The sequence below is a fragment of the Cornus florida genome, unplaced genomic scaffold (genome assembly GCF_030987335.1).
Source record: "Cornus florida cultivar Cherokee Brave unplaced genomic scaffold, ASM3098733v1 CherokeeBrave_3.0.0_Hap2_Chr10, whole genome shotgun sequence".
NCBI lineage: Eukaryota > Viridiplantae > Streptophyta > Magnoliopsida > Cornales > Cornaceae > Cornus > Cornus florida.
In genome coordinates this window covers 34,273,942-34,346,030 of record NW_026775580.1, presented here as the reverse complement: position 1 = coordinate 34,346,030, position 72,089 = coordinate 34,273,942, and the positions used below count along the sequence as shown (strand labels likewise).

The window sequence follows — 72,089 nt, the reverse complement described above, 5'->3', positions numbered from 1 at the left end:
TTTAGCCCATTTTGAACCTTATTGACATGAAATAAACAAAAATAAGAATTAGAACAAAAAGGAGAAAGTAAGATAGATTAATGGACTAAAATACTCTAACTTAGGTGCTAAAATGTGCAACATTTGAGCACTTATCAGCTCTTATGTCTCTCTCTCGGTTCTAATCTATAACATTCTTTTGGTTTTATAAATTTCTTTATTCTTTTTGTTTTAGAAAAGAGTAAAAAGAAAAGAAAAATATAAAAAAAACAAAGCAAAACAAAAAATAGTAAAGTATAAGTAAAAGAAAAGTATATATAAAAATAAAGTAACTAGGGAAAAAATGTAAAAGAAAAATAAAATAAAATAAAAGAGATAACAAAATAGTGATAATTAAAATTAAAAAAAAAAAAAAGTAAAACATAAAACAAAAGAAAACTAATTTTAAAAAATAAAATAGAAAAAGAAAAAAAAACCAAAAATAACAAGAAAAGAAAATAAAAGAAATGAGAAAAGGACCAAACAAATTAAACAAAAAAAGAAACACAAATAATTAAGAAAATAATAAATAAATCTTTTTAAATTAATTAACATACATTTTCTTTACTACTCTGTATAACATTCCACCACATACGTAGACTCATTTTTCAAAACACACATACACTAGAAAAATTATTATTACATGGTCCCCAGGCCAATTGCGTGCTGACACAATTAATAATTTCTCCATACACCATGCATCCACCAAATCATAAGTACAGCCCACATGAAAACCAAAGCAAAAAAGAAAAAAGAAAAAGAGAAATGAAAAAACTAATAATAATAAAATATATTTAAACTAGTACCCTCGTGCATGTATTTATGGTTTTATTTCTTTACATTCCATTAAGACGTTGAGCTCCAGCACCTGTTATACACTCACACCAAATACTTCATACATATTGCTCATTGTAATATGTTATGGACATTTGGGTAATGTGTGTGTACTATCCTCTGCATACGATTGTTGTTGTGTACTATAACTATTGTGTTGGGATTCATTTTGGGTTGATTTTCTGAAATTTCCAATTGAGCTTTAAAAAAAGGAATGCATTTTTCATCTTTAGAATACTGCATTACTTATTGCCGTATGTTATGGACATTGGGGTAATGTTATTTTGCTGCTCTATGCATGTGATTGTTGTTGTGTACTATAACTGCTATATTGGGATTGAGTTTGAGTTGATTTTTTAAAATTTTCAACTGAGCTTTAAAAGGACTAAGGGGGCTAAGGCAAGGGATTTACCCCTACAAAGGGCAACAGCCACATGAATAAAGTCCTTGGTAACTTGGAAGGCCAGAACGCATAAAAGAAACTTATTTAACCAGGCCAACAAAAAGGCAATGTGTTTAGCATCATCAACCGGGAGAAGAAGATCCATGGTAGAATTTAAAAACTTACCATATGAGGATTTGGAAAACTTAGTTCCAGTTTGTTTAGAAGGAAATATGAAGGGAGAGTTCTCCTCCACTAACAAGCTGCTCACATCAGTCCTAAAAGGCTTAAGGCCGGTTAGAAAGCAGATGTCTTGAATGGTGGGTGCCATCATGCCACACTTCAAATGTCTTGAAAGCAGATGTCTTGAACTCGGCCGCTAAAATTAGGGTTTTATCTTGAGCAATATTGGTTTTGCTCAGCTGGATAGCGTCATAGATACCACAAGTCTTCCACATTTCTCCTTTCACAACCCCAATGCGATCGACCCAGTTGATCCAAGCATCATTAGAAATATGCCATGTCCTAAAATGAAAATTTAGCAAACTGCCATTTTCATTAGGAAGGAAGTTTTGTAGATATGAAAGCACATCGGCTGAGGGATAGAAGGGCGAGATGAATGTTGGAGTTTCATCAAGGAAGGCAGGACCCAAACCCTTGAAAATAGTGGGAAGATCGATGAGGGTATTAAGACAATACTTGTAGGCAGAGAAAGTCTTTAGATTTTTCTCAATAATATTTCCATGGGATGAAAGGTCTAAATATTGAGGAATTAAAGTTAAATCGGTTGATTTAGTTTTCTTAGGAGCCATGGAAGTACTAAAAAAAAAAGGAAATTTTCTGGTGATACGGCTCAATAGAAAAGAAGAAAGAAGGAGAGGTTTAAGGTTTTGAAAAATAATACAAAGTTAGATACCTTCTTTAAATTTAATACCTTTATGTGATAAGTCTAATCGTCGCTTTAAATGGGTAATGATAACCATTAAGGCAGGTGGTTAGGTGGAAAGAATTATTAATGAAATTTAAAATTCAAGTTCAAGTTTTGGCCGATTAAAATTCCAAAAACCCTCTTATCATAAGTGATAAGGGCTTTTGAAATTTAGGGGGCATTTGTTGGCACCAAAACTTGGCAGCCACCTCAGCGATGATGTGGACCAATGAGGAGCCGACAAGTGTTGTTAATAAAGCATCAAGGAAATCAGCTAGAAGAGAAATATTAGGAAAGAATATAAGAGAAGAGATTCAGTCACCTTATCAACAAGGCAGTTGCTAAAATTTAGCAAGCAATATTTGACTTTTTTCAAATAGCGTGGCTAACAGGGAAGGATCAGAGTCTGAGAAAACTAGGCAACTAAATTCCTATAAATTAGGAATTCTAGTTGAATTGAAAAAGGAAAGATAATAGAAGATGGCAGCTGCGATAAAGAATGATTTGGACAAATCAAACAACGACAAGTGGCTTTTACATGGTTAGGCCATCTGTGGAAGTATTACGGCTGCCATATTCGTAGAAAAGGGTTGCTGAAATTAGTAATAAACCTGACTAAATCAAGGAAGATTTTTAGCTGAGGTTTACAATTGAAGCAGCAAATAGAAGGAAGAAAGGAACATAAAAGCGTATAAGGAAGCAAAATATTCATAGGTTTTGACCTAGTTTGAATTACTAAAAGGAAAAATCAAGGCAGGAGAGATTTTCTAGCTAAAAGTTAGGGAAATAAGTTCAGTGAAAATTCTATAAATAGAAAAGTTTGTAATATTTACAATCCATCCAGCACCACTCACAAAAACATGAATTTCATATTCAATTGACTCAACATCATTTTATCAAATCTTTATTTCTTTTGTCCAATGGAAATTTTCATTCAAAGAATCTAAGTTCCAGTAACTTACTCTTCTTTTGCAAAGCTTTAATTATGCTATTTCATTTCAAAATGTTTGTTTTATTCAATTGAATTAAATAGCAATCTTTGATCAGATTTCTGTCATTTAAATTTAGCCAGTTTATCTCACTTCATTATTTTCCATGCAATTTCCATTGAGCCAGTTCTTTTAAAGTTTATTTCCATTCAGCCATCTTCTTTAAATTACTTTATTTTAAATTACATTTTTATTCTTTTAAACACTATAAAAAAGTCCTTGCATCAAGGCAGAAAAAGAATCCAGTCGAGAGTTCTTTCTATTCTCTCTTTTGCACAATCGCCTGAAGTCAACCACCAAAAGAGATAGTTTGGTGTTCAATCATTTTTGAGTATTTACATACTTTGGCATGCCCACAAACTCCATCGGCCCTGTGAAGCCAAAAAATGCGTGAACAGTTTTATGACGAGATTAAAAATTAAAAAAGTTTATAATATAAGAATATCTTATAGGAAACTAAATGTATGGACTAAAACAGTTCTAGAATAATGTCATGATGTTTGTCAAGTTCACATTAGTCACATGGAAAATATAGATTGTAAGTTAACAGTTTATAATATAAGATGATTTTATTTAACAAATTTGTAGAAAATGAAAATCAATAAAAATCAAAGAAATGAATGCACATTATAATTTTCAAAAAAAAAAAAAAAACATAGTATGTAAGTTTCAAGAATAATAGTATTTAATGGCAAGTATTATGCATAATATCTTAATAGTATATATATATATATATATATATATATATATATATATATAAATAAAAAAGAAAAAAGAAAAAAAAAAAAAAACATGTGCTGCAACAATGGTGGATGATATTTGGGTAAGAGTGACAATGGAGAAGATGTGTGTGTGTGTGGGGGGGGGGGGGGGGGGGGGGGTAAGGATGGTCCCAAAAAATTATGTGAGAGGGGCAGACCTTTAACAATAAGAAGAAAAAAAGAAATCAAATCATAGAGTGAGGGCAATAATGAGATTTTTGTAATTTCAGTGGGGGAATTATTATAGGTATATAATTCAAAAAAAATAGATGGGGGGCAATTGCCCTGGGCCTTAAGTAACGACCCTGGATTTTACGAACCCAGTGTGTCTTGTGATGACTCGAAACGGATCTAAATGCGGAAGCTAGAACATAAACAAGTCTATAGGGATGTACATCATCCCTAAGACACAAGAATAGCCTTTCGAGGAGTCCCATGACTCAGCATAAGTAAGACCGAAGTTAGGGTTTCAAAACCCTTTAAGAAATAGACCAAGGGCAAAATGGTCATTCCAAAATGAAATGGGTGCCACCGTGCACACCATTGGAAGGATAACGAAAAATCAACAAAGTTAGACTCAAGAATCACTTGATTTAGAGTCCGAATGACAAAGGTATGAAAATAGGACAAAGCAGCGTCCTCCGATTAAAAGGTACCACAACCCTATCTCACTAAAAACGGTTGGAGTTTCAGTGTGTGGTTGATATCATTGGAAAGCTAACTTCAAACTCTTTAATTAAACTCAAGAATAACCTAATTTGGACCTAAAATAAGCAAGTTATGATCGTTTGAAGACAGGTCATCGTGGCAGCCAAATTGAGTCGACTCAGTTGGCAACTGAGTTAGCTCTTTTAGGCCGAGAGCACCAAAAATAACTAAAATGAGGCGTGGATGAACCTAGTCAGCTCCTTTAAGAACTGAGTTGGCTGGGTTGGGCTGAGAGCACAAAAAATGAAGAAAATGATGCCCAGACGAACTAAGTCGACTCTTTTGAGAACCGAGTCGGCTCTATTGAAGAAAGAGTCGGCTCCTTTAGGAACTGAGTCGGCTCTTTTGGACTGAGGGCTTGCTGCAACAGAATTTCTTGGAAAAAAACGCAAAAAATAGAAAACTAGAATGGATTTGGGATTTTCGAGGCCGAGATGACATTTTCTGGAAAAATGTCGTGAAAAACTACCCCTAAAATCACATTTTCTATGCGATGAAGTCAAAATCAGAATTTATTTCTCGAAGAAAAACCCCAAAATGCCCTTAAACTAGAGTATGCAAGAAAAATGTGAAATGAATCCGTAGGAGGCTCATTTTATCAAGGAAAAGGGTTTTCCCGGAAACAATCATGTACACAGACATAACTTACTTATTGGGATGTGCTACAATGATCCCCGGCTTAAAAATATCGCTGATGCAAAATTTGACCTATCAACGGCCAAAAATGATAAAAATGAAAACAAAGTGAAACATTTGAAAACCAAAATTAACAAATGATTTCAAATTACTGTTTGGCCCTTTGCAACACTTCATACATGAATAATGAGAACCTATGAAAGAATAAAAATAGAATTCCTACACCCGATGCAACCATGGTGAAGCAATGACTTGCCATTTTTCAATATTTCTATAATAAACCTTGAAAGTGAAAATGTATAGAATACAAATTAGATGTCAATGGCCTATGGCCTCATCTCATACATGTTAAATATGGTGGTTTGCCGCACACCGACCCAAAGTTGTGCACTAAAAGATAATAGTGTAGAGCTGTGATGAATGTGGCCAAGTTTTACATTTAGAACTTGCCACTACTATCTTTCACTAAAAATATAGCTAGGGCAAGTAGGGATCGTCCCAAGGGATTGGTGGGTCGTATTAGGTTGAGGAATCAAGATTAGGGTTAGTAAGTGGAGTGATCAAAATAGTGGGTGGTTGGTTGAATTACACTAGATGCAAATTAAACTAAAGTAAACAATAATGCAATAAAGAGAACAAAAGAGAGAGAGAGATCTTGAGGTTTAGAGATCACCACTAAGCATACTTTTCTACACCTTTAATGAATGATTAATGAGGGGAAGATATGTGTTGTAATATTTGTGTGTGTGTGTGTTTGGTTGTTTCAATTAGCAAGAATGGCCAATTAAGCATATATTGTCTAAGCAACATAGTGAAAAGCATAATATATCAAACTAAGCCATTAATCATTTCATTAAGCTCACAATCCAAACACATCACAAGGTTAGAAATATATGCTACTTGCATTCAAAAGCATGGAACATCAAACAACAAGTATGGATTGTCCTCCCATTTAACAACTACACTACAACTACACTATAACTAAGCTAATGACATGAAATTAACTAATTAAACTAAGGGAGAGGCACAATCTATCAAGAAATGAGTATGAACCATCAAGTAAATCACAAGAGCATTCCATTAAGCACTATGTTTTGACAATCTCTAGATCTGTAACATTAATACACATAGACATGCATCAATAACACAAGAAATATAGACAAACACATGAACATCTATTCTAGCATACATAGACATATTGATAAAATGAAATAATCAATTAGAAGCATTAAACCACATAAATCATTGAATAAACAAGATATATATATATATATATATAAGTGTCAAAACATGTATCACAATACAAATCCCCTCAAAAATACATAAATCAAGATGTAGAAAGCATGTTTAGGGCTAACTCTAGCCCCAAGAGGATGTCTAGCCACTCATGGATGATGTCTTCCAACCCTCAAGGGCAAGCTCCATGGAAGAAATTTGCTCCTTGGTTGATGAAGAGCATCTAATGGTGTCTCTAGCCTCCTCTTCTCCTTTGTTTCCTCACTAAGAATTCTCTCAAAATCTCCCTCTATGGTTGTGTGTGAAACCCCCCTCAAAAGTTGTTCAAATCCCTCTTTTTGGTAGGTTAGGTGACACCCAAAAATGAATTGGCACGTACTCCAATATTCTCCCAATGATTGGATAATGACAACTTTTTATGAGCTGCCAATTTAACTTTTTCGCACTGGAGGAAGTTTGATCGATCTAACCTTGACCTTAAATCGATCGAACATGGCTGAGATCTATAAAACTGAAGCTGGATCGATCCTCTATGGAGGCACCTTTTTGGATAAAAACAAATCTGAGATATTTTGAAGATATTTTTGGGAAAAAGACAAAAGTGGTTGGTAGGGTGGTACAGCTGGATAAGATCTAGCATGTGGATAAGGACATGAAAGTTCGATTGATCAGAGAATCAAGTTGGATCGATCGAACTTTGAGATCTCTGAATAGGGATAAACATGGCTCAGATCCATCTTGAAGTGCTGAGATCGATAAAAGTTGGATCAATCGAACTTTTCTTGAGATCGATCGAAGTTGCTGAATTTCACCATTTGCTTCCTTTTGCTTCTCTTTTGCTCCTTTCTTTGATTCATTCCAGAATAGCTTCTTTTCTGCTCTTATTTGGCTAAGTTACCTTATTTTAGGGATAAGTACCTAAAATTGAAAATAACACGAAATCAATGTAAAGCGGGAAAATAAGATAGATAAAGGATCTAGAATACCTAATCTTAAGGGATTTAAATGCGCACTTTTTAGCGCTCATCACTCCCCCAAACTTAAATATTGTTAATCCCTAGCAATAAACTAGAAAGTAAAGGAATGCAATGAACAACTAAACAACTATAAACTTAGAAAGCAATAAATGGATAACGCCACTTTCGTAGGGAACACGATTGCACTTAGCACATGCAACAAACAATTTAAACCCTTAGGTTACCCCTAGTGGACGAGTGAAGTCTCGTGAGGGTTTCCAGAAATGATACCCACAAACATTAAGCTCTTTCTTTTAAAAGAGGCACCAATATTGCAAACAAGCATTGGTAGAAAACTACCTCAAGTATGCAATTTTTCAACCATTTTCAAGCAATCTCCCAAAATCTTAACATCAAGCAAACAAATATGGTCTTCCACACATCAAGAAAATGATCGTGCAAATCAAAACAACTCTAGAATCCTTTTTGAGTGGGCCGGCATCAAGTGTGTTGCTATCTAAGCCAACTAAAGAATTAATCACATCCTTAACCTCAAACTAGAACATAAATCTAGTACCGATCATCAAGACAAAAAGTGGACCTTTTATTAAAGCTTTATTGTTCTAGGTTCGCTTATTCTTTTCACTCGATTATTTTATTTATTTATTTATTTATTTATAGGATTAAAGATGAAAGCATTGTGCAATGTGTTGATCTATTAAGCTTTCTAGCGATCCATGAGGTCGAGCGTTAGGTCAATGACTCCCAAACCAGGCGGCTTTAGGGTACTAGGTGTCCAAACACCCCTAAGGACTTACGAATTCAAATAAACTAGGTTACAAATCAAGACAACCTCCATATAATCATTTCCCATTTCTCACCTTTTTGGGAGAAGTCCTCAATTTTTTATTGCTTTTGCAACATTTTTTTTTTTTTTTTTCAATTCAATTCAATTATTAACCTAGAGTTTGGGCCCTTTACCTTTCGGCGCAAGAAGTTCAGTGCTTGATGAGGCTAGAATCATGGCTACTTAGTGAAAATGGGTTGTTATCCACCTTTATCAAGAATGAAAGCTTTCAATACACTACTAACTCAATTGGGATATAACCAATTTAATAATCAACAAAGCATGTACCCCACAAATGAATGCTAGTGTGCGCCTGTGCTAGTGTAGAATACTAGAGTGAATCTCAAAACAATCACAAAATCAGGATAATGTGGACTGATGAGCACTGAAAGTGCGTATTTAAACCCCTTAAGCTTAGGCATTCTAGTACAGTTATCTATCTTACATTACCGTTTTAGATTGATTTCATATTATTTCCATTTTCAGGCACTTATCCCGAAAATAAGTTAATTCAGCCAAATAAGAGCTTAATTGAAGCAATTCTGGGATTAATCAAAGAAAAGAGCAAAGTGGAGAAAGAAGGAAGCAAATAATGCCAAAGGTGGCAAGTAGCAAAGTTCGATCGATCGAACAATAATCGATCTCAGCACTTCAAGATAGATCCAACCCTTGACCTAAAAGCATAAAGTTCCAAAAGTTTGATCGATCCAACACCATCCTTCGATCGATCGAACACTTTTGTCCTTATTCAAATGATTGATCCTATCCACAGCTGTACCACCCACTAACCACTTTTGTCCTTTTCCCATAAATATCTCGAATTTGTCTTTTTCCAAAAAGCTCAGCCAGTTGGATCGATCCAGCCTAAGTTCGATCGATCTCACTTACTTTCGATCGAACTTCCTCCAGTGCGAAAAAGTTAAAATTCCACCTCATTGAAAGTTGTCCTTTATCCAATCATTAGGGAATATTGTGTGCACGACCCCAGCTCATTTTGGGTGTCATTTTGACCTACCTATATAAGGATAAGGATTGCTTTTTTAAGGGGAGCCAACATTATTTTCATATCATCTCTTGGAGAGGAAGTTTAGAGGAGAAGGAGGCTAGAGACACCATTAGAGACTCTTCATCAACAAGGAGCAAATTTCAACCATGGAGTTAGCCCTTGAGGGTTGGAGCATCATCACCATGAGTGGCTAGACATCCTCTTGGGGCTAGAGTTAGCCCCAAGCATGCTTCCTATATCTTAATCTTGTGTATTATTGAGGGACTAGTGTTGTAATTAATGTTTTGACACTTTTATACATATAGATCTTATTTATTCAATGATTTATGTGGTTTAATACTTCCAATCAATCATTTCATTTTATCCATATGTCTATGTATGCTAGAATAGATGTTCATGTGTTTACCTCTACTTCTTGTGTAATTGATGCATGTCTATGTGTATTAATGCTATGGATTTAGTGATTGTCAAAACATTGTGCTTAAAAGAATGCTCTTGTGATTTTCTAGATGGTCCATGCTCACTTCTTGATGGATTATGCCTCTCCCTTAGCTTAGTTAGTTTAATTTCATGCCACTAGTTTAATTGTAGTGTAGTGATAGCATAATTGTTAGATGAGAGGACAATCCATGCTAGTTGTTCGATGTTCCATACTTTTGAATGCAAGTAGCATATGTCTCTAACCTTATGGTGTGTTTGGCTTATGAACTTAATGAAAGGATTAATGACTTGCTAGATATGTTGTGCTTCTCACATGCTATTTAGACAATATATACATAATTGCTTGATATATTGTGCTTTTCACATGTTGATTAGACAATGTATGCATAAATTGGTTACCCCTACTAATTGAATCAACTAAGCACATACACACAAATATTGCAACACGCTTTACCCTCATTAGTCACTAGTTGGGAGTGTAGAAAAGCATTGCTTGGTGGTGACCTCTAAACCCTAAGATCTCTCTCTCTCTCTTGCTTACTCTTGTTACATTCAATCACTTAGTTTAATTTAGTTGCTCTCTAGTTTACTTAACCAACCAACCATTTGTTGATCACTTGACCTACTGACCCTAGTTGCATTTTCACATTCAAGTACGACTCAAATCCCTTGGGACGACCCCTTCTCACTCATACTATATAGTATAGGTGTTAAGCGGTTTATAAATTTAACTATGATGCCCACTTGACACTAATTTCCAGTCTCAAGGTGTTGTGCATTATTTTGTGCACACCTAGGGGAGAGCATCACCAGTTTTTGGCGCCATTGCCGGGGATTAGGCAACGTTATATTTATGGAATCAATTAGGAATTAGTACTCTTTTGATCGTGTCTTTACTTTGTTTTTCTTTTAGATTACTTATTGTGTTTGTTCATCTTTGACAAGGAGTATTGAGCTAGGAGGCAAGTAAAGGAGCATCCAAGCAAAGGAGCGAAGCAAAGAAAGGAAAAGTGCTAAAATAAAATTTTTTGGTAAGCTAAGCTTTAAATTTGGAGTTGAAGTGCTAAAGGACCTTTGTAAGACTTCCTTACTCAATCCTTTAGTTAAATCGTCGGCCCGCGTGGAGGCTTGTTTACTTTACTCTACATTGTTATCAAAGCATGGGAGTATGGGAACATTGTATGTGGAAGAAGTTTGTTGATTGTTGATTGTTGATTTGTGCGAAGGAGGAGTGTTTGCTTGTTTTATGGTGATTTGTGTGTCATTTGTAGCCTTGTATAGACCTTATCCTATCATACATTCTAGTCATTCACATGGAAAATCTAGAGGGTAATCTTGGCTACTTAGACCTACGTTTCATGCAAAACTCACCTCTTAATCAACATGGCCCCGGAGTCCAAGCTCCAATTCCTCCAATGGTCCTTCGTGATCATTATAATCTTCTTGCATACCATACACCTACTTGCATTGTGTTACCTAATTTTGAGGCTAATCAATATGAAATCAAGCCCGAGACCATTCAAATGTGTCCACTCTTTTATGGCTTAGATGAAGAGGAACCATATAGGCATCTTAATGAATTTCTTGAACTATGTTCCACCGTGAGGTACATGAATGTCCCGGAGGAAGTTCTTAACTCCTCTTCCCTTTTACACTTAAAAATAAAGCAAAGCATTGGTTCAATACTTTAGGGGTGAATTCAATAACATCTTGGGCACAAATGCAAAATGAGTTTTTTAAAAAAATTTACCCCGTAAGTTTGACCAATGTAATGTGTGCTTCAATTAAAAAATTTTCTCAAAAGGAAGGAGAGTTGTTCCATGAGGCGTGGGAGAGATTGAATGACTTATTGAGAAAGTGTCCACACCATGGTATCCCAAAATGGCAAGTTGTCCAATACTTCTATGTAAGCCTATCCGACATGCAAAAGGACATAGTTGATACCTCATGTGCGGGTTCATATTTTGGAAAACATGAAGATAACATTTGGCACCTCTTTGAAAAAATGAGTGAAAATTCTTTGCACAAATATTACACTTCTCGGCTTGACCATGGTTTTACTAAAAAAGAAGAAAGTGTAACAGTGTGTCAAATTGATAATTCAAAGGAAATTGTAGCCGAGGTTAAAATTCTTTCTCAGAAACTTGATCAATTCTTGTTGAATCAAAAACCGGCTACCAATGTGTCTCCTTTTCGCCATACAACTCATCTTTGTAAGCCTTGCATGACATGTTTAAGTGTTTTGCATACTACTTTAAATTATCTCCATGGATATGTTGTTAATGAACGCTTTGAACAAGTTAATGCCACATTTGTTCACCCTTATTCAAAAACATATGTTCCATTATGGAATGAAAACCCTTATCAAGCTAAAAATCTCCAAAGAAAATACATTCCACCTTATAAAAGAAATGGAGGTTCTCAAGGGTTCGTTTCTTCTTCTTTTCATCATCAAAGAATGAATGACTTATCACATCCTCAAATGTATGATTCCCAAGTTGGCTTTCATTATCCTCAAGCACTTTTTAGTAATTCCACATTTGAAGATAAGGTTTTGATGGCTTTGGGTAGCTAAGAAAAGGATACCAACTTGTTCCATTCCCACTCCCAATCTATATCAAATCTTGAACCCCAAATTAGGACCATAGCTAATGCATTGAATGTAAGAGAAATTGGAAAATTGCCTAGTCAACCCGAAAGAATCCAAAGGCCTAATTTTGTGTGGAAGCAAACCCTACATCGGGGTATTCTTCCCAAGCTCAAGTGCAAGCCATCACCACCTTGAGAAGTGGTAGAATAGTGGACAATATAGTTGAGCTACCAAAGGAAGATAGTGAATCGGTGCAACCTAAAGTTGTCACCTATCCAATTTCTAATTCTACTCCTACTCCTTTGAATGAAAAAGAGCCTAATCGGAATTCTCAGTCTTCTCCATCATCCTCTCAAATCACAAGGTCTTGTGAGCCAAAGCCTCCATTCCCTTATGCTTTAAAGGAAACTTCGCCTCATGGGAGGCAAGAAGGGAAAACTCATGACATGATGGAAATTTTTAAGCAAGTCAACATCAATCTTCCTCTTTTGGATGCCATTAAGCAAATACCACCCTATGCAAAATTCTTGAAAGATCTTTGCACACAAAAGAGGAAGAGCAAGGGACCAAGCTCTAAAAAAGTATTCCTCACGGAGGAAGTGAGCTCCATTCTTCAACAAAACACTCCACTTAAGTTCAAAGATCCCGGTGCTCCGACTATTTCTTGTGTAATTGGAACACATGAAATTCGTAGAGCTCTTTTTGACTTAGGTGCAAGTGTCAACTTGATTCCTTACTCCGTATATGTCCAATTAGGGTTGAATGATTTGAAGCCAACCTCGGTAGTACTTCAAATGGCCGATAGATCTGTCAAAACACCTAGGGGCATGGTAGAGGACATCCTTGTAAAGGTGGATAAATTCTACTTTCCGGTTGATTTTGTAGTTCTTGATACCGAGCCGATTGCCAATCCTTCCACCCACATCACAATCATCTTGGGAAGACCATTCCTTGCCACTACAAATGCAACAATTAATTGTAGATCTGGGATAATGGACCTCTCTTTTGGCAATATGATGATCAAACTTAATGTTTTCCATGCAAGTAGACATCCCATGGATGAGGAGGAGTGTTGCCTTGTAGATGTGTTAGATGAGGTTGTTGAGGAAGCAATTCTAACAATAGTAATGAAACAACCAATTGAGGATAGTCTTTCATCTCTTTTATCCGATGATCCTCTAGCCTCTTGCCTTTTTGAAATGTATGAAAGTTGTGGATTTGATAATGAAAATTCAATGAATGAGGTAAGCAATCTCATGGAATCTGTTGCAAGCTTAGATTTTTCATCTTGGAAAACTCCAATAGAACCTCTCCCTCCACTCTCTAGCACTCCACTGGTCTCATCTTTAGTCTCTCCACCAACTCTTGAGCTTAAAACTCTACCTTCCAATCTCAAGTATGCATTCTTAGGTCCAAAAGAGACTCTTCCGGTTATCATTTCTTCAAGTCTTGAAAAAGATCAAGAAGAGGCTTTTTTAAGTGTGCTTAAAGAAAATAAAGAAGCCATAGGATGGAGTGTGGTGGATCTTAAGGGAATTGACCCTTCTATTTGTATGCATCACATACTTATGGAAGATGAGACAAAACCCTTTAGGGATGCCCAAAGGAGACTTAATCCAAACATGAAGGAGGTAGTCAAGAAGGAAGTAGTCAAACTCTTAGATGCCGGAATCATTTATCCAATCTCCGATAGCAAGTGGGTGAGTCCAACTCAAGTAGTTCCCAAAAAATCGGGGATTACGGTGGTTAAAAATGCAAAGGGTGAGAAAATCTTTAAGCGTACCGCCAATTCATGGCGTGTATGCATTGATTACCGTAAATTAAATGCTGCCACTAGAAAGGATCACTTTCCTTTGCTATTCATTGATCAAATTCTAGAGAGATTGGCCGGGCAACAATATTATTGCTTCCTTGATGGCTATTCAGGGTACAATCAAGTAGCCCTCGACCCATTAGACCAAGAGAAAACCACTTTTACATGTCCATTCGGCACATTTGCTTATAGACGGATGGCTTTTGGTTTGTGCAATGAACCCGCCACATTCCAAAGGTGTATGATGTCAATTTTCTCGGATATGGTGGAAAAGTATCTAGAGGTCTTCATGGATGATTTTTCTGTTTTTGGATCTTCATTTGATGCATGCCTCAAAAACTTAGATCTATTGCTTAAGAGATGTCGTGAAACCAACCTTGTACTTAGTTGGGAAAAGAGCCATTTCATGGTTCAAGAAGGTATTGTTTTGGGTCACGTTATCTCAAGGAGAGGAATAGAGGTAGATAAAGCAAAGGTCGAGCTTATTTCTGAATTGCCTCCACCTTCAACGGTGAGAGAGGTTCACTCCTTTCTAGGTCATATCAGCTTCTATCGCCGTTTCATCAAGGACTTTAGCAAAATTACTCTACCCTTGTGCAATCTTCTTGCCAAGGAAACTCCTTTCGTCTTTGATTAAGCATGCCTAGATGCTTTTCATAAATTACGTGAATTATTATCATCTGCTCCTATCATGCAACCTCCTAATTGGTCAGTGTCATTTGAAATCATGTGTGATGCTTTTGATTATACCATAGGGGCAGTTTTGGGACAAAGAGTGGGTAAGCTTCCTTGTGCCATATACTATACAAGTGAAACTTTCTCGGGAGTTCAATTGAATTACTCCACTACCGAGAAGCAATTACTTACTGTAGTATATGCTCTTAATAAATTTCATTCCTATCTCTTAGGGTTCAAGGTTATCGTTTATTCTGATCATACCGCCTTAAGGCATCTATTGACAAAAAGGGAAACAAAACCTAGGCTAATTAGATGGATTTTGCTTCTTCAGGAATTTGATTTTGAAATCAAGGACAAGAAAGGCACCGAGAATGTGGTTGCCGATCATCTTTGTAGGTTATTGATAAAGCCTTTCCCTAGTCTACCAATTTGTGACTTATTTCCAGATAAACAACTCTTTCAAATTTCCAATGGAAAAATGCCTTGGTTTGCCGACATTGTGAATTATTTGGCAGTAGGCAAGCTACCAACTTCTTGGTCAAAGAATGAAAAGAATCGTTTCTTTGCCAATATCCAGAATTACTATTGGGAAGACCCTGTCCTATACCAATATTGTCCGGATCAAATTGTGAGAAGATGCATTCCAGAGAGTGAGATTCCAAGTGTCCTAGTGTTTTGTCACACTCTCGCATGTGGTGGGCATTTTAGTGCAAAGAAGACCGCCTTGAAGGTTCTTCAAAGTGGGCTCTTTTAGCCCACTATTCACAGAGACGCCTACAATTTTTGCAAATCATGTGAGAGATGTCAAAAGATGGGAACAATGTCTAGAAGAGATATGATGCCCTTGACCAATATACTTGTTGTTGAGATCTTTGATATATGGGGCATGTATTTTATGGGTCCATTTCCTATGTCCTATGGTTTTCAATACATTCTTCTTGCCATTGATTATGTTTCCAAGTGGGTGGAAGCATGTGTTACCAAAACGAATGACCATTCTGTGGTCATTCAATTTATCAAATCTAATATCTTTGCTCATTTTGGTATGCCAAGGGCTATAATAAGTGATGGAGGAAAACATTTCTGCAATCAATTCTTGAAGCACTTATTCCTTAAGTACTCCGTCACTCATAAGGTAGCCACTCCCTACCATCCTCAAACAAGTGGGCAAGTTGAAGTGTCTAACCAGGAAATTAAGCATATTCTTGAGAAAACGGTTAACAACACCCGGAAGGATTGGTCAAGAAAGCTAAATGATGCTTTGTGGGCTTATCGGACGGCATACAAGACTCCCATTAGCATGTCTCCTTATAGACTTGTATATGGAAAGCCTTGCCATCTTCCGGTTGAGATAAAACATAAAGCCTTATGGGCAGTTAAAAAGCCCAATTTTAACCTTGATAAAGCCGGAGAGAATAGGTTACTCCAATTGAGTGAGTTAGAAGAGTTGAGACACAATGCTTATGATAATGCCAAAATCTACAAAGAACGAACCAAAGCCTTTCATGATAAGCATATTGTGAAAAAGTCGTTAGAACCCGATCAAAAAACTTGGTTTTCAACTCTAGGCTGAAACTCTTTCCTAGGAAATTGAGAACCAAATGGGAAGGCCCTTATGAAATCATCTCTGTTGCACCTCATGGGGCGGTTGAAATCAAAAATTTGAAGAAGGGCAACATTTTCAAAGTTAATGGTCAAAGATTAAAACCTTACATAGAGGGTCAAGTCTTTTAAAGACATTTTGAAGCTGCACATCTAATTGACCTGGTGTATAAGCACATAGAAGATTGCATTGACAAGGAACCAAGAGCTCCTTTCGAGCTTAAACCAACAAGTTCTTCAAAGAACCATTTGTTGAAAAAAGTTCAAAGAACCATTCATCACCCCAATAAGGAGGGGATACATAACAAGATCTTTGATCTGGGCTAAAAGAGTCCCACGTCTTACTAGAGACGTTAAAGACTAGCAAAGGCATTCGTAGGGTGTCAAAACCCTATTCCTCCCTTATTTCTATCTTTCACTTCATTTCATTTCATGCAAAATCTAGATACTTGTTTTTGGTTTTCATATACATTGTTAGGAACTGTAATGAGGATTGCATGAGCTTTCATGTTATTATTGAGCCTTCTGCAAAGTTTGATCGATCTCAAACTTGAGTTCGATCGATCGAACTCCTCTCTGCATCCAACACTTAGAAAAATTTTCACCCTGTAGAAACCTGTATCCAAATCACCTCTCTGTCCCATCGTTTGAACCAACTCTTAGATCGATCAAGAGACTTTCGATCTATCCGACTTCCTAGTTCGATCGATCTCATAATTCGACACTTAGAAAAATTTTGAGCCTACATCCACCTGCATATTTTCAGCTCTCTATCTGATCGTTCGAAACATTCCAAGATCGATCTAAAAGTTCTTTGATCGATCCAACTTCCAAGTTTGATCGATCTGATGTTCCAACACTTAGCCAAATTTTTAAACCAAAAACCTGCATATTTTCAGCTCTCTGTTTGATCGATCGAACTCTTGTTCTGATCGATCTCAATACTCCATTTTATTGTTTGACTTTGTTTTGACTTTTCAATCTTCAAAAATCCAAAAATATTTTCATTTTTATTTGTATTTTATTTTCTTGTTTATTCAAAAAAAAAAAAAAAAAAAAAAAAAAAAAAAAAAAAAAAAAAAAAAAGAGAAGAAGCAGTTTTGATCGATCGAACTCTTGTGCGACAGTTTTTAAATAGTGGATAAGATCCCATTCTCCCCCATTTCCAAACCCCAGTTCCTACGTCACCGTATCCTCACCATCTCCTCCATCTCCGGCGAGATCTCCATAGTGAGCCAGGTGTCGATCTCTCCCTCTTCTCGGATCCTCTTCCTCTTCACATTTCATTTCATCTCTCCTTTCTTTGCTTTAAGGTAAGATCCGAGACCCCATTATTGATTTCACACCATGAATTCTAGCAGTATGTCTTAAATGTTAGATCCACTCCCATATTCATGATGATTGTTGGCCATAGATGAAATTTTAAGCTTTTCATGTTTTTATGTCTATTTTCATCTTTAAGCCATAACCATTGTAATGAGTCGCTTTGATTTTTGGGAGTGTGAGCCATTTTAGGTAATTATGATTGATGATTGTTGTGTTGATGGGCCCACTAACATGTTTGTGTGGATCCCTCGCTCCCACAGTCACAGATCTGTGACTTCTCATTTTTCACATAACACAGTTCGATTGATCGAACTTATGCCCCAGATCGATCGAAGTTGTGAGATCGATCTCACTTACTTTCAATCAATCCAACTTTTGTGATCGATCTCATTTCTTTTTTTCTTTTTTCTTTTTTATCGATCGAACTTCAAAGATCTCATACACACACTTCATTCATCATATCCTTTGTTCATGCTATCATATCTATGCCCAATGCCTGTGATATTCCACATTGGATGCGTTTCATTCTTATATTGCTTGGCATACTTCACATCCTATCACTTGCATGGATTTTTATCATATATGTTTTGTCTATCCTATCTGACAAACATGTTGCTATTGTGCCTTTAATTCATTATTCTAGCACTTAATCCCATTGCCAGATTTCCTTTTTGCAGACCATGACTAAGAATAACAATTCTTCCACTTCAGCCACACCTGAGGCTCATGACCAGATATGCCACTTAGAGGAGCACCTCCAGAGTTTGTAGGATATGTTGGTTGCTCTTAGAGCTGACATTAGTACCCTTCGTTTGAATGTGATGGCTGCCATTCGAGCTGACATTTCTCGCCTCCGTACGGAGATCTTGACTGCCATTGATGACTTAGCCAGGGAGATCCATGGAGCTCCCTCTGCCTAAGACTTCTAGTTTCTTTATCTTCTTATGCTCTCTATCTATGTTCTATGTCTGCTACACTTATGATACTATTATTTTTGCAGCCGAGTCTGTCAGCTTTGACACTGGATGTATTACACTTTATTCTTATTTTTATCTATGATGGATGTTGTATGCTTTTATTGATACATCTGCCCTTTTAACTCCACCAGGTGCATCACAGTGACTTCAGTGAGAGAGTGCTACCCAATTTCCACGACCACCCTTATACCTCTCTCATTTCATTATCTATCTATCCCATTTACACTTGCATAAGCACTGTGCACAGATTATCCCATTTTGTTATCTGATAAGTTTATCCAAGTGTCAATTTTCAGGACCACAGTTCATCCCAAGTTTGGGGGGGCAATGCCACCCACTTCGGATACTTTAGTCCCGATCATTCTTGCTTAGTTGCACTAGTATACTCTTTCCTTTGTTCTCTTTGCACATTGAGGACATTGTCCAATTTAAGTTTGGGGGGAATGGTGCTCTACAGTGTTAGTTTTAAATTCAAATTTTTAGCATGACTTGTGTATTTGAGGGATATTTCTATAATTGGTCCATATCTAGCTATGATTTTGATCTTTCGAGGACTATATTGCTTAAAATTTAAAAATTGCTTGACTTGAGAGTCCAATACTCCTTGTATGCCTTATGAATGCCATTTAGGAGTAAATTTTTTGAAAGATTGATATCTTGTTTGCACTTGTGGTCCACATCATCTTGATTTTGTGATTGTTTTGAGATTCACTCTACTCTTCTACACTAGCACCGGCGCACACTGGTATTCATCTATGGGATACATGCTTTGTTAATTATTGAATTGGTTATATCCCAATTGAGCTAGTAGTGCATTGAAAGCTTTCATTCTTGATAAAGGTGGATAACAACCCCTTTTCACTAAATAGCCGGGATTCTAGCCTCATCAAGCATTGAACTTCTCGCGCCAAAAGGTGAATGGCCCAAACTTTAGGTTAATAATGGTATTGAAAAAAAAAAAAAAAAAAAAAAGGTGACGACTTCTCTCAAAAAGTGAGAAGTGGTAAATGATTAGATGGTTGTTAACTTGATTTGTAGCCTAGTTGATTTGAGCTTGTAAGTCCGTAGGGGTGTTTGAACACCTAGTGCCCTAAAGCCATCTGGTTTGGGAGTCATTGATCTAACGCTCGACCTCATGAATCGCTAGAAAGCTTAATAGATCAACACATTGCACTATACTTCCATCTTTGATCCTCAATAAAAAAAATTAAAAAAATAAAAAAAAAAAATTTGATTGAGTGAAAAGAATAAACGCACCTAGATGAATAAAGCTTTAATAAAAGGTCCACTTTTTGTCTTGATGATCGGTACTAGATTTGTGTGCTAGTTTGAGGGTAAGGATGTGATTAATTCTTTAGTTGGCTTAGATAGCAACACATTTGATGCCGGTCCACTCAAAAGGATTCTAGAGTTGTTTTGATTTACATGATCATTTTCTTGATGTGTGGAGGACCATACTTGCTTGCTTAATGTTGAAATTTTGGGAGATTGCTTAGAAAGGATTGAAAACTTGCATACTTGAGGTAGTTTTCTCCCAATGCTTGTTTGCAATATTGGTACCTCTTTTAAAAGAATGAGCTTAATGTTTATGGGTACCATTTCTAGAAACCCTCACGAGACTTCACTCGTCCACTAGAGATAACCTAGGGGTTTAAAAGGCTTGTTGCAAATCCTAAATGCAATCATGTTCCCTACGAAAGTGGCGTTATCCATTTATTGTTTTCTAGATTCATACTTGTATAGTTGTTTATTTCATTCATTTTCTTTCTAGTTCATTGCTAGAGACTAGCAATATTTAAGTTTGGGGGTGTGATGAGCACTGAAAAGTGCGTATTTAAACCCCATAAGCTTAGGCATTTTAATACCTTTATCTATCTTACTTTACCGTTTTAGATTGATTTCGTATTATTTCCATTTTCAGGCACTTATCCCGAAAATAAGTTAACCCAGCAAAATAAGAGCTTAATTGAAGCAATTCTGGGATTAATCAAAGAAAAGAGCAAAGTGGAGAAAGAATGAAGCAAATAAAGCCAAAGGTGGCAAGCAGCAAAGTTCGATCGATCCAAGTTAAAAGTTCGATCGATCTCAGCACTTCAAGATAGGTCCAAGCCTTGACCCAAAAGCATAAAATTCCAAAAGTTTGATTGATCCAACACCATCCTTCAATCGATTGAACACTTTTGCCCTTATTCAAATGATTGATCCTATCCACAGCTGTATCACCCACTAACCACTTTTGTCCTTTTCCCATAAATATCTTGAATTTGTCTTTTTTTCAAAAAGCTCAGCCAGTTGGATCGATCCAGCCTAAGTTCGATCGGTCTCATTTACTTTCAATCGATCTCACTTATTTTCGATCGATCGAACTTCCTCCAGTGTGAAAAAGTTAAAATTCCATCTTATTGAAAGTTATCCTTTATCCAATCATTAGGGAATATTGTGTGCACGACCCTAACTCATTTTGGGTGTCATTTTGACCTACCTATATAAGGATAAGGATTGTTTTTTCAAGGGGAGCCAACATTATTTTCATGTCATCTCTTGGAAAGGAAGTTTAGAGGAGTAGGAGGCTAGAAACACCATTAGAGACTCTTCATCAACAAGGAACAGATTTTAACCATGGAGTTAGCCCTTGAGGGTTGGAGCATCATCACCATGAGTGGCTAAACATCCTCTTAGGGCTAGAGTTAGCCCCAAGCATGCTTCCTATATCTTAATCTTGTGTATTATTGAGGGATTAGTGTTGTAATTAATGTTTTGACACTTTTATACGTATAGATCTTGTTTATTCAATGATTTATGCGGTTTGATGCTTCCAATCAATCATTTCATTCTATCCATATGTCTATGTATGCTAGAATAGATGTCCATGTGTTTTCCTCTATTTCTTGTGTAATTGATGCATGTCTATGTGTATTAATGCTATGGATTTAGGGATTGTTAAAACATTGTGCTTAAAAGAATGCTCTTGTGATTTTCTAGATGGTCCATGCTCACTTCTTGATGGATTATGCCTCTCCCTTAGCTTAGTTAGTTTAATTTCATGCCACTAGTTTAATTATAGTGTAGTGATAGAATAATTATTAGATGAGAGGACAATCCATGCTAGTTGTTCGATGTTCCATACTTTTGAATGCAAGTAGCATATGTCTCTAACCTTGTGGTGTGTTTGGCTTGTGAACTTAATGAAAAGATTAATGACTTGCTAGATATGTTGTGTTTCTCATATGCTATTTAGACAATAAATACTTAATTGCTAGATATATTGTGCTTTTCACGTGTTGATTAGACAATGTATGCTTAAATTGGTCACCCCTGCTAATTGAATCAACCAAGCACATACACACAAATATTGCAACACACTTTACCCTCATTAGTCACTAGTTGGGAGTGTAGAAAAGCATTGCTTGGTGGTGACCTCTAAACCCCAAGATCTCTCTCTCTCTCTTGCTTACTCTTGTTACATTCAATCACTTAGTTTAATTTAGTTGCTCTCTAGTTTACTTAACCAACCAACCATTTGTTGATAACTCGACCTACTGACCCTAGTTGCATTTTCACATTCAAGTACGACTCTAATCCCTTGGGATGACCCCTTCTCACTCATGCTACATAGTATAGGTGTTAAGCAGTTTATAAATTTAACTATGATTCCCACTTGACACTAATTTCCAATCTCAAGGTGTTGTGCATTATTTTGTGCACACCTAGGGGAGAGCATCACCATGGACCACAAATGCAAGCAAGATATTAATCTTTTGAAAAATTACTCCTAAATAACATCTACAAGGCATACAAGGAGTATTGGACTCTCAAGTCATGTAATTTTTAAATTTTAAGCAATATAGTCCTCAAAAGATCAAAATCATCGCTAGTTATGGACCAATCATAGAAAATCCCTCAAATACACAAGTCATGCTCGAAATTTTGAATTTAAAAACAAACACTGCAAAGCACCATTACCCCCAAACTTAAATGGCACAGTGTCCTCAATGTGCAAAGAGAACAAAAGGGAAAGAGTATACCAGTGCAACTAAGGCAAAGAATGACAGGGACAGAAGTATCTAAAGTGGGTGGCATACCCCCCAAACTTGGGATTAACTGTGGTCCTGAAAATTTGCACTTGGATAAAACTCATCAGATAACAAAAGGGATAATAACAGTGCACAGTGGACATTCAAGTGTAAATAGGATAGCAACTGAAAATAGAGAGAGGTATAAGGGTGGTCTTGAAAATTTTGGGCAGTACTCTTTCTCACTGAAGTCACAGGGATGCACCTGAAGGAGTCAAACAGATAGATATAAGAATATGAAATAGGACATCCATAAAGAAAGCATATATAAACCAAAAAAAAAGTACAGTACAGCCAGTATCAAAGCCCACAAACACGGCTGTAAAAATAATATAACAGTATAAAAAATATGCAGATATCACAGATATATAAGAGGAATAAGAAGAATGGAAATCATGAAGAGAAGGTAGGACGGGCAGGGCGCGCTCCGCGGATGTCTCTGGATAGATCTCTAAATGCGGTCATGACATCCGTGCGGAGGGAAGCAATGTCAGCCCGGATGGAAATAGTCTCTGCGCGGATAGATACCACGGCATCCTCCAGAGTCTGAAGTCGCTCTCCGAAGTCGGGTATGTGAGCAGGAGCCTCAGGTGTGGCTAGATCAGGAGAATAATGATCCTGAGCCTGCTATTCATCGTGAACGAGTGACCCAACTGGAGAGTGCTGCTCTGGGTCCTCTACAGGCTGCTCTAAATCAATGTCCATGTGTACGGGAGCCGGATTGACTGCGACGTCATCCGCTACCAGGTCTGTTGCTGCTGCCATCTCCTCTGCCTCTAGATCCTCAGCTGCCTCTACAGCATCATCCTGAAGGCTCTTGATAAGAGCATTATATGTCTTATCCCAATCCTTCTTCTCAAACGAGCAAGCCCCAGTCTCAATACTCTCCCGTGGCTGGAAGGGATAGCGCTGATCACGTAGAATCTGGGTGATGAGGTGGCCAAATGGGAGGAACTTAGCCCATTTGGGCTTGGCCCTGCTGATATAGTCAACATACAGCTTTATCATAACGCTCCAGATGAGCACAGGAATGGAAAGCCAACACCCTGTGTAGAATGTATATAGAGCTGTCAGGTAGTGGCCTCTCCACTATATCTTATGGCCGGCCATGAAGATGTTACAGAACAAGACAGAGTCAAAAAACCACAGGTCATCTGGAAGATAGGTGCGGGTGGCGAAAGTCTCGCCATCGACATAGTAGCCTGTGAGAAAAATTGCCATGTCCGCATAAAATGGCCTGTAAAGAGTGGGATACGTGTCTTATAGCTCTGGAGGCCAGACATGTGGACAGTGGCAAAATCTAGATAATGTATCCACTGTAATAGAGATCAAATGACCATTAATGGTGGTCCTCAGCTCCGTCGTGTTACGCGGGGCAGGCCGAAGGTTCTGGAAGAACATCCGTACTAGCCTCGGGTACACCGGGTATGTGACAGGGGCAAGAATGGCTGCAAGGCCCCTCCGTAATATATCATCATATGCTGATCGGGTAAGTACCGATCGGGAGAAGTAATCTATGTCGAAGACCGACTCGTACGCCACTGAAAGGCGTGTATATCTTGGCAAAAGCCGGTCTAACTCCTAAACTGGCTGAGTTGGCTGAGCTAGTGGAGGTGAAGGAGATGGTGAATGTACAGCCTGAGCCTGAGCCTGTGAAGTAGATGCCTCAGTAACAGAGTAAAATATACTGTCAGATAAGGGAGACTGAGGTGGAGTGGGCTCGGCTGGCTGGTCCTCCTGAATATGTGAGGGCTCTACAGGCTCCTCTGTCCTAGGCCTGATCCGCCTTTGTGGGCCATGTTGCCACTTGGTAACGGTTTTACTCTAGCCATGGCCTGCAAAAAGAAAAAGAAAACCTGCAAGGGAAGTCAGTACCGATATAAAGAATTAAAGCACAGTTCATAGAATCATGAATGTCAAATAAGATAGACAAAACATATAAAGAACATGAATCTATGCAAGTGACAAGGAATAAGTGATATGATGTAAAGCATGCTAGACAGGATAAGTATAAAATGCATCCAATGTGGAAAACACAGGCATTGGGCATGTATGAGATAGCATGAAACACAGTATATGATTGATGAAGTGTGTGTTACAAATCTGTAAAGTTCGATCGATCACAAAAGTTGTGAGATCGATCTCACTTGGATCAATCTTAAAAATGAGAAATCGATAAAAAATTGATCAATCTTAAAAATGAGTGGGATCGATCTCACTCAGATCGATCGGAGAAAGATGTTCGATCAATCAAACTCTGTAACTAAAAACGAAAAGTCATAGATTTGTGACGTGGATGGCACGGGGCCTTCACGAACATGGTCGTGGGCCCATCAGCATAACAAACATCAATCCTAGTCACTGGATTCGGCCCATAACTCTGAAAATCAAATAAAATCCAAAATCTATACAAAACATATATACATTTATATACACATATATACACAGAGCTCAAAGCTTCATCAATGGAGATATTCATCATCATAACAACTTAGATCTAACATTTAAAACATATATGTATCAAATCACAGCTTAAAATCACAAGAGTAGGTATCGAATCTCACCGGAATCAAGAGAGAAGTGGAAATGCGAAGGGGGGTGAGATGCAAATCAAGATCCGAGAGGAGAGAGAGTAGCGAACACAATGGACCTTGCCGGAGATCTTGCCAGAGATGGAGAAGATGGGATGTGCAGCGGCGAAGGGAACGAGGGTTTGAGAGGGTTAAATCGATCTTTAAATCGATTTACAAACCCTTGACTTTTATTTTTAAAAACTTTCCCGAACCAGTTCGATCGTTCGAACTGAAACTTTAGATTGATCGAATTGTAATGATCTCTCCTTTGAATTTTTTTTTTTTTTGAATAGAAATTAAAATTTAAAAACTGAAAAATATTTTTTTTGGATTTTAAAATTTGAAAGTCAAAACAAAGTCAAAGCAATGAATTTCCAGAATGGGGATCGATCTGAACAAATGTTCGATTTATCTGACAGAGAGGTAAAAATATACAGGTTTTTGGGTTCAAATTTTTTTTAAGTGTTGGGTACTGCAGATCGATCCAATGGTGAAGTTGGATCGATCGAAGAAGTTTAGATCGATCTATAAATGTCTTCGATCGATGAGACAGAGTGCTGAAATATGCAGGTTTGTGCAGGCTCAAAATTTGTCTAAGTGTTGGAACTGAAGATCGATCGAACTTAAAGTTTGGATCGATCTAAGGACTTCTGATTGATCTGAGAACAAATTCGATCGATGGGACAGAGAGGTGATTTGGATGCAGGTTGAATGCAGGTCAAAAAAATTTCTAAGTGTTGGATGCAAGTAGAAGTTCGATCGATCGAATACTCCTTGGAAATCGATCGAATTTATACAAAATGCTCAATTCCAACATGAAAGCTCATGCAATCTTGATCACAAGTCCCAGCAATGCATATGAACTTAAAGCAAATATCTAGACTTCACAAGAAATGAAATGTAAGATAGAAATGAGGGAGAAATAGGATTTTGACACCCTACGAAATGCTTTTGCTAGTCTTTAACGTCTCTAGCAAGACGTTAGGCTCTTTTAGCCGGATCAAAAATCTTATAATGCATCCCCTCCTTGTTAGGGTGATAAGTGTATTGAACTCCACCCAACAAATGGTTCCCTAGAGAACTTGTTGGTTTAAGCTCAAAAAAAGTTTTCGGTCCTTGGTCAATGCAATCTTTGGGCTTTCATGCCCTTTCACAACAAGAATTCAAAACAATTTTCTTAGAATGCAGGGTTGAAGATGAATCTTTTGAAACTTTGGTTTCACTCAAAAACTCTATTCCTTCACTTTTAAGGTCATAACATTTTTCTACAACATTAACCTCTTCATGCTTGTCAAATGAATTGGGGGTTGGATTGAAAATATTCAACTTCACCTTCATGTGGCCAAATGAGATTTTCATTATCCCTGTCCTACCATTGATGTTGGCATTCGCGGTTGCCAAGAAAGGATGGCCAAGGATAACGGGAATTTGGCTCTTAGGATTTGGAACTAGTTCCGTGTCAACGACAACAAAATTAACGGGAAAGAAGAATTTATCAATTTTAATCAAGACATCCTCAATGATACCCCAAGACTTTTTAATTGATTGGTCGGTAAGTTGTAAAGCCATCGACGTCGGTTTCAAGTCTCCTAAGCCTAATTTGACATACACCGAGTATAGAAGAAGATTAACACTTGCTCCTAAATCAAGGAGAGCCAGATTAATGATATGATCACCAATGATGCATGAAGTGGTAGGTGAACCGGGGTCCTTAAACTTTGGAAGAGTGTTATGTTGCAAAATTGAGCTTACTTGCTCGGTTAAGACCACTTTTCTAGGTGCTTGGCTTTTATTCTTCCTCTTTTGGGTGCACAAGTCTTTCAAGAATTTGGCATAAGCCAGAATTTGCTTGATCGCATCCAAAAGTGGAAGATTAACTTTCACTTACCTAAACACATCCATAATTTCATTTGTTTTGGCCTTTTGCTTGTCAATTGAAATGGAGCCTTTAAGGCATCCGAAAATGGAGCTTTTGGTTCAAAAACCTTTTCAGAATTTTTCTTTGAAGTTTCTTCAACACAAGAAATTTTCAAATCATTTTGCAAATTTCCCTTTTCAAAATCACTTTTCAAATCACTTTTCAACACATTCTCATTTGAAAGATCATTCATATGCAGAAGGAGGAATATGATATGAAACGGGACGGATGTCAATTTTTGGTTGCACTAGTTCACTCTCTTCATTGGACATACCCACTTGGTTGTCCATAATCTGTCCGCTTCTCAATGTAGTCACCGCATTGACATGCTCTATTGTGTGACATTCCGATGAGGAATGAGTCTCCACAACACATTGTTGCTTTGGTGGGGCATTTAAAGGCATTTTTCCTTTCTCTCTTATATTTAAAGTGCTAGCTATTTGCCCTACTTAGGTTTCTAGCTTTACAATGGATTGAGAGTGAGAATGAAGTAATTGTGTGTTTGCCTCTAGAGTACCCAAAGCGGTCAAAACTTTCTCTTCAAAAATGGGACTTCTAACATTTCCTTGGGAATATGATTGATTAGGAAAATGAGAATTTGAAAATTGGCTTCCTTGTGATTGGTTTGATGATCTAAAACCTTGGGAACCTTGGCCTTGCATTGGAGGTGGAATGTACTTTCCTTGAGAACCACCTTGGGAAGGGTTTAAGCCCTCCCCTTGGCTTTTCCAAGAGAAGTTCGGGTGATTTCTCTAACTAGGATTTTAGTGATTGCCATAAGGATTGTTCCCTTGATTCACAAATGTTGCATTCACTTGTTCATGATGCTCACTTTACACATGTCCATGGGGACAATTGGAAGTAGAATGTAAAACACTTGAACAAGTCATATATGTCTCATTGGATGCATGATGGGAATGGTTATGGATGGAAGATACTTGATTTGCCGAGTTTTGGTTGATCAAGAATTGATCAAACCTTTGAGATAAGGATTTCATCTCGGCGGCTATTTCATTGGAATGGTCAACTTGATGTAAGCCAACACTCTTCCTTCCACTTGAATTCCTACCATTCTTAGAAGATAAATTTTGATGCAAAGAATTCTCACTCATGCTCTCATAAAGACGCCACACATCATCCTTATGCCTATCAATGTAAGAGCCACCCATGGAAGCATCAACCATGCCCTTGTAATTGTCCGATAAGCTCTTGAAGAAGTATTGAACTAATTGCTATTTGGACATGTCATGATGTGGACACTTCCTAAGCGATTCATTAAAGTGTTCCCATGCCTCATGGAATGTTTCCCCATCCCCATGTGAAAACTCTCGAATTGAGGTTCTCATGGCATTGGTCTTAGAAACCGGATAGTACTTATTCAAGAACTCTTGTTATATTTCTGCCCAAGAAGTTATTGAAAAAGGTCTAAGATTGTTAAACCAATATTTTGCCTTGTCTTTCAGGGTGAATGGAAAAAGTTTAAGCCTTAAAACCTCTTCTGGCATGTCCGTATATCTTACAGAGGAACATACTTCAAGAAACTCATCCAAATACTTGTAAGGTTCTTCACTTGGAAGTCCATGATAATTAAGAAGCATTTGAATGGTTTTTGGTTTGATCTCATAGTGGTGTGCTCTAAATGGTGGCAATTGAATGCATGTGGGTGCATTGTATTCATTAGGCACATAGTGATCTCTTAAAGCAAGGGGAGGATTAGCAATTGGAGGTGCAACATGGGCACCTTGATTGCCTTGAATGATGGGTGGTTTTGAAGCATACAATGGCCTTGGTATTCCTAATGGAACTTGGCCTTGTTGCTGTGGTTGGTGAATGAATGGTCTTGGCATGCCTAATGGTACTTGCATGTTATCATGATGCACATTGGAATGGAGGATACCTTGTTGGTCTATGTGACCAAGGTCCTCCACATGGTCTTTATTGTTTACTTCCATTGTAGAAGTAGAATTATCAAAATCACCCCTTCCCCTAGGTGTACGAACAATGGATTCTAAATTCAAATTAAGAGGGACAAGAGTATGATTTAATGACCTACGACCATGCATACACAAAAAGACACAACAAGCAACAAGCAATGAACAAACATTTCACCTTCACAACAAATCAATCAACAACAAACTTCCTCCACATGTAATGATCCTATACTCCCATGCTTTCAAAAATATGCAAAGAACAATAAAATACCTCCACGCGGGCTCATGATTTATCTAAGAATTGAAATACAAGCCTCCACGCGGGCAGTTGAGTAAGGCAAAGCTCACAAAGGTCCTTTAGCACTTCAAATCCAATTTTAGATTTGCAAATTTTTAGATTTTTAGCTTTTTCCTTCTTTTGCTTAGCTCCTTTGCTTGAATGCTCATTTGCTTGCTTCCTAGCTCAATACTCCTAGTCAAACAAGAACAAACACAATAAGTAATTAAAAGAAAAATAAAAAGCAAAGTAAAGACACGATCAAAAGAGTACTAATTCCTAATTGATTCCACAAATACGACGTTGCCTTCAATCAATCCTCGGCAACGGCGCCAAAAACTTGGTGGTTTGTCGCACACCGACCCAAAGTTTGTGCACTAAAAGATAATAGTGTAGAGTTATGATGAATGTCGCCAAGTTTTACATTTAGAAATTGTCACTACTACATTTCACTAAAAATATAGCTAGGACAAGTAGGGATCGTCCCAAGGGATTGGTGGGTCGTATTAGGTTGAAGAATCAAGATTAGGGTTAGTAGGTCGAGTGCTCAAAATAGTGGTTGGTTGGTTGAATTACACTAGATGCAAATTAAACTAAAGTAAACAATCATGCAATAAAGAGAATAAAAGAGAGAGAGAGATCTTGGGGTTTAGAGATCACCATTAAGCATACTTTTCTACACCTTTAATGAATGATTAATGAGGGGAAGATATGTGTTGCAATATTTGTGTGTGTGTGTTTGGTTGTTTCAATTAGCAAAGATGACCAATTAAGCATATATTGTCTAAGGAACATAGTGAAAAGCACAATATATCAAACTAAGCCATAAATCCTTTCATTAAGCTCACAATCCAAACACATCACAAGGTTAGAAACATATGCTACTTGCATTCAAAAGCATGGAACATCAAACAACAAGTATGGATTGTCCTCCCATTTGCCAACTACACTAGAACTACACTACAACTAAGATAATGACATGAAATTAACTAATTAAACTAAGGGAGAGGCACAATCCATCAAGAAATGAGTATGAACCATCAAGTAAATCACAAGAGCATTCCATTAAGCACTATGTTTTGACAATCTCTAGATCTACAGCATTAATACACATAGACATGCATCAATAACACAAGAAATAGAGACAAATACATGAACATCTATTCTAGCATACATAGACATATGGATAGAATGAAATAATCAATTGGAAGCATTAAACCACATAAATCATTGAATAAACAAGATCTATATATAAGTGTCAAAACATGTATCACAATACAAATCCCCTAAAAAATACATAAATCAAGATGTAGAAAGCATGCTTAGGGCTAACTCTAGCCCCAAGAGGATGTCTAGCCACTCATGGATGATGTCTTCCAACCTTCAAGGACAAGCTCCATGGAAGAAATCTGCTCCTTGGTTGATGAAGAGCCTCCAATAGTGTCTCTAGCCTCATCTTCTCCTTTGCTTCCTCACTAAGAATTCTCTCAAAATCTCCCTCTATGGTTGTGTGTGAATCCCCCCTCAAAAGTTGCTCAAATCCCCCTTTTTAGTAGGTTAGGTGACACCCAAAAATGATCTGGCACGTACTCCAATATTCTCCCAATGATTGGATAATGGCAACTTTTTATAAGCTGGCAATTTAAACTTTTCGCATTGGAGGAAGTTTGATCGATCGAACCTTGACCTTGGATCGATCGAACATGGCTGAGATCTATTGAACTGAAGCTGGATCGATCCTCTATGGCAGCACCTTTTTGGATAAAAACAAATCTGAGATATTTTAAAGATATTTTTGGGAAAAGGACAAAAGTGGTTGGTAGGGTGGTACAGCTGGATAAGATCTAGCAGGTGGATAAGGACAAGAAAGTTCAATCGATCAGAGAATCAAGTTGGATCGATCGAACTTTGAGATCTCTGAATGGGACAAACATGGCTCAGATCCATCTTGAAGTGCTGAGATTGATGAAAGTTGGATCGATCGAACTTTTCTTGAGATCGATCGAAGTTGCTGAATTTCACCATTTGCTTCCTTTTGCTTCTCTTTTGCTCCTTTCTTTGATTCATCCCAAAATTGCTTCCTTTTTGCTCTTATTTGGCTGAGTTAGCTTATTTTAGGGATAAGTACCTGAAATTGGAAATAACACGAAATCAATGTAAAGCAGGAAAATAATATAGATAAAGGTTCTAGAATACCTAAGCTTAAAGGGTTTAAATGTGCACTTTTCAGCGCTCATCAAAATACATTGCAAAGAGTGTACTTATGTACACATTACATGTTTAGAATCAAAGATACAACTTTTGACATATAAAGCTACAAAACGACATTTCGTGCTAACATTTGCATGAAATGTAAACTTAAAAGCTATAAGTTGTCCAAGGAATGATGTATATCTCGAACCAAGGTATCCATACCTGAAAATAACCCCGTAACTTCGGGGTGAGTAAACAAGTTACTTGTACGAAATGAGCACGCATAGACCTAGCATTTTACAAAATTACCACCTTAAGGTGAAACAAGTCAAAAGTGCTCGTGCCACCAAACGTCTATGTCAAAATGAGACTCAGGGAGCATCCTAAGCTACCTTAGAGTATTTCTAGCATAAACCACGTCATTCATGCAATTTAAACAATATAGAAACATACTATACAACGCAACAAGATACTGATTATCGAAGTTATCAACTTGAAATCTAAAATGCGAAATCAACTAAAATGGTTCATGTCACTTAATGTCTATGTTCCAAATGAGTCTAAGGAATCATTCTAGGCTACATTAGAATAATAAAACACAAATCACAGTATCGATCCAATTTAACCAATATTGGAACTTCCAATAAAACGCATAAAGCATGATTTCTCAAAGTTAACATCTTGAAACTTAAAATAGGAAATCAAATAAGGAACAACAAGTTACTATATCATCTAGTTATCAACTTGAAATGAAATGCAAAATCAAACAAGGTGGATACTCGGACATCACGCCAGATCAGACTTACAACGTGGTTAGTTTAGGGTTACTAGCCCACGGGTAACCTCCCTATGTGTGCAATAGACTGTAAGGGGACAATCTCCCGTACTAGAACCATGCCCTAGCCTTAATCATACAATGATGTCCCAAGTTTCCAAATCAACAAATTGTGCAACAACGTATATATCAACATGTATATACAAGATAATCAAATATCTACCTTGCACAACCAAATTTGGAAACACATACAATACATGCTCTAAGTCCACAATTATTATGGTATGACAAATGTCGAATCTTCAGAGTGCGATTCGTTACACGCTATAATAACATCACATGTTGAATCTTCAGTGTGCAATTCGTTACATGTTGTAACAATATTACTCAATATTGAAAACATAAACTCATGAATCTAATACAAGTCCAAAATCATGATTTAAACATACAACCAACGTCAAATACATGATTAAATCATTAATGCAATAGAAACGAAAATTAATTAAATAAACTAATTAATTTCTCTAGGTTTCAAATCTCAACCAAATAATCCCAAATTAATATATGTTAAACAACATAGTATGGTCATTACATATATCTATTCAAAAACTTAATTAGGTCATTGGAATAATGAAGTAGAATTTAATTAAATCATGATAATTAAATCATGATAATTAAATCTCTAGATTCTAAAGCAACTTCAAATGGCCCCAAATTAATCTATGCTAGTAAAAAAGTCCTAGTCATTACAAATATCAAGTTAACAACTTAATTAAGCCAATGGAACCATTAAATAGATTTTAATTAATTCTTTTAATCAAAATCTCTAGATTTTTAAACTCATCCAAATGCTCCCAAATTAACGTAGGTTAGAGAACATGCCAATGCCTATTTTAATGTCACATTTCTAGTTGATTTCATACTTGTTACAACTATGTGAATTAATCTTTCACAAAAGAAAATTATTAAATAAAAGTTGCAATTCTTATTCAAATGCTCCCAATTTAATATATGTTGATAAACATACCAAGGCCTAATTTACTAGCATGCCATAATTTAATTCTAAGATGTAAACCATCATGAGAATTAAATCTTAAACATAGAAAATAATTAAATTAAATTCTAAAACTTGAACAAAGACATGCTCACAAGTTACAAATGCTTATAAAACAATCAATACAACCCAAATATAACTCTATGACATCCCTTACCTCAATTTAAGATGAAATCTCAAATCCCCACCGAAAGAAAAGTACTCCAAATCCGACGATACTCCTAGGTTATGTCGGGGACAACAAGAGGAACAACTTTAACCTTTGAGGTATCATGAAAATCCAAACCTGAACTTGGAACCCAAACTCAAAAATGGTCGAAAATAGATTCTAATAAGGGGGAAAGGTAGAGCACGTCAAGGCATACGATAAATGTTAAGGCTCGAAGCAAATAACCAAGGAAAGAGAATGGAGGAGAAGAAATAATGGTGGCAGCCCCTTAGGCTACCATGACTGCCGGCCAAGAGAGGGAGAAGATGGCTGAAAAAATAATTTTTCACTTTAAGTCATTCTATTTATAGTAAAACCCTAAAAGTGCCCCGAAAGGGCCCCGTCGGGTCTGGAAAAGTGAAATTCATGCAGACGGGCTCAAACGGTAAAACATAGTGAACGAAAAAGAACCAAAATGGAAAAAAATGAACAACGGAAGAAATTGTGTCAAAAACTAAGTCCCATGCAGAAAGATATGCCCCGAACAAGTTCGGCAGCATCTAGGGTCAAAAATCCCTAAAACTGGGGAAAATGTCCGAAAGGAAATTCTAAGAGTTAACAATTCGATGAAAAGTGAAAATGAACCCCGTACGAGGATCCAGGCTCAAAACGAGGCATTTTTGCAATAACTTTCATTAATTGCACAATGGCCCCTCCAAAAAGGGTTAACTGCATTAATGACCCAGAATGAAAATATCTTCCAAAAATATTTTCTTAAAAACTCGTAAAATAAAATATCTCCAAAATATATTTATGAAAAACACCATGAAAAGAAAACGTTTCTGAAGAACTTTGCATCCATGCCCCTATAGACACCGGGAGCAATTAAAGTACTTTTCTACAAAAGTAAAGATACCTATTTCGTGGAAACCACTTAGAATGAAGGTACATGAAGTCAAAAATCAACTCCGAGTATGAAAAGTGAGGTTGTGCCAAAAAGTGACAAATGGGAAAAAAGACGAAAAGTGAATAGTGTCAAAAATGTGAAAATGATGCGGTCCTTTAAGGAAGTTGTCAATCCAACGACAAGAGTCTTGGAAACCATTCCTGAGCACTCGAGATGATACTAAGTGATGAGAAACTGAACTCGGAAAAGAAAATTCAACAGAAAAAAATTTATCCGTAAAATTTAAGAAAAAAGAAAGGAAAGAAAATGACCGGGTCATTATAACCTACCCTCCTTAAAGAAATTTTGTCCCCAAAATTAGGAACATCCGAGGAGAACCGAACTGAGACTGAATGCAAGGTCAAACAAAAGGACAGATCATAAAGTGCTAAAGGAGAACTTCAAAAGCATCAAGACTGTCCAAAGAACGTGAAACCAAGAACTGAGAGACAACTCCCCAAACGAATTGGCATATTAACTCAATGTCAATAACCAAAAGAATCCCAACAACAAAACGTCAAATCAAGAAAAATGGCAAGAATGACATGGCAATACATACAGCGACCAGAACACGCCCACGACGTACTCAAATATGTGGTGGCAATGACCGTGAATAGTGTCTGCCCATACTTACTCGTCAGAAAGGTAGCATCGACGGTAACTAGCTCTCGCCTACAGCACACAACTTTGTACGGTAGCATGACAGTATAAGACACTAGTTCATAACATGTCCTCAACAAGTCAACCTAGAAAAACTTTTTGATATAAATGACATCAATGTCACTGCAAACACTGCCAAAAGCATAGTGGGAACCAGACATCTGTGAAAGTTAAAATTCGGTCCAAAGTCGTCCTGCAGAACTATTTGGCCAATCCCAAAACTCCGACAACAATGCCCTAGGTACCACCACACTTAAAGGCCACAAATCCCTAACGCTAGCGAAACTAATGACTCCTACATCCAATAATGTTACAACAACAGCACCAGTCACGAATCCACAGCCTGACAAGTCTGTGCCCTCAAGCCAATGGATCGGACCCCACAAAACCATAAGACACTATCCTGAAGCAGACCTATCCTTAGTTCACAAACAGAAACAAAATACTAGATCAAAATCCCTATCATGGACAACTAAATCCTCAAAACGGAAGTTTACTACATAGCTCACCTAACAATCTTGATAACTAAGGTCATAAAACCCCAACATAAGTGCAGGAAAGATGAAACAGTATAAACTAGATACTCAAATAGTACATACTCACAAAATTAAATTACATAAATCAAATACTACCTTAGTACTAAGCACATAGTACACATAAGATAAATCAAACAAGCCACCTATCATACAGGGGTCAAATAAACAACGGCAAGTTATACACCACTAATGGCACTAACATGCAAAGTGGATACAATATATGAACATGTATCATCTATATCCTTATACAAACTACCACATAGTCATATATGTTAAACATGTTTCTAAGGCATGCCCGAAAACAATGGGGCTCATAAACATGTAAAAAGGATCATATAATTAGCAAGTTCATAAAAATTAAAAGAAATGAATGCCTCTTAAGAGACACCAAGCAAAAAACGTACAACAGAACCTGGTTGAGTCCAATCTCTCCTTACAAGGAAAGGAATTATCCCCCAAACGACCACTAAAGTCCTCAAAACATAGGGTTAACAAGTCCTTCTCAAGACCAGCTCATACCTAGATGGAATCCCAACACCACACGAAAGAAGACAACAGTGTAGTGGATAGCTCCAATGCTAACCGATACAAGACATCAACAAGAAGAACACCCTTCAAGGTGCCAGTAAATCCTATGGGGACTCTAAAGGATTTAAATGGAACCCCAACACAACGTCGTGAGTCTCCAAAGATAAGGGAAATTAATTGCACCAATAAAATTAATTACATGAAACCGCTCACATCCCAACCGTATCTCGTAAGAGCTATCCAAGGTAACACTAGAAGGATCCTAGGTCAACACACCCATCCAAATCCCAAAACCATCGCCCTAAGAAGGCAAGACATGAGAACCTCACCGCCGAGGCTCACAAGGCAACTTCCCAACTCCCAAAGGAAGGATTCGAGTTAGCCTTAACTCTTCATCCCATGACGCTAGAAACGAAGACCTCAATGACATCATGACATCAAGACCACTACAAAGTCCTAAGAGATGACACCGACACTTCTAACACCACCATGACTACATCACGAAGAGACAAAAGAAAATGAGATGAAACGGTGCCTCTATGGCCTACGTCTCATCTCACCAGACGGATACTACAACTTTACGCTCAACTGAGCCCTAACGAGAAGACTCTCTATGAGTCAAGACTGTGACGCTATATGCGTGAAATGGAAATGAGATCAATAACAGCATGAGTTATTATGATCAAATGCAACTCACACTATGAATGCACGAAACATGACACAAGACAAGATATGCAACATACGGTCATGTTAAAACAATCAAAGAAAGCCCTTTAAACAGTTAAGCACTTAAGCAAATAAGCATACATGTCAAACAAGGATGCTTTTAAACACACAAGTATATAAGCATAGAGACATGTCATCATACCAAACGTGTTATCAAGAAACACGTAAACATGTTACAACACCAAAACATGTTATCAAAGGCATGTGAATATATCAAATTAGATCAACAAGAGCATAATATGCACCCAAAACCCATCGTCCGAAGGTTTTCGAACCTCGAAGCTCTGATACCACCTATGACGATCCTGGATTTTACGAACCCAGTGTATCCTGTGATGACTGAAAACGGATCCAAATGCGGAAGCTAGAGCATAAACAAGTCTATAGGGATATACATCATCCCTAAGACACAATAATAGCCTTCCGAGGAGTCCCGTGACTCAACATAAGTAAGACCGAAGTTAGGGTTTCAAAACCCTTCAAGAAACGGACAAAGGGTAAAATGATCATTTCAAAACAAAATGGGTGCCACGGTGCACACCATTGGAAGGACAACAAAAAAATTAACAAAGTTAGACTCAATAATCACTTGATTTAGAGTCCGGATGACAAAGATATGAAAATAGGACAAAGTGATGCCTCCGATTAAGAGGTACCACAACCTTATCTCACTAAAACCATTATAACTCTCACTACGGTTGGAGTTTCAGTGTGTGGTCAGTACCATTGGAAAACTGACTTCAAGCTTTTGAATTAGACTCAAGAATAACCTAATTTAGACCTAAAATGAGCAAGTTATGACCGTTTAAAGACAGGTCATCGTGGCAGCCAAATTGAGTCGACTCAGTTGGCAACTGAGTCAGCTCTTTTAGGCCAAGAGCACTAAAAATAACTAAAATGAGGTGTGGATGAACCTAGTCAGCTCCTTTAAGAACTGAGTTGGCTGGGTTAGACTGAGAGCATAAAAAATGAAGAAAATGATGCCCAGATGAACTAAGTCGACTCTTTTGAGAACCGAGTCGGCTCGGTTGAAGAAAGAGTCGGCTCCTTTAGGAACCGAGTTGGCTCTTCTGGACTGAGGGCTTGCTACAACAGAATTTCTTGGAAAAAAATGCAGAAACAGAAAACTGAAATGGATTCAAGATTTTTGAGGCCAAGATGAGATTTTCTAGAAAAATGTCGTAAAGAAACTACCCCTAAAATCACATTTTCTATGTGATGGAGTCAAGACCAGAATTTATTTCCCGAAGGAAAACCCCAAAATGCCCTTAAGCTAGAATATGCAAGAAAATTTGTGAAATGAATCTGCAGGAGGCTCATTTCACCAAGGAAAGGGTTTTTCACTGAAACGATCATGCACATAGACGTAACTTACCTATTGGGATGTGCTACAATAATCCCCAGCTTCAAAATACCTCCGATGCAAAATTTGACCTATCAACGGCCAAAAATGACAAAAATGAACAAGAAATGGAAAATTTGAAAACCAAAATTAACAAATGATTTTAAATTACCGTTTGGCCCTTGGCCGCACTTCAAACATGAATAATGAGAACCAATGGAAGAATAAAAATGGAATTCCCAAACCCGATACAACCATGGTGAAGCAATGACTTGCCATTTTTCAATATTTTCATAATAAACCTTGAAAGTGAAAATGTATAGAATACAAATTAGATGTCAATGGCCTATGGCCTCATCTCATACATGTCAAATACATTGCAAAGAGTGTACTTAGGTACACATTACATGTTTAGAATCAAAGATACAAGTTTTGGCATATAAAGCTACAAAATGACATTTCATGCAAACATTTGCATGAAATGTAAACTTAAAAGCTACAAGTCGTCCAAGAAATGATGTGCATCTCGAACCAAGGTATATGTGCCTGAAAATAACTCAGTAGCTTCGGGATAAGTAAACAAGTTACTCGTAGGGAATAAGCATGCATAGACCTAGCATTTTACAAAATTATCATTTTTAAGGTGAAATAAGTCAAAAGGGCTCATGTCATCTAACGTTTATGTTAAAATGAGACTCAGGGAGAATCCTAAGCTATCTTAGAGTATTTCTAGCATAAACCACATCATTCATGCAATTTAAACAATATAGAAACATACTATATAATACAACAAGAAACTGATTATCGAAGTTATCAACTTTAAATCTGAAATGCGAAATCAACTAAAATGGTTAATGCCACTTAACATCTATGTTCCAAATGAGTCTAAGAAATCATTCTAGGCTACATTAGAACAATAAAACACAACTCACAATATCGATGCAATTTAACCAACATTGGAACTTCCAATACAACGCATAAAGCATGATTTCTCAAAGTTAACATCTTGAAACATAAAATGGGAAATCAAATAAGGAACAAAAAGTTACGATAGCATCTAGTTATCAACTTGAAATGAAATGCGAAATCAAACAAGATGGATACTTAGACATCACGCCGGATCAGACCGACAACGTGGTTAGTTTAGGGTTACTAGCCCACGGGTAACCTCCCTATGTGCGCACTAGACTGTAGGGGGACAATCCCCCGTACTAGAACCATGCCCTAGTTGTAGTCATTCAATGATATCCTAAGTTTCCAAAATCAACAAATTGTGCAACAACGTATATATCAACATGTATATACATGATAATTAACTATCTACCAAGCATAACCAAATTTGGAAACACATACAATACATGTTCTAAGTCCACAACTACTATGGTATGACAAATGTCGAATCTCCAGAGTGCGATTCATTACACGCTATAATAACATCACATGTCGAATCTTTAGTATGCGATTCGTTACACGCTATAACAATATCACTCAATATTGAAAACAAAAACTCGTGAATCTAATATAAGTCCAAAATTATGATTTAAACATACAACCAACGTCAAATACATGATTAAATCATTAATACAATAGAAACATAAATTAATTAAATAAACTAATTAATTTCTCTAAGTCACAAATCTCAACCAAATAATCCCAAATTAATATATGTTAAACATAGCATGGTCATTACATATATCTATTCAAAAACTTAATTAGGTCATTGGAACAATGAAGTAGAATTTAATTAAATCATGATAATTAAATCTTGAGATTTTAAAGTAACTTCAAATGGCCCCAAATTAATATATGTGATGAGCGTTAAAAAGTGCGTATTTAAATCCCTTAAGTTCAAGTATTCTAGGACCTTCACCTATCTTATTTTCCCATTTTAGACTAATTTCATGTTATTACCCTTTTTAGGCACTTATCCCCAAAATAACTCAATTCAGCCAAATTAGAGCATAAAAGAAGCAATCTCAAGCTTAATGAAAGAAAGGAGCAAAGTAGAAGCAAAGTGGTGGAAAACAACAATTTTTGATCGATCAGACAAATCTTCGATCAATCTCATAGTGATCGATCCAGCGTTATCAAGATGGATCAAGCCTCTTATCCTTATCCCTAAGAATTTCCATCTTCGATCGATCTAACATCCTTTCGATCGATCGAACTTCTTTGATCTTATCCCCACCTACCACTTTTGTCTTTTTCCCAAAATATCCCAAAAATATCTCAGATTTATCTTATTCCAAAAAAGCACCGCTATAGTTCGATTGATCTCATCAGAATTCGATCGATCTCATTAGAATTCGATCGATCGAGCATCCTCAAGTTCAAAAAAAAAAACAGAGTCCAGCTCATTAAAAGATGGCTCATGGTGTAATCATTGAAGGGGCCCTAGTGCACGAGGCCTGACCATTGGGTGTGACACTTGAGCTACCTATATAAAGATTTTGAGCCACATATACAAAAAGGAGGAAGGAAAAGAAGAAAGTGAGATATACAATCTTAAAAAGAGAGGCTAGAGGAGTCTAGAGATTAAAGAGATACACACCATTCAGGAGTTCTTCCATTCATCTAGGGTTTCCATCAAGAAGAAGATCATTCCTACCATGGAGATGGCCCTTAAGGGTTGGATGACTATATCAATGAGTGGCTAAACATCTTCTTGGGGCTAGAGTTAGCCTAAGCATGCCTTCTAGATCTTAATGTTTTGTATTTTAAGGGGATTTGTGTTGTAATCCTTGTCTTGACATTTGATTTATATATGAATCTTGTTTCTACAATGATTTGGGTTATTTAAAACTTCCAATTGATCATTTCATTCTACTCATATGTCTATATATGCTAGAATTAGATGTTCATATGTTTATCTCTAGGTTTTTTGTTATTAATGCATGTCTATGTGTGTTGATGCTATAAATTTAGAGATTGTCAAGGCATGGTGGTTTAATGGAATACTCTTGTGGTTTGTTTGATGGTTCATACTCATTTCTTAAAGGATTGTGCCTCTACCTTAGTTTAATTAGTTTAATTTTCATGCCCTTAGTTTAGTTGTAGTGTAGTTGCCTTACTTTCGTAGATGGGAGGACAATCCACGCTTGTTGTTTGATGTTCCATGCTTATGAATGCAAGTAGTATAATTCTCTAGCTTGTTAATGTGTTTTGATTGTGAGCTTAAAGGAAGGAATAATGGCTTAGTTTGATATATTGTGCTATTCATTAGGTTGTCTAGACAATGTATACTTAATTAGTCATCCATATTTATTGGTTCAATCAATCATACATATTAGTATTGCAATATATATTTCCCCTCATTTATTACACATTGAGTGTCTAGAAAGGTGATGTTTAGTGGTGACCTCTAAATCCCAAGATCCCTCTCTCTTATTTCTCTACCCTTTATTTACTTTAATTGCTTTGTATTGAATTTGTTTACATTGTAGTTTAATTAACCAATCAAACCACCTTTTGATCACTCGACCTATTAATTCGACCTTTTTCCATTTCAATATTGCTTTCAATCCCTTAGGACGATCCCTATTCACCCTAACTATATTAGTAGTTAGAGGTAGTGGCACTTTATAAATTCAAACTTGGCCACTCTTTAACACATTTTAACTGGTTGCCCCACGACACACGCCAAGTTTTGGCGCTGTTGCTGGGGATTAGGCAATGCCGTATTTCAGAAACAATTAGGAATTAGTACTCTTTTGATCGTGTCTTTACTTTATTTTGTTTTGGTTACTTATTGTGTTTGTTCTTGATTGGCTAGGTGCATTGAGCAAAGGAAGTGAAGCAAAGGAGAATTCTAAAACAAGGAGCTAAGCTAAGCATAAAAAGGCTAAAATCTAAAAAATTGCAAAGCTCGGCAAAAATTGAAAAAAAAAATAAATTGAAGTTACTTAAGGGCCCTTTGTGAGCTTTTATGAACTCAATCTCTAGTTAAATTGTGAGCCCGCATGGAGGCAAGTTTGTATTTTCTTAGATAGATCGTGAGCCCGCGTGGAGGCAATTTAATTTTTCTTACATATTGTTCAAAGCATGGGAGTATGGGATCATCGTATATGGAGGATTGTTAATTGATTGTTGCGGGGGTGAAGTGTTTGATTCTATTGTTTTATTGGTGTGTTACTTGAAGTTTGTGTGCTCCCTTCCCTACTCTTCATCTTAGGCATTCTAATGGAAAATCTAGAGGGTAATCTTGGCTATTTAGACCCGCATTTCATTGGACATCCCCCTCTTAACCAACATCCCCACGGAGTTCAAGTTCCAATTCCTCCAATGATTCTTCGTGATCATTACAATCTTCATGAATACCATGCACCAATTTGCATCATGCTTCCTAATTTTGGGGTCAATCAATATGAAATTAAGCCCCAAACCATTCAAATGTGTCCACTTTTCTATTGCTTAGATGATGAGGAACCATATAAATATCTTGATGAATTTCTTGAAATATGCTCCACCGTGAAGTACATGAATGTCCCGGAAGAAGTTCTTAGACTACTTCTCTTCCCTTTCACTCTTAAAAATAAAGCAAAACATTGGTTCAACAATTTGGGGGCAAATTCAATAACATATTGGATGCAAATGTAAAGTGAATTTTTGAAAAAAATTTACCCCGTGAGTTTGACCAATTTAATGAGAACTTCAATAAGAGAATTTTCTCATGGGGAAGGAGAACTTTTACATGAGGCTTGGGAAAAATTGAATGACTTGTTAAGGAAATGTCCACATCATGGTATTCTAAAATGGCATGTTGTCCAATATTTCTAAGAAAGCGTATCCGACATTTATAAGGACATAGTTGAAACATCATGTGGAGGTTCATATTTTGGAAAACATGAAGATGATGTTTGGCACCTTTTTGAAAAAATGAGTGAAAATTCTTTGCATAAATATCACACTTCTCGGTTGGATCATGATTCTAATGAAAAGCAGAAAAATTTGAAAGTGTGTCAAATTCAAAATCCAATGGAGATTGTAGCCAAGGTTAAAACTCTTTCATAAAAACTTGATCGATTCTTATCAAGTCAAAAATCGGTTAAAAAGTCACCTCCTTTTCGTCGCTCTTATTAGTCTTATGAGCCTTGCATAACTTATTCTAGTGTTCTACATTCTACTTCCAATTGTCTTCACGGACATGTGTTTAATGAACATTTTGAACAAGTCAATGCTACATTTACTCACCCTTATTCAAATGTTTATGTTCCGATGTGGAATGAAAGTTCAAGTCCTTGTCAAGTTAAACATTTTTGAGGTAGATATGTGACACCTCATAAAAGGAATGAAGGTTTCCAAGGATTCGTTTCTTCTTCTCATCATCAAATAATGAATTACTTTTCACATCATCAAGTGTATGATTATCAAAATTGCTCTCATCATCCTCATGCACTTTCTAGAAATTCTACATTTGAAGATAAGGTTTTGGTGGCTTTGGGTAGTTTAGAAATGAACACTAATCTATTACATTCTCATTCTCAATCGATATCAAAGCTTAAATCCCAAATTAGGACAATAGCTAATGCATTGAATGCAAGAGAAATTGGTAAATTGCCTACGCCCAATACCTTGTGGAAGTAAACTCTACATCGGAGTGTCCTTCCCAAGAACAAGTGCAAGCCATTACCACTTTAAGAAGTGGTAAATAAATTGACAATAGGATCAAAAAACCAATTGAAGTTAGCGAACCGGTGTAACTGAAAGTTAACACCTGTCCCATTCCCAATCTGACTCCTACTTCCTTGGATGAAAATGTTTTCATTAAGAATTCTCAACCTTCTTTGTCGTTATCTCCTCAAGTTGCAAGGTTTTATGAGCCAAAAGCTCCATTTCCATATGCTTTAAAAGAGACTTCGCCTTTTGGGAGGCAAGAAGGAAAAATCTATGACATGATGGAAGTCTTCAAACAAGTTAACATAATCTCTCTCTCTTTGATGCAATTAAACAAATTCCACCTTATGCAAAAATTTTAAAAGATCTTTGCACACAAAAGAGGAAGAGCAAAGGACAAGGCCCTTAAAAAGTGTTCTTCACGGATCAAGTGAGCTCCATCATTCAACATAACACTCCACCTAAGTTCAAAGATCCCAATGCTCCAACCATCTAATGCGTAATTGGAAACCATGAAGTTCATAGAGCTCTTCTTAACTTAGGAACAAGTGTTAAATTGTTTCCTTACTCCGTGTATATCCAACTAGGTTTGAATGAATTGAAGCCAATCTCGGTGGTGCTTCAATTGGCCGATAGATCCATCAAAACACCTAGTGGCATGGTTGAGGACATACTCATCAAGATTGACAAGTTTTATTTCCCGATTGATTTTGTGGTTCTTGATACCGGACCGGTTGCCAACCCTAACAATCAGATCCCAATCATCTTAGGAAGGCCATTCTTTGCCACTGCAAATGCAACCATTAATTGTAGATCTGAAGTTATGGACCTTTCTTTTGGCAATATGATGGTTAAGCTTAATGTTTTCAATACAAGTCAACATCCCATAGATGAAGACGAGTGTTGTATCATAGATGTCTTAGATGAAATTGTAAAGGAGTCCATTCCTTCCATGGTTATAAAAAAGCCAACCGAGGATAATCTTTCATCTCTTTTATCCGAGGATCCTCTTGCATCTTGTCTCCTTAAAATGTATGAGAATTGCGGGTTTGATAATGAAGCGTCAATGAGTGAGGTTAATGGCTTAATAGAATCCGTTGCAAGCTTGGATTTTCCACCTTGGAAAGTTCCAAAAGAACCTCTTCCTCCACTCTCTAGCACTCCACCGGTCCCATCTTTATTCTCTCCACCCACTCTTGAGCTTAAAACTCTCCCTCCCGATCTTAAGTATGCCTTTCTAGGCCCGAAAGAGACTCTTCCAGTCATCATCTCTTCAAGTCTTGAAAGATATCAAGAGATTGCTCTTTTGAATGTGCTTAAAGAAAATAAGGAAGCTATTGGATGGAGTATGGCGGATTTAAAGGGAATTGACCCTTCTATTTGCATGCATCGCATTCTTATGGAAGAGGATGTAAGACCTTTTAGAGATGCCCAAATGAGATTAAATCCAAACATAAAAGAAGTGGTTAAGAAAGAAGTTGTTAAGCTTTTAGATGCCAGTATCATTTATCCAATCTCTGACAGTAAATGGGTGAGTCCAACTCAAGTAGTTCCTAAGAAATCAAGGATTACAGTGGTTGAAAATTCAAAGGGTGAAGCAATTTCTAAACATACTGCCAATTCATGGCGTGTATGCATTGATTACCACATAATAAATGCCGCCACTAGAAAAGATCACTTCCCTTTGCCATTCATTGATCAAATTCAAGAGAGATTAGCGGGGCAACAATATTATTGCTTTCTTGATGGCTATTCGGGTTATAATCAAGTAGCCCTAGACCCTTTAGACTAAGAGAAAACCACCTTTACTTGTCATTTTGGCACATTTGCTTATAGACAGATGCCTTTTGGATTGTGCAACGCTCCCGTCACATTCTAAAGGTATATGATGTCAATTTTCTTGGACATGGTGGAAGAGTATCTAGAGATCTTTATAGATGATTTTTTGGTCTTTGGGTCTTCATTTGATACATGCCTCAAAAATCTAAATTTGGTGCTTAAAAGATGTCGTGAAACAAACCTTGTTCTTAGTTGGGAAAAGAAGCATTTTATGGTTCAAGAAGGTATTGTTTTGGTTCATGTCATCTTAAAAAAGGGAATTGAGATTGATAAAGCAAAATTTAAGCTCATTTCTGAATTGCATCCATCGTCTACAGTGTGAGAGGTTCGCTCCTTTTTAGGTTATGCTGGCTTCTATCGCTGTTTCATCAAAGACTTTAGCAAAATTGCTAGACCCTTGTGTAATCTTCTTGCCAAGGAAACACCATTCGTCTTTGATCAAGCATGCTTTGATGCTTTTCATAAATTGCGTGATTTATTGTCATCTGCCCCTATTATATAACCACCCAATTGGTCATTACCGTTTAAAATCATATGTGATGCCTCTGATTATGCCATGGGAGAAGTTTTGGAGCAAAGGGTAAGAAAACTTTCATGTGCCATCTACAATGCAAGCAAGACTTTCTCGGGAGCTTAATTGAATTACTCCATTACCGAGAAAGAATTACTTGCCGTAATGTATGCTCTTGATAAATTTCAGTCTTATCTCTTAGGATCAAAAGTCGTTATCTATTCTGATCATGCTGCTTTAAGGCATCTTTTGACAAAGAAAGAAACAAAGCCTCGTTTGATAAGATGGATTTTGCTTCTTCGGGAATTTGATTTTTAAATCAAAGATAAGAGAGGCACCGAAAATGTGGTTGCCGATCATCTCTCAAGGTTGGTGGTAGAGTCTTCACCGAGCCCACCAATTCATGATTCGTTTCCAGATGAACAACTGTTCCAAATATCTAATGGGCAAATGCCTTAGTTTGCCGATATTGTGAACTTTCTTGCAATTGGCAAGCTTTCAACTAATTGGTCAAAGCAAGCAAAGAAGCGTTTCTTTGCTAACCTCCAGAATTACTATTGGGAAGATCCTATCTTGTTTTGATATTGTCCAGAAAAAATTATGAGAAAATGCATTCCAGAGAGTGAAATCCCAAGTGTGCTTATGTTTTGCCATACCCTTGCATGCAGCAAGCATTTTAGTGCAAAGAAGACCGCTTTTAAGGTGCTTCAAAGTGGGTTATTTTGGCCCACCACCCATAGAGATGCCTACAATTTTTGTAAGGAGTGTGAGAGATGTCAAAAAATGGGATCAATGTTGAGAAGAGATATGATGCCCTTGACAAATATTCTTGTTACTGAAATTTTTTATATTTGGGGCATTGATTTTATGGGTCATTTTCCTATGTCTTATGGATTTCAATACATTTTGCTTGTCATTGACTATGTTTCTAAGTGGGTGGAGGCTTGTGTTACCAAAACCAATGACCACTCCGTAGTTGTTCAATTCATTAAATCCAACATTTCCACTCGCTTTGGCATGCCAAGAGCTATGATTAATGATGGAGGAAAGCATTTTTGTAATCAATTCTTAAGGCAATTATTTCTTAAGTACTCCGTTACTCATAAAGTCACCATTCCTTACCATCCTCAAACAAGTAGGCAAGTAGAAGTTTTAAACCGGGAAATTAAACATACTCTTGAGAAAACGGTTAACACAACCAGGAAGGATTGGTCACGCAAGTTGAATGATGCCTTGTGGGCTTACTAAACGGCATATAAGACCCCATTGGCATGTCTCCTTATAGACTTGTTTATGGAAAGCCTTGCCATCTTCTGGTTGAGCTAGAACACAAAGCTATATGGGAGATTAAAAAGCCCAATCTTGACATTAACAAAGCCAGAGAGAATCGGTTACTCCAATTGAGTGAGTTGGAAGAGTTAAGACACAATGCTTATGATAATGCCAAACTCTACAAAGAGAGAACTAAAGCTTTTCATGACAAACACAATGTGAAGAAATCTTTTGAGCCTGGTCAAAAAGCTTGGACTTTCAACTCTAGATTAAAACTCTTTCCCGAGAAGTTGCGAACCAAATGGGAAGGTCCGTATGAGATCATCTCTGTTGCGCCTCATGGGGCGGTTGAAATTTAAAGTTTAAAAAATGGAACTACATTTAAAGTGAATCAGCAAAGGTTGAAACCCTACATTGAGGGACAAGTTTTTCAAAGACATGCGGAAGCCGCCCTCTTAGTAGATCCAATCTACGATGAGATTTAGTGTTCAACTCAATGTTCTCAAGAGAAGTTCAATTTCCTAGCATATTCTTGCATGTTCGATCGATCTCAAAATAAGTTCGATCAATCGAACAGTCATCTCTGCATCCAATCACTTCTCTATTCCATCGTGCGAAATTTCCTGCATATTTCATCTCTCTGTGTATCATGCGAACTATTTTTCTGATCAATCTAAAAATTCCAAGATCGATCCAGTTTCCCTTGGATCGATCAGAGTTCTATACTTAGAAATTTTTTGGATCTCCGCATATTTCATCTCTCTGTGTATCTTTCGAAGTTGTCTGTAGATTTTCAGATTTTGGATCAATCGAGATCGATCATTTTTTGATCGATCAGGACATTTCATTCTAAACAAAAAAAAAAAAAAATCAAAAAATCAATCAACACTTCAAAGCAGCATTCTGTCTTACTAGAGACATTAAACTTAGCATTTACGTGACACATTGTGCCTTTTATCTTTTATATCGTTCATGCTCATGTTCATTCTTATTTCTTTTATTTTATTTCATTTAAATAATAATAATAAATATATAAATATATAAATTTCTTTATTTCACCATTGTATCCCTTTTGTATAGTCATGCATACTTTATGATTTATATTGGGCTAGATCTCTTATCTCTCTTTCATCTTGTGCTATATTGCCCTAGATTGCGTGCCTTAGTTATTCTTATCCCATTTGATATTTGCTGTGAGTTTGCTAGTGTGGTTATTCAAGTAGGTCATTGATTCCAAGTTTGGGGGAGACATCTTTGGAATTGGATTATTGCCGAGCTTCATGTCTTTGCCACCACGGTATACTCTTTCCATCTTTTCCATTGTTCTTATTACACATTAAGGACAATTGTGACGACCCTGGTTTTTAGGCCAGCGTATCCTGTGATGAACCGTAAGGATGATCCGATAACGGATCCGAATGCGGAAGCGAAAATAGAAAACAAGACTCTAAGAAGTCAAAGTGACCTTCCATGAGGTCGTGGAATTCAACAAGAACTAATGCGGAAGCAAAAGATTGAAAATATGACAAATAAACCCCCAGGGGCAAAATAGTCATTTCTAAAAACTGTAGATTTGGGTGCCACCGAGCACACTACTAGAAGGACAACGAAAAACTAATCAAGATGGACTCAAGAATTGCATGATTCGGAGTCCGGACGAAGGAGAAACAGCATGACGATGAAAAACGGACACTTAAAGCTTTAAGGGACAACTGGTAATTATTAAGAAATATTCGGGTGTAACCAAGCACACCGTTGGATAGACGACAAAAAAGTAATCAAGTTCAAAAAAAAATTCACTTGAATTGGAGTCCGGACGAAGGAGAAAAGCCCAAAAAAAATATTAACGTGGCAGCGGCCCGACGAGGGGCCATGACAGCCCCATGCGCACGCCCATGCGCACACCCATGCACGCCGCGTGCGCGCTGGTGCACACATGGCTGGCAGCAGCAGCCCATAAAGCTGCTGTGGGTTTCTTTTTCAGAAAAATTCGGAACAGAGGCTAAATTTGGAGGCCTAGATGAATTTTTTTGCAAAAACACAAAGAAGAAACCCCCCTCAAAATTGAGTTTTCTACCCGACTATGCAGAAGAAACCAAAATACGATGTAAAGTCCCTAAAATGCCACTTGAATAGCCTAGGTCAAAATGGACCCAAAAAGCTGCTACAAGCATTTTTTTCCAAAAACAGCCAGAACAGATAGTAAAAACGGGCTAGTAGATGAATTTTTCTGGAAAAACACAAAGAAGAAACCCCCCTCAAAATTGAATTTTCTACATGACTCGCTAGAGAATTAAAAAAAAAAATGCAATGTAGAAAGCCCAAAATGCCCCTCCATGAAATCTGGTCATGGAGGTCCAAAAAGCTGCTAAAAAAAAACAAAAAGCTGAACTTTGCGATCAATTTCCGGTACTAAGACGACATTTTCTGGAAAAACACGAAAAAGAAACCTATCCTAAAATCACGTTTTCTATTCAACCATGTTGAAAGAAGGAAAGAAAACTGAATTAAAAAGTCTAGAATGCCCCTAGATCAGAATATGCAACAAAAATGCAAAATAAATTCGTAGGAGGCTTAAAACACAAACGATGAGGTTTTGCCCGGAAACGACTATGCACACAAACGTAACTTACCTATTTAGACGCGCTACAATGGTCCATGGCTTAAAAATATAGCTGATGCAAAATCCGACCCCCCAATGGGCAAAAAGGCAAAAATGGACTTGGAATGGAAAACATGGAATCCAAAAATGTAAAATGGAGTCAAATGACCATTTGGCCCTTGGCCATACTTCATACAAGATTAATAAGACCCTATGAAAGAATGAAAATGGAATTCCCACACCCGATACAACCATGGTGAAGCAATGACTTGCGATTTTTCAAGATTTTCACAATATTTCATGAAGTTAAAAAGTACATAGAATACAATATAATGGTCATTGGCCTCCGGCCTCATCTCATACATATCAAATACATTGAAAGAAGTGTACTTAAGTACACATTACATACATGGAATCAAATATACATATTTTGACATATAAGTCTACAAAATGACATTTCATGCTAACATTCGCATGAAATGGAAACTTGAAAGCTACACGACATCCAAGAAATGCTAGGCGTCACGAACCAAGTCTTCATAACTGAAATATGCCCCAGTATTGTAGGGGTGAGTAACATAAAGCTACTCGTAGGAGATGAGCATGCATCGACCTAGCATTTTACAAATTTATCACCTTAAGGTGAAACATGTTAAAGGGGTTCATACCACCTAACGTCTATATCGAAATGAGACTCAGGGAGTATCGTAAGCTATCTTAAAGTGTTTCTAGCATAAATCACATCATCTATGCCATTCAAACAATATGGAAGCACATTATACAAAGCAATAAGATATAGGTTCTTAAAGGTATTAACTTGCAATCTCGAATACAGAAACAACTAAAGTGATCATGTCACCTAACGTCTATGTTCTAAATAAGTCTAAGGAATCAACCTAGGCCATGCTGAACAATCAAAATGCAAATTACAACTTCAATGCAGTCTAACCACATAAAAGCATATTATACAAGGCAACAAAACACAATTTCTTAAAGCTATCAGCTTGGAATCTAAAGCATGAAAACAACAGAAGTGGGTCATACCACCTAACGTCTATGTTATAAATGAATCAATAGGATCAATCCTAAGCTTTATTAGAACGTCAAAACACGATTTTCAATATCGATGCAATTTAACCAACATTGGAACTTCCAATACAACGCATAAAGCACAATTTCACAAAGTTAACATCCTGTAACTTAAAATGGAATGACAAATAAGAAACAACAAGTTACAACATCATCTAGTTATCAACTTGAAAATGAAATGCGAAATCAAACAAAGTGGATACTTGGACGTCACGCCGGATCAGACCGACAACATAGTTACTTTAGGGTTACTAGCCCATGGGTAACCTCCCTATGTGCGCACTAGACTATATAGAGGGACTATCCCCCGTACTAGCACCACGTCCTAGCCATAGTCAAACAACGACATCCCCAAGTTTCCAAAATCAACAAGTTGTGCAACAACGCATATATCAACAGGAATATGCAAGATAATCAACTATCTACCAAGCACAACCAACTTTGGAAACCTATACAATACATGCTCTAAGTCCACAACTAATATGATATGATGAATGTCGAATATTCAGTGTGCGATTTGTTACACGCTATGCATGAATGATGTTAAATACGAAATGTGCAAATCATTACACAAGGTAATAATATATTCAATAAGGAAAACATATTTTCATAAGTATAAACATAGTAACTATGTTATCCAATGCTCAAAACATAACCAAATGAATATACAACAAGTCCATGTCCAGGATTTTGATATAGAAACGACTTTCAAACACAATTAAATCCATGGCTCAATTCGATAGAATTTAATTAAATAAAAATAATTAAATTCCCTAGATCTAATTCAATTCCAAATAACCTCAAATTAATACATATTAAATAACATGGCATGATCATCACCTATATCCATTCTAAAACTCAATTAGGTTATTAGAACAACAAAGTAGAACTCTAATTAAATCATGCTAATTTAATTACCAAGGTTCTAAAGCAACTTCAAATGGTCCACAATTAATATATATTAGTAAACAAGTCATGGCCAATACAAATATCAAGTTAAAATTTTAATTAAGCTAATGGGACCACAAAATAGATTTTAATTAATTCTTTTAATTAAAATCTCTAGATTTTCAAACTTAACCAAATGCTTTCAATTTAACATATCTTAGAGAACATGCCAAGGACTAATGTAATATCACATTACAAACTTATTTCATGTAAGTTACACCTATGTAAATTAAACTTTCACTAAAGTTAAATATAAAATAAAGGTTGCAATTATCATGCAATTAATCCCAATTTAATATATGTGAACAACCACACCAAGGCTTAATTTTCTAGCATGCTACAATTCAATTCCAAGTTGTATATCACCATGAGGATTAAATCTTAAACAAGGAAATTAATTAAATGAAAGGTATCAAAACCTCACCGAATATTCTAAATCAAATATATGTGAAGCTATATGGCATGTAGATCAAGAATATCAAGTCGGAATTCAAATGAAGTGAATAGTGCACTCGGGGCAAATTAATTAATCAAATTAAATAAAAAATTACTAATTTTCAAAACACCTCCAATTACTTTCAAATGCAACTATGTTGGAGAGCATGTTAAGGCCAAATTTAATATACTAAAACATATTGATTTTGAGCTAGTTAAGGCCACATGATTTAATATTTTATTCAGATAAATATTAAATAAAATCTTTATTACTTGTTTAAATTCCCTTAATTTAATATATGTCAATGACCATATTATAGAGTATTATATTACCATGCTACATGTTTAAAACAAGTTATAAGCAACCGGAAAAATCAAATCCAATACAAGAAAATTAAATAATAAAATCTCTAGATTTCATATTTAAGCATGCAATCAAGTTGTATAAGCATCAATAGCATGTTATATAACAAGAATTAAACCTATAACACCTCCTACCTCAATTTGAGATGAAAATCCCAAATCTCCACCGAATTGAAACGGCTCCGAATCCGACGAAACTCCTAGGTTTTGTCGGGGACAACACGATCTATATGAATCCCCAAGAAGCCCCATGAGAATCCAAACTTGACCTCAATCCCAAACTCGAAATTTGGTCAGAAATGGTTTCTAATAAGGGGTAATGGTAAAGCACGACGAGGCGAACAACAAATACTAAGGCCGAAGGATTTCTACCAAGGAAATCAAGTGGAGGAGAAGAAAGAGTGAAGGCAACCCCTTGGGCTCCCATGGCTTCCAGCCAAGAGGAGGAAGAAGGTCTGAAAATCTGATTTTAAAAATTAGGGCAACCTATTTATAGAAATCTCAAAAAGTGCCCCGAAAAGGCCCCGCCGGGTCCGGAAAAGTGAATTTTGAGTAAACGCGCTCAAACGGTAAAACTCCGTGAACAAAAAAGATTTAACATAAGAATATATGAATAACGGAAGAAACAGCGTCAAAAACTGAGTCCCAAGCAGAAAGTTATGCCTTGAACAAGTTCGGCGGCAACTAGGTCTAGAAACTCTGAAACTGGAGAAAAATGACCAGAACGGAATTCTAAGAGTTCACAACTCAACGAAATATGAAAATGAATCCCATACGAGGATCCAGGCTCCAGATGAGGTATTTTGCAATAACTTTCTTTAATTGCACAATGACCCCTACAAAAAAGGTTAACTGCGAAACTACCCCAGAATGAAAATATCTTCCAAAAGATATTTTCCTAGATACCCCTGAAATAAAATATCTTCAAAAGATATTTATGAAAAACACCCCAAGAAATGAAAAAAATTCTGAAGAATTATACATCCATGCCCCTATGGACACCGAGAGCAACTAGAGTACTTTCTTGCAAAAGTGAATATACGTATTTCGAGAAAACCACTAAAGATGAAGACACGTGAAGTCAAAAACTAACTCCGAGCATGAAAAGTGAGATTGTGCCAAAAACTGACAAACGGATATAAGACAGAATAGGGAAAAGGACGAAATAGCGCATAGTATCCAAAAACGAAAAATGCGAAAATGACTCTGTCCTCAAAGGAAGTTGTCAATTCACAAGAAAGAGTCTCAGAAACCAATTCCGAGCACTCGAGATGACACTAAACGACACGAAACAGAGCTCAGAAAGGAAAATTAAACGAAAAAAATTCATTCGTAAAATTTCAGGAAAAAGGAAAGGAAGACAAATGACCGGGTCATTACAACAATGTGCAGTTTAAGTTTGGGGGTAAGGTGACCTTGTTGCACTCTACTTAAGTTGGAGCTTTAATTGCATGATTGAGATGTAAAATCCTTGCTAGCTATGATTTTGATCTTTTAAGGAGTATATTGCTTAAAATTTAAAAATTGCTTGATTTAAGAGTCTAATACTCCTTGTATACCTTATGGATGCCATTTAGGAGTAAATTTTTCGAAAGATTGATATCTTGCTTGCATTTGTGGTCCACATTATCTTGATCTTGTGATTGTTTTGAGATTTACTCTAGGACTCTACACTAACACATGCGCACACTAGCATTCATTTATGGGGTACACACTTTGTTGACTATTGATTTAATTATATCCCAATGGGGCTAGTAGTACATTGAAAGCTTTCATTCTTGATAAAGATGGATAACAAACCCTTTTCATTGAGTAGCCAGGATTCTAGCCTCATCAAGCACTGAATTTCTCGCGCCGAAAGGTGAAGGGCCCAAACTCTAGGTTAATAATTGAACTTAAAAAAAAAAAGTTGCAAAAGCAATAAAAAAAGTGAGGACTTCTCCCAAAAGGTGAGAAGTGGGAAATGATTAGATGGAGGTTGTTTTGATTTGTAGCCTAGTTGATTTAAGCTTGTAAGTCCTTAGGGGTGTTTAAACACCTAATGCCCTAAAGCCGTTCAGTTTGGGAGTCATTGACCTAACGCTCGACCTCATAGATCACTAGAAAGTTTAATAGATCAACACATTACACTATGCTTCCAACTTTGATCCTTAGGATTAAGAAAAAAAAAAAAAAACCGAGTGAAAAGAATAAGGACACTTAGATTAATAAAGCTTTAATAAAATGTCAACTCTTTGTCTTGATGATTGGTACTAGATTTGTGTGCCAGTTTGAAGGTAAGGATGTAATTATTTCTTTAGTTGGCTTAGATAGTAACATACTTGATGCCGGTCCACTCAAAAAGGATTCTGGAGTTGTTTTTATTTACATGATCATTGTCTTGATGTGTGGAGGACCATATTTGCTTGCTTGATGTTGAAATTTTGGGAGATTGCTTGGAAATGGTTAAAAATTACATACTTGAGGTAGTTTTCTCCCAATGCTTGTTTGCAATATTAGTACCTCTTTTATAAGAATGAGCTTAATGTTTGTGCATATCATTTCTGGAAACCCTCAAAGACTTCACTCGTCCACTAGGGGTAATCTAGGGGTTTAAAAGGCTTGTTGCATATGCTAAATGCAATCGTGTTCCCTACAAAAGTGGCGTTATCCATTTATTGCTTTCTAGATTATAGTTGTATAGTTTTTCATTCCATTCCTTCACTTCGTAGTTCATTGCTAGGGACTAGCAATATTTAAGTTTGGGGGTGTAATGGGCGCTGAAAAGTGCGTATTTAAACCCCTTAAGCTCGAGTATTTTAGGACCTTTATCTATCTTATTTTCCCATTTTAAACTAAGTTCACGTTATTGTCCTTTTCAGGAACTTATCCCCAAAATAAGTCAATTCAGCCAAATTAGAGCATAAAAGAAGCAATCTCAAGCTTAATGGAAGAAAGGAGCAAAGCAAAAGCGAAGTGGTGGAAAACAGCAATTTCAATCGATCAGACAAATCTTCAATTGATCTCACAGTGATCAATCCAGCCTTATCAAGATGGATCGAGCCACTTGTCCTTATCCCCAAGAATTTCCATCTTCGATTGATCCAACATCCTTTCGATCGATCGAACTTCTTTGATCTTTTCCCTACCTACCACTTTTGTCTATTTCCCAAAATATCCCAAAAATATCTCATATTTGTCTTATTCCAAAAAGGCGCCGCCATAGTTCGATCGATCTCATCAGAATTCGATCGATCGAACATCCTTAAGTTAGAAAAAAAAAAAAAAATAGAGTCCAACTCATTAAAAGATGCCTCATTGTACAATCATTGAAGGGTCCCTAGTACACGAGGCCAAACCATTGAGTGTGACACTTGAGCTACCTATATAAGGAATTTGAGCCATATATACAAAAAGGAGGAAGGAAAAGAAGAAATTGAGATATACAATCTTTGTGACAACCCTGGTTTTTAAGCCAGTACGTCCTGTGATGAACCGAACGTAGATTCGTTAATGAATCTAGAAAGCAGATGCAAAAAAAAAAAAAAAAAATAGAACCCAAGTCTCTAGAGATACAATACATCTCTAAGAAACCAAAGTGACCTTCCAAGAGCCCACGAAACTCAACGAGAACTAAAGCAGAAGAAAAAGATCAAAAATAGACTAAGTATGCCTCCAAGGGCAAAATAGTCTTTTCTAAAAATATAGATTCGGGTGCTACCAAGCACACCAATGGAAAGACAATAAAAAACTGATCAAGATGGACTCAAGAATCCCGTGATTCAGAGTCCAGACGAAGGAGAAACGGCAAAATAATGAAAAAACAGACATACAAAGCAAAAAGGGCAAATTAGTAATTATCCAGGAAGATCCTGGTGCAACCGGGCACACTGTTGGGAAAAAAAAAAAAAAAAAGTCAAGCTCAAAAAAAAGTTTACTCGATTTGGAGTCCGGACGAGGGAGAAAGGTCAAAAACAAAAAGAGGGTTATGACAGCTACAATGCTGCTGCAACTGAGAGTAAAAACGGGCATCTAAACGGATTTTTTTGGAAAAACTCAAAGAAGAAACCCACCCTAAAATCAAGTTTTCTACCCAAAAATACGGACGGAAACAAAAAAAAATAAATACATTATAAAATGCCCAGAATGCCCCAAAGAAAATCAGGTCGAGAGGGTAAAAAATCATTCCTAGCTACTGCCCAAGGAAAGGAAATGGGGCTTTGGGAGGTTTTTAAATTGTCTAAATTGAAAATATAATCTTAAAATACACCCACAAGACCCCCATAAGTTTCGAATCGATTATCACACTTTTCAAAAATAAGTCGATGAATAGTACCATGTACACTTGTATTAAAAATCAACAAAAACCTGGCAGCAAGGATTTTTTTGGAAACAATGGGTTTTTGAGGGCCAAGATGACGTTTTCTGGAAAAACACAAAGAAGAAACCCCCTCCAAAATTGAGTTTTCTACCCGATGGAGTGGGTAAAAATGAAAAAAACACATTATGAAATACCCAAAATGCCCCTAGAACAGAATAGGGTAAAAACTCAAAAAAATACAACATTAAGTTTTTGTTTCATCAAAAAGGGTATTATTTGCCAAAGCAAACATGTAAGTATATGTAATATGATAAAATGGATGTGCTACAATGGCCTATGGCCTCATCACAATACATTTATAAGTTTTGGCATACTAATCCCCAAATTCTCACAAATAAGCTACAGTGGCAATACTTGAGTTTTAAGGAAAGCATACTTGAAATCTTTAAAGTTAATGGCCCATAGCCTCATATCATACATGCAAAATGAAGACTTCCAAATGTACTTAGATACACATTACAAGTAGGAAGCCATCTTAGCTTCTAAAATACCATACATCCATGGTATACAAAAGTATGACATCAAAAGTAAAGCATACCTAACATATGCATGTTAACAAGAACACTTTAACCGAAGCTTCAAATCTCCAATCCACCCAAGGTAAGCGCAAATCTCCGAATCTTGAATCATGTACCTGAACAATACACCTAGTAACTTCGGGGTGAATAATATAAAGCTACTCGTACGGAATGAGCATGCATCGACTTGATTTCTTATATATTTTTACATTTACATGAAGCAATTCAAAAGGGTCATGCCACCTAACGTCTATGTCAAAGGTGAGACTCAGGCAGCATCTTAAGCTACCTTAAATCATTTCTAGCATAAAACACATCTTTTATGCAATTTAAACCACATAGAAGCATGCTATACGAAGCAACACAATATAGATTCTCAAAGCCATCAACTTGAAATCTAAAGTACGAAAATGACAAAAGTGGGTCATGCCACCTAGCGTCTATATTCCAAATAAATCTATAGGATCATTCCTAAACTACATTTGAACATTATAGCATAGATGTACTTAACAACTTCAAAATTTGCAATGATTTATTAAAAATCATAAAACATAAATGTACTTAACAACATTAAAAGCATACTATGATTCATTCAAAATCATAATGCATAGATGTACTTAACAACATCAAAATTGCCAATAACCAAAACCACAAGTCATAATTAAACATGATTGTCAACTTGGAATTGAATGCAAAATCAAATAGTGGAAGACTTGGACATCAAATCTCAGATAAAGCCGAGACCTATGGTTATTCCTGGCATTAACCCGCTGGGAAGACCACCCTAGTGCGCACTATCTCAATTGGGGAGAACTCATACCTCCTGCACTAAAGCCAAACTCTAGCCATATCACTTGTAACAATATCCCAAGACTCCAAAATAAACCAAATAAGTTTACAATTTATACATAATTTATATGATGCACGAAATCACCTTCCATGCACAAGTAGGTTGAAACTACACAATCCATGCCTTAGAGTTTCAATTCTAAAATGGCATATATAATGTCAAGTCTTTACTATGATACAATGTACATTACATACCATCTACTTAACAATCTAAGTCATGCCTCCATGGTAAACTTTAAACACTAATTCTATGACATTATAGCAAGAAGTTTATAAGGCTAAAAATATCGATAATTCACAAGAATCTCATATTACTACTACATAGTAACAAGTTAACAATTTAACTTCCAATAACGCACAAAAAGCATTCATATTCATAATATTTTGAAATCATAAGAATTTAGTAATCTACTAAATTAAATAACTTTTCTACATAAGTTATATCTACTCAAATACATGATTAAATCAAGGGGTCCATTAAATAGATTTTTAATTAATTCATTTAATTAAAATCTCTATATTTCAAAACAATTCTAAATAGCCTCAATTTAATATATGTTAAAAAACATAACATGGCCGTCAACAATATCAAGTTAAAAATCCAATTAAGTGAATGAAACACTTAAAATAAAATTAATTAAACTAATTAATCAATTTTCCTCTAGATTTTAAAAGTTACTCAAATGATCCCAAATTAATATATAACAAGGATTACATCATGATCATGCCATATATTAAGTTTAAAATGGAATACAAGCAAGGTACCATTAAGTAAAATTTAAATCAAATTAAATTAATGTCTAAAACTTTAACAAAAGCATGCATACAAGTTGGGAAAGCATCAATAACATGCAAGATAACAAAAATGTAAACTATAACACCCCCTACCTCAATAGAGAATTGAATCTCTATAATTCCAAGTAGCCAAGCTTAAAAATGGAAAACAAAACAAGGGTTTTGAAGAGGAAACTTTTGTCTCCGAAGGTTAATGGTCTAAGGTGAATAGAAGGAAGCCAAAATGAATAAATAAGCTATTAACCAAGCTTTCCTCCTATGGTGGCTAGGTTAGGGTTTGAAGAACAAGTGTAATGAAAAAGATGAAATGAAAATGGTGAGTGGAGGGTCTATTCCTCCACTCACTATGTGCTCTTACACTACCTCTATCACACACACTAATGCAAGACTTATTTCGGTGCCTACACTTGTCACAAATCCAAGGCTCCTTCCTAGGCTTAATCCTAAGCCTATACTTGTCAACCATCTAAACCAACAAGTGCACCAATCCTAAACCAACAAGTGGGTGAATCTCCACCCTCCAAATGTCACAAGATTACGCTTCCAAGTTGGTGTCTTTGTTGGTGGTCGCACAAAACAATGCACAAAACTTTGAATTTGGAAATTAGTGTCAAGTGGGCGCCATAATTTAAATTTATAAACCGCTTAACACCTATACTATGTAGTATGAGTGAGAAGGGATCGTCCCAAGGGATTGAGTTATCGTACTAGCTTGAGGAATCACAATTAGGGTTAGTAGGTCGAGTGATCAAAATAATGGTTGGTTGGCTGAATTAAACTAGATGTGAATTAAACTAAAGTAAGCAATAATGCAATAGAGAGAATAAAAGATAGAGAGAGATCTTTGGGTTTAGAGATCACCACTAAGCATAGCTTTTTTACACCTTCAATGAATGATTAATGAGGAGAAGAACATGTATTGCAATGAAGTGTGAGTATGTGGTTGTTTCTTCAAGCATGGATGACCAATTAAGCATATATTGTCTAAACAACATGGTGGATAGCACAACATATCAAATTAAGTCATTAATCATTTCTTTAAGCTCACAATCCAAACACATCACAAGGTTAGAGATACATGTTACTTGTTTTTCATAAGTATGGAACATCAACAACAAACATGGATTGTCCTCCCATTTAACAACTACACTACAACTAAGCTAATGACATGAAATTAAACTAATTAAACTAAGGGAGAAGCACAATCCATAAAGAAATGAGTATGAACCATCAAATAAACCACAAGAACATGACATTAAGCACTAACTCTTGACAATCTCTAAATCTATAGCATCAACACACATAGACATGCATCAATAACACAAGAAATAGAGACAAACACATGAACATCTATTCTAGCATACATAGACATATGCATAGAATGAAATGATCAATTGGAAGTATTAAATCACATAAATCATTGAATAAACAAGATCTATATATATAAAAGTGTCAAGACATGAATCACAATACAAATCCCCTCAAAAATACATAAATCAAGAAATAGAAAGCATGCTTAGGGCTAACTCTAGCCCCAAGAGGATGTCTAGCCACTCATAGATGATGTCCTCCAACCCTCAAGGGCAAGCTCTATGGAAAAAATTTGCTCCTTAGTTGATGAAGAGTCTCCAATGGTGTCTCTAGCCTTTTCCTCTTCTTTTCTTTCTCACTAAGAGTAGCCTCTCTCTAAGAATCTCTAAGACTGCTAATAATCCTTCTCAAAAAGTGTATCATATTCTTTATATAGGTAGGTCAAGTGAGACACAAAATGAGCTGGGGTCGTGCATTAAATATTCCCTAATGATTGGATAAGGACAGCTTTCAATGTGCTGGAAATTTAACTTTTTCGCACTAGAGGAAGTTCGATCGATGGAACCTTGAACTTAGATCGATCAAACTTGCTAAGATCTATCGAACTAAGGCTAGATCGATCCTCAATGGCGGCGCCTTTTTGGATAAAAAACAAATCTGAGATATTTTAAAGATATTTTTGGGAAAAGGACAAAAGTGGTTGGTAGGGTGGTACAACTGGATAAGATCAACCATTTGAATAAGGACAAGAATGTTCGATCGATCGAAAAAGGAAGTTGGATCGATCGAACTTTTGAGATCTTTGAATATGGACAAATATGGCTCAGATCTATCTTGAAGTGCTGAGATCGATGAAAGTTGATCGATCAAACTTTTCTTGAGATCGATCGAAGTTGCTGAAATTCCACCCTTTGCTTCCTTTTGCTCTACTTTGCTCCTTTCTTTGATTAATCCCAGAATTGCTTCAATTATGCTCTTATTTGGCTGAGTTAGCTTATTTTGGGGATAAGTACCTGAAAATGGAAATAACACGAAATCAATACAAAATGGTAAAATAAAGTAGATAAAAGTTCTAGAATACCCAAGCTTAAGGGGTTTAAAAACGCACTTTTCAGCGCTCATCACACCCCAAAACTTAAATATTGCTAGTCCCTAGCAATGAACTAGAAAGTAAATGAATGAAATGAACAACTATACAACTATGAACTAGAAAGCAATAAATGGATAACGTCACTTTCGTAGGGAACACGATTGCACTTAGCATATGCAACAAGCCTTTTAAACCCCTAGGTTACCCCTAGTGGAGGAGTGAAGTCTCGTGAGGGTTTCCAGAAATGATACCCACAAACATTAAGCCCATTCTTACGAAAGAGACACCAATATTGCAAACAAGCGTTGGGAGAAAACTACCTCAAGTATGCAATGTTTCAAACATTTCTAAACAATCTCCTAAAATTTCAACATCAAGCAAGCAAGTATGGTCCTCCACACATCAAGAAAATGATTATGCAAATCAAAACAACTCTAGAATCCTCTTGAGTGGACCGGCATCAAATATGTTGCTATCTAAGCCAACTAAAGAATTAATCACATCATTACCCTCAAACTAGCACACAAATCTAGTACCGATCATCAAGACAAAAAGTGAACCTTTTATTAAAGCTTCATTGTTCTAGGTGCGCTTATTCTTTTCACTCATCAATTTTTTTTTTTTTTTCCTAATCCTAAGGATCAAAGATGGAAACATGGTGCAATGTGTTGATCTATTAAGCTTTCTAGTGATTCATGAGGTCGAGCGTTAGGTCAATGACCCCCTAACCAGACAAATTTAGGGCATTAGTCGTTCAAACAATCCTATGGACTTATAAGCTAAATCAACTATGTTACAAATCAAAACAACCTCCATCTAATCATTTTCCACTTCTCACCATTTGGGAGAAGTCCTCACTTTTTATTGCTTTTGCTTTTGCTCTTTTTTTTTTCTTTTTTCTTTTTTTTTGTAAGCAAGTTCAATTATTAACCTAGAGTTTAGGCCCTCCACCTTTCGACGCTAGAAATTCAGTGCTTGATGAGGCTAGAATCCCGGCTACTTAGTGAAAAGGGGTTGTTATCCACCTTTATCAAGAATAAAAGCTTTCAATGCACTATTAACCCAATTGGGATATAACCAATTCAATAGTCAACAAAGCATGTACCCCACAAATGAATGTTAGTGTGCGCCTGTGCTAGTGTAGAATCCAAAAGTGAGTCTCAAAACAATCACAAAATCAAGATGATGTGGACCACAAGTGCAAGCAAGATATCAATCTTTCGAAAAATTTACTCCTAAATGGCTTCCACAAGGCATACAAGGAGTATTGGACTCTCAAGTCAAACAATTTTTAAATTCTAAGCAATATAGTCCTTAAAAGATCAAAATCATCGCTAATATGGACAAATCATAGAAAATCTCTCAAATACACAAGTCATGCTCAAAATTTTGAATTTAAAAGCAAACACTGTAACATACACCATTACCCCCAAACTTAAACGGCACAGTGTCCTCAATGTGCAAAGAGAACAAAGGGAAAGAGTATACCAGTGCAATTAAGGCAAAGAATGGCTGGGACTAAAGTGTCCAAAGTGGGTGGCATGGCCCCCCCAAACTTGGGATTAACTGTGGTCCTGAAATTTGGCACTCGGATAAACTCATCAGATAACAAAAGGGATAATATAGTGCACGGTGGTCATACAAGTGTAAAAGGGATAACAACTGAAAATAGAGAGAGGTATAAGGGTGGTCCTGAAAATTAGGCAGCACTCTCTCTCACTGAAGTCACTGTGATGCACCTGATGGAGTCAAACAAACAGATATGAGAATATATAAAAAAATGACATCCATAAAGAAAGCATATATAAAGAAAATAGAGTACAGGGACATAAAAATGTCAAAGCCGACAGACTCGGCTGTAAAAATAATATACAGTGACAAAAAGGAAGTATGAATGACAGAGATGCAGTATGAAAGGATAGAAGAAACTGGGAATCTCAGGTGGACGAGGCAGGACGAGCAGGGTGTGCTCCGCGGACATCCCTAGATAAATCTCGGAACATAGTCGTGATATCTGTGCGGAGTACAGCAAAATCAGCTCTATGGGCAGTAATATCAGCTCGCATAGCTACCACTGCATCCTCAAGAGCCTGAAGGAGCTCTCCAAAGTCGGGGGTCTGACTGGGAGCGTTAGGTACATAAAAATCTGAAGAATGAGAATCCTGAGTCTGCTCCTCCTCGTGTACTGGTGACCCAGCTGGAGAGTGCTGCTCTGTGTCATCTGTAGGTCACTTTAAATCAATATCTATGCGCTCAGCAACTGGATCAACTGGTGCGTCATCCGCTGCTAGCTCATCAGCCTCTAAATCCTCTGCCGCTTATGCGGCGTCCTCCTGTAATCGGGCAATAATAGCATTATAGCTCTTGTCCCAATCCTTCTTCAGGAAGTGATAGGATCCTCTCTCAGGGTGCTCCCGAGGATGGAAAGGATATCGCTGGTCTAGCAGGATCTGGGTGATGAGGTGGCCAAATGGGAGAGACTTAGCCCTTTTGGGCCTCTCCTTGCTAATATACTCATCGTAAAGCTTCCCATCACGCTCTAGATGAACGAGGGGATAGACACCCAGTGCCCTATATAGAATGCGTATAGGGCTATCAGATAATCTCCTCGCCTTTGAATCTTGTGCCCGGCCATGTATATGTTGCGGAATATGACAGAGTCAATGAACCACAGGTCATCTAGAAGATATGTGCGGGTGGCGAAGTTCTCGCCAGCGGCATAGTGACCTGTCAGAAATACTGCCATGTCGGCATAAGAAGGCCTATATAGCCTGGGATAAGTCTCTTGTAGCTCCGGAGGGCATCGATGTAAACAATGGCATGATCGGGATAGTGTGTCCACGGTAATAGAGATCTGGAAGAACACCTGTACGAGCCTCGGATACACAGGGCGAGTAACTGGCGCAAGAATAACTGTAAGGCCCCTTCAGATAATGTCATCATAAGCGGATCGGGTCAGCACCGATCTGAAGAAGAAATCTGTGTCGAAAACTGACTCATGGGCCATTGACATCTGTGCATATCTGGATGTGGGCCTGTCAAGCTCCTGGGCTGGCTGAGCTGGTGAAAGAGATGGAGATGGTGTAAACTCAACCTGAGCCTGAGGAGGAGATGGAGAATGTTCAGCCTCAACCGCATGAGAGGGTAACTGAGGTGGAGTAGGCTCTAATGGCTCCTCCTGTGCAGGGTCCTGTGTATGAGAAGGACCGGCCTCGTCATCGAAAGTGTGTCTGCCCCGGCGGTAATAGTGTCCACGGGCTACAGTCTTGACCCGAGCCATGGCCTGAAAATAATTAAAAACATGCAAGGGAAGTCAGTGCCAGAATAAAGAATTGAAAGCACAAAATAGAAACATGCAAGTCAAATAAGATAGACAAAACATATATGACATGAATCTATACAAGTAATAAGATGTGAACATACTAAGCAGTATAAGTGTAAAATGCATCCAATATGGAAAATCACAAGCATTGGACATAAATGAGATAACATGGACACAAGATAAGATGCATGGAATGTGTGTATGAAATCTGTAAAGTTCGATTGATCACAAAAATTATGAGATCGATCTAACTCGATCGATCTGAGAAATTGAGAAACTAAGTTTGATCGATCTCACTAGATCGATCTGAGAAATATGTTTGATCGATCGAACTCTACAAAGAACGTGGATTGTCACAGATTTGTGACGTGGATGACACGGAGCCTTCACGAACTCGGTCCATCAACACAATAAACAATCAATCCTACTCACTTGATTCAGCCCATACTCCCATAACTCAAATCAAAACACAAATATGTACACAACATATATACACATATATAAGCATATAAACACAGCGCTTCAAACTTCATCAATGGCGGATTTCATCATCAAAACAACATGAATTAAGGATTTAAAAACATATATGCATCATAGTGAAGCTTAGATTCACAAGAGGGGTTCGGATCTTACCCAAAATGAGAAAAAATGGATGAGGTGCGAAGAAGTGATGAAGATCCAAGATCCAAGATGAGAGAGAGAGATCCGGGATGAGATGAAGCTCACCGGAGGTGTCGCCGGAGATGGGGAAGATAGGTGCAGCGGCGACGAGGAATAGGGTTTGGAAGAGGGTTGGATCGATCTTTGAAATTGATCTTGAAACCCTCGGTTTCATTTTTAAAAAAATTTTCCCGAACCAGTTCAATTGATCGAACTGAAACCTCAGATCGATCGAACTGAAAAAAAAAAATTTTTTTTTTTTTTTTTGGATTTTAAAATAAAATAAAATACAAAAAAATTTTGGATTTTTGAAAATTAAAAAGTCAAACAAAGTCAAAGATGGTAAGATGAAGAACAGTGATCGATCTGAACAAAACGTTCGATCAATCTGACAGAGAGCAAAAATATGCAGGTTTTTGGGCTCAGAAATTTGTCTAAGTGTTGGAACTCAAGATCGATCGAACTTGAAGTTTGGATCGATCTAAGAACTTATGATCGATCTGAGAATAAGTTCGAACGATGGGACAGAGAGGTGATTTGGATGCAGGTGGATGCAGGTTGAAAATTTTCCTAAGTGTTGGATGCAGGTAGAAGTTCGATCGATCGAACTCTCCTTTAAGATCGATCGAACTTATGCAAAATGCTCAATTTCAACATAAAAGTGCATGCAATTCTAATCACAGTTCCTAGCAATGCATATAAACCAAAAACAAGTATCTAGACTTCGCAAGAAATGAAATTAAAGATAGAAATGAAGGAGGAATAGGGTTTTGACACCCTACGAAATGTCGTGCTAGTCTTTAACGTCTCTAGCAAGACGTTGGGCTCTTTTAGCCCGGATCAAACGTCTTGTAGTGCATCCCCTCCTCAATGGGGTGATAAGTGTTTTGAACTCCACCCAACAAATGATTCTTTAAGGAACTTGTTGGATTAAGCTCAAAAGACGTTTTCGGTCCTTGGTCAATGCAATCTTTGGGCTTCCACGCCCTTTCAAAACAGGATTTTGAAACAACTTTCTTTGGTTTCAAGGTTGAAGATGGACTTTTTGAAACCTTGGTCTCACACAAAAACTCAATTCCTTCACTTTTAAGGTCATGACATTTATCTACAACATTAATCTCTTCATGCTTGTCAAATGAATTGGGGGTTGGATTAAAAATATTCAACTTTACCTTCATATGGCCAAATGAGATTTTCATTATCCCCATCCTACAATTGATGTTGGCATTCGGGGTTGCCAAGAAAGGACGGCCAAGGATAACGGGAATTTAGCTCTTAGGATTTGGGACTGGTTCAGTGTCAATGACAACAAAATCGACGAGAAAGAAGAATTTATCAATTTTAATCAAGACATCCTCAAGATACCCCTAAGCTTTTTGATTGATCGGTCGGCAAGTTGCAAAACTACAGACATTAGTTTTAAGTCTCCTAAGCCTAATTTGACATAAACCAAGTATGGAAGAAGATTAACACTAGCTCCTAGGTCAAGAAGAGCCCGATTAATGATATGATCACCAATAATGCATGAAGTGGTAGGTGAACCGGGGTCCTTAAACTTGGGGAGAGTGCTATGCTGCAAAATTGAGCTCACTTGCTCGGTTAAGACCACTTTTCTAGGTGCTTGGCTTTTGTTCTTCCGCTTTTGGGTGCACAAGTCTTTCAAGAATTTGGCATAAGCCGGAATTTGCTTGATTGCATCCAAAAGTGGAAGATTGACTTTTACTTCCCTAAACACGTCCATGATTTCATTAACTTTGGCCTTTTGCTTGTCATTTTAAATGGATCATTTTAAGGCATCCGGAAATGGAGCTTTTGGTTCAAAACCTTTTCAGAATTTTTTTTTGAAGTCTCTTCAACACAAGAAGTTTTCAAATCATTTCGCACATCTTTCTTTTCAAAATCACTTTTCAAATCACTTTTCAACACATTCTCATTTATATGGTCATGCAAATGCAATAAAGGAGGAATATGATATGAAATGGGACGGGTGTCAACTTATGGTTGCACCGGTTCACTCTCTTCATTTGACATACCCACTTGGTTGTCCACAATCTTTCCATTTCTCAAGGTAGTCACCGCATTGACATACTCTATTGTGTGACCTTCCGATGAGGAATGAGTCTCCACAACACATTGTTGCTTTTGTGGGGCATTCAAAGGCATTTTTCCTTTCTCTCTTGCATTCAAAGTACTAACTATTTGCCCTACTTGGGTTTCTAGCTTAGCAATGGATTGAGAGTAAGAATGAAGAAATTGTGTGTTTGCCGCCAAAGTGCCCAAAGTGGTTAAAACTTTTTCTCAAAAGCGGGACTTCTAACATTTCCTTGGGAATATGATGGTTGATTAAGAAAATGAGGATTTGAAAATTGGTTTCCTTGTGATTGATATGATGATCTAAAACCTTGGGAACCTTAGCCTTGTACTGGAGGTGGAATGTACTTTCCTTGGAAACCGCCTTGGGAAGGGTTTGAGCCCTCCCCTTGGTTTTTCTAAGAGAAATTCGGGTGATTCCTCCAACTAGGATTGTAATGATTTCCATAAGGATTGTTCCCTTGATTAGCAAAAATAGCATTTGCTTGTTCATGATGTTCACTTTGCACATGTCCATGGGGACAATTGGAAGTAGAATGTAAAATACTTGAACAAGTCATACATGTTTTATTAGATGCATGATGAGAATGGTTAGGGATGGAAGATACTTGATTCGCCGAGTTTTGGTTGATCAAAAATTGATTAAACCTTTGAGATAATGATTTCATTTCGGTGGCAATTTCATTGGAGTGATCGACTTGATGTAAGCTAACACTCTTCCTACCACTAGAATTTCTACCATTCTTCGAAGATAAAGTACGATGCAAAGAATTTTCACTCATGCTCTCATAAAGATGCCACACGTCATCCTCATGCCTATCAATGTAAGAGCTACCCATGGAAGCATCAACCATGCCTTTGTAATTGTCCGATAAGCTCTCAAAGAAAAATATTGAACTAATTGCCATTTGGGCATGTCATGATGTGGACACTTCCTAAGCAATTCATTAAAGCGTTCCCATGCCTCATGAAATGTTTCTCCATCCCCATGTGAAAATTCTCGAATTGAGATTCTCATGGCATTGGTCTTAGAAACCGGATAGTACTTCTTCAAGAACTCTTGTTGCATTTCTGCCCAAGAAGTTATTAAAAAAGGCCTAAGATTGTTAAACCAATATTTTGCCTTATCTTTAAGGGTAAATGGAAAAAGTTTAAGCCTTAAGACCTCTTCCGGCATGTCCGTATATTTTACGGTGGAACATACTTCAAGAAACTCATCCAAATGCTTGTAAGGTTCTTCACTTGGAAGTCCACGATAGTTAGGAAGCATTTAAATGGTTTGTGGCTTAATTTCATATTGGAGTGCTCTAAATGGTGGCAATTGAATGCATGTGAGTGCATTATATTCATTAGGCACATAGTGATCTCTTAAAGCAAGGGGAGGATTAGCAATTGGAGGTACAACATGGACACCTTAGTTGCCTCGAAGATAGGAGGTGGTGGAGCATAGATTGGCCTTAGTATTCCCAATGGAACTTGGTCTTGTTTTTGTGGTGGATAAACATATGGCTTGGCATGCCTAATGGAACTTGCATGTTATCATGATGCACATTGGGGTGGAGGATACCTTGTTGGTCTATGTGACCGAGGTCCTCCACATGATCCTCATTGTGTCCTTCCATTAATGAAATGGATTGACTGGAACTACCTCTCCCCTTAGGGTTTCGAATAATGGATTGAAGATGAAAATTTAAAGGGACAAGAGTGGGTCTCAATGATCTATGACCATGCATGCACAATGCAACACAACAAGCAATAACAACAAACACTTCACCTTCACAACAAATCAATAATTAACAAACTCCTTCCACATACAATGTTCATACTACCATGCTTAAACAAAAGTGCAAGAAAGGTAAACTACCTCCACGCGGGCTCACGATTTATCTAAGAATAGAATTACAAGCCTCCACGCGGGCCAACGATTTAACTATGGGATGAGTAAAGAAAAGCTCACAAAGGTCCTTTAGCACTTCAACTCTAAATTTATAGCTTAGCTTAGCAATTTTTTAAATTTTTAGTCTTTTTCCTTGCTTGCTTAGCTCCTTTGCTTAAATGCTCCTTTGCTTGCTTCCTAGCTCAATGCTCCTTGTCAATCAAGAACAAACACAATAAGTAACAAAAATTGAAAACAAAGTAAAGACACGATCAAAAGAGTATTAATTCCTAATTGATTCCACAAATACGACGTTGCCAATCAATCAATCCCCGGCAACGATGCCAAAAACTACGGTGTCTTTGTCGGTGGTCGCACAAAACAACGCACAAAACTTTGAATTTGGAAATTAGTTTCAAGTGGGCACCATAATTTAAATTTATAAACCGCTTAACACCTATACTATGTAGTATGAGTGAGAAGGGATCGTCCTAACGGATTGAGTTGTCGTACTAGCTTGAAGAATCACAATTAGGGTTAGTAGGTCGAGTGATCAAAATAGTGGTTGGCTGGTTGAATTAAACTAAATGTAAATTAAACTAAAGTAAGCAATAATGCAATAAAGAGAATAAAAGATAGAGAGAGATCTTAGGGTTTAGAGATCACCACTAAGCATAGCTTTTTTACACCTTCAATGAATGATTAATGAGGGGAAGAACATGTATTGTAATGAAGTGTGAGTGTGTGGTTATTTCATCAAGCATACATGACAAATTAAGCATATATTGTCTAAACAACATGGTGGATAGCACAACATATCAAATTAAGTCATTAATCATTTCTTTAAGCTCACAATCCAAACACATCACAAGGTTAGAGATACATGTTACTTGTTTTTCATAAGTATGGAACATCAACAACAAACATGGATTGTCCTCCCATTTAACAACTACACTACAACTAAGTTAATGACATGAAATTAAACTAATTAAACTAAAAGAGAGGCACAATCCATCAAGAAATGAGTATGAACCATCAAATAAACTACAAGAACATGACATTAAGCACTAACTCTTGACAATCTCTAAATCTATAGCATCAACACACATAGACATGCATCAATAACATAAGAAATAGAGACAAACACATGAACATCTACTATATCATACATAGACATATGGATAGAATGAAATGATCAATTGGAAGCATTAAATCACATAAATCATTGAATAAACAAAATCTATATATATAAAAGTCTCAAGACATGAATCACAATACAAATTCCCTCAAAAATACATAAATCAAGAAATAGAAAGCATGCTTAGGGCTAACTCTAGCCCCAAAAGGATGTCTAGCCACTCATGGATGATGTCCTCCAACCCTTAAGGGCAAGCTCCATGGAAAAAATTTGCTCATTGGTTGATGAAGAGTCTCCAATGGTGTGTCTAGCCTCCTCTTCTTCTTTTCTTCCTCACTAAGAGTAGCCTCTCTTTAAGAATCTCTAAGAATGCTAATAATCCTTCTCAAAAAGTGTATCATATTCTTTATATAGGTAGGTCAAGTGACACGCAAAATGAGCTGGGGTCGTGCATCAAATATTCCCCAATGATTAGATAAGGACAGCTTTCAATGTGCTGGAAATTTAACTTTTTCGCACTGGAGGAAGTTCGATCGATCGAACCTTGGACTTGGATCTATCAAACTTGTTGAGATCTATCGAACTAAGGTTGGATCGATCCTCAATGGCGGCGCCTTTTTGGATAAAAAAACAAATCTGAGATATTTTGAAGACATTTTTGGGAAAATGACAAAAGTGGTTGGTAGGATGGTACAACTGGATAAGATCAACCATTTGGATAAGGACAAGAATATTCGATCGATCGAAAAAGGAAGTTGGATCGATCAAACTTTTAAGATCTTTGAACAGGGACAAACAAAGCTCAGATCTATCTTGAAGTGCTGAGATCAATGAAAGTTGGATCGATCGAACTTTTCTTGAGATCGATCGAAGTTGCTGAAATTCCACCATTTGCTTCCTTTTCCTATACTTTGCTCCTTTCTTTAATTAATCCCAGAATTGCTTCAATTATGCTCTTATTTGGCTGAGTTAGCTTATTTTGGGGATAAGTACCTGAAA

General features: G+C 36.9%; 2 pseudogenes; both read left to right on the top strand.

The window, feature by feature from the left end:
• Window positions 1–28,534: 28,534 nt before the first annotated feature.
• LOC132280474 (small nucleolar RNA R71) lies at window positions 28,535–28,633 on the top strand (annotated as a pseudogene).
• A 40,357-nt stretch (window positions 28,634–68,990) lies between these two features.
• LOC132280450 (small nucleolar RNA R71) lies at window positions 68,991–69,089 on the top strand (annotated as a pseudogene).
• The last annotated feature ends 3,000 nt before the right edge of the window (window positions 69,090–72,089 follow it).